At 50.9% G+C, this 68,256-nt stretch overlaps 3 protein-coding genes, 1 long non-coding RNA gene and 9 other non-coding genes across 27 annotated transcripts; 1 reads left to right on the top strand and 12 right to left on the bottom strand.

Moving 5' to 3' along the window:
* Positions 1–1,450: 1,450 nt before the first annotated feature.
* On the top strand, positions 1,451–16,971 carry MVP (major vault protein). Of its 11 annotated transcripts, none has more exons than XM_054805028.1 (18): positions 1,529–1,776; positions 2,004–2,042; positions 2,473–2,647; positions 3,197–3,392; positions 4,032–4,155; positions 4,230–4,361; positions 4,870–4,964; positions 5,571–5,807; positions 6,551–6,676; positions 7,154–7,312; positions 8,380–8,630; positions 10,871–11,068; positions 11,415–11,553; positions 11,928–12,139; positions 12,589–12,705; positions 12,865–12,991; positions 13,117–13,305; positions 13,540–13,772. In XM_054805028.1, the coding sequence occupies exons 3-18, from the start codon at positions 2,529–2,531 to the stop codon at positions 13,681–13,683; spliced, it is 2,565 nt and encodes an 854-aa protein (XP_054661003.1). In that variant the 5' UTR covers positions 1,529–1,776; positions 2,004–2,042; positions 2,473–2,528; the 3' UTR covers positions 13,684–13,772. The 11 variants fall into 11 exon arrangements, with proteins under 11 accessions (XP_054660996.1, XP_054660993.1, XP_054661003.1 ...); XM_054805027.1 differs by lacking the exon at positions 13,540–13,772 and adding an exon at positions 16,838–16,971 and having other exon boundaries at positions 1,760–1,776; XM_054805026.1 differs by lacking the exon at positions 11,415–11,553 and adding an exon at positions 11,763–11,802 and having other exon boundaries at positions 1,761–1,776.
* LOC129197050 (uncharacterized) lies at positions 16,782–27,504 on the bottom strand. Of its 2 annotated transcripts, none has more exons than XR_008574248.1 (7): positions 26,838–27,504; positions 25,596–25,762; positions 23,920–24,064; positions 22,678–22,844; positions 20,995–21,139; positions 19,753–19,919; positions 16,782–19,025 (listed from the first exon to the last, which is right to left on the bottom strand). It is a non-coding gene; the product is annotated as an uncharacterized LOC129197050 (long non-coding RNA). The 2 variants fall into 2 exon arrangements; XR_008574249.1 differs by lacking the exon at positions 26,838–27,504 and adding an exon at positions 26,128–26,436.
* Positions 18,625–18,709, bottom strand: LOC129197072 (small nucleolar RNA SNORD45). The gene has a single exon (XR_008574254.1). It is a non-coding gene; the product is annotated as a small nucleolar RNA SNORD45 (small nucleolar RNA).
* On the bottom strand, positions 20,746–20,828 carry LOC129197073 (small nucleolar RNA SNORD45). The gene has a single exon (XR_008574255.1). It is a non-coding gene; the product is annotated as a small nucleolar RNA SNORD45 (small nucleolar RNA).
* On the bottom strand, positions 21,551–21,635 carry LOC129197078 (small nucleolar RNA SNORD45). Its single transcript, XR_008574259.1, has one exon. It is a non-coding gene; the product is annotated as a small nucleolar RNA SNORD45 (small nucleolar RNA).
* Positions 23,671–23,753, bottom strand: LOC129197074 (small nucleolar RNA SNORD45). Its single transcript, XR_008574256.1, has one exon. It is a non-coding gene; the product is annotated as a small nucleolar RNA SNORD45 (small nucleolar RNA).
* On the bottom strand, positions 24,474–24,558 carry LOC129197079 (small nucleolar RNA SNORD45). The gene has a single exon (XR_008574260.1). It is a non-coding gene; the product is annotated as a small nucleolar RNA SNORD45 (small nucleolar RNA).
* Positions 26,589–26,671, bottom strand: LOC129197076 (small nucleolar RNA SNORD45). The gene has a single exon (XR_008574257.1). It is a non-coding gene; the product is annotated as a small nucleolar RNA SNORD45 (small nucleolar RNA).
* LOC129197080 (small nucleolar RNA SNORD45) lies at positions 27,402–27,486 on the bottom strand. The gene has a single exon (XR_008574261.1). It is a non-coding gene; the product is annotated as a small nucleolar RNA SNORD45 (small nucleolar RNA).
* A 303-nt stretch (positions 27,505–27,807) lies between the features above and the next one.
* On the bottom strand, positions 27,808–32,023 carry LOC129196991 (uncharacterized). The gene is made up of 4 exons (XM_054804956.1): positions 31,613–32,023; positions 31,055–31,179; positions 29,771–29,915; positions 27,808–28,695 (listed from the first exon to the last, which is right to left on the bottom strand). Exons 1-4 carry the CDS (start codon positions 32,021–32,023, stop codon positions 28,690–28,692), a joined length of 687 nt encoding a protein of 228 aa, XP_054660931.1. The 3' UTR covers positions 27,808–28,689.
* On the bottom strand, positions 29,522–29,604 carry LOC129197077 (small nucleolar RNA SNORD45). The gene has a single exon (XR_008574258.1). It is a non-coding gene; the product is annotated as a small nucleolar RNA SNORD45 (small nucleolar RNA).
* LOC129197081 (small nucleolar RNA SNORD45) lies at positions 30,327–30,411 on the bottom strand. Its single transcript, XR_008574262.1, has one exon. It is a non-coding gene; the product is annotated as a small nucleolar RNA SNORD45 (small nucleolar RNA).
* Positions 32,024–33,392: 1,369 nt separating the features above from the next.
* Positions 33,393–50,546, bottom strand: LOC129197047 (medium-chain specific acyl-CoA dehydrogenase, mitochondrial-like). Of its 4 annotated transcripts, none has more exons than XM_054805033.1 (12): positions 50,394–50,546; positions 46,418–46,517; positions 45,511–45,608; positions 45,327–45,396; positions 42,861–42,961; positions 42,694–42,774; positions 41,781–41,911; positions 40,477–40,585; positions 39,480–39,620; positions 39,307–39,402; positions 38,364–38,612; positions 33,393–33,824 (listed from the first exon to the last, which is right to left on the bottom strand). In XM_054805033.1, exons 1-12 carry the CDS (start codon positions 50,415–50,417, stop codon positions 33,822–33,824), a joined length of 1,203 nt encoding a protein of 400 aa, XP_054661008.1. In that variant the 5' UTR covers positions 50,418–50,546; the 3' UTR covers positions 33,393–33,821. The 4 variants fall into 4 exon arrangements, with proteins under 4 accessions (XP_054661008.1, XP_054661006.1, XP_054661007.1 ...); XM_054805031.1 differs by having other exon boundaries at positions 33,393–34,682; XM_054805032.1 differs by having other exon boundaries at positions 33,393–34,682; positions 46,418–46,514; positions 50,394–50,500.
* Positions 50,547–68,256: the final 17,710 nt, after the last annotated feature.

A 68,256-nucleotide genomic window follows, 5' to 3' on the forward strand; every position in this document is an offset into this window, starting at 1 on the left:
CTTCTTAAAAATGGGGGTTATGTTCCCCCTCTTCCAGTTGGTGGGAACTTTGCCAGACTGCCAGGACTTCTCAAATATGATGGAGTGCGGCCTGGCCACTTCATCCGCCAGTTCCCTCAAGACCTGTGTATGCAACTCATCAGGTCCCATGGACTTGTGCACCTTCAGGTTCCTTAGATATTCTCGAACCTGATCTTCTTCTGCAGTGGGCGGTTCTGCATTCTCCCAGTCCCTGCCTTCTGCGACCTGGGCAGCGTGGCTCAAGGATTTGCCAGTGAAGACTGAGGCAAAGAAGTCGTTGAGTACCTCAGCCTTCTCCATATCCTGGGTAACCAGCTCGCCCATTTCATTCCGGAGGGGACCCACATTTTCCCTCGTCCTCCTTTTCTCACTGACATACCTATAGAAGCTTTTCTTGTTGTCCTTGACATCCCTGGCCAGACTAATTTCTATCAGGGCTTTGGCTTTCCTAAGCTGCTCCCTGGCTGCTCAGACAGTTTCTCTGTATTCTTCCCAGGCTACCTGCCCTTGCTTCCACCCTCTGCAGGCTTCCTTTTTTTGTTTGACTTTGCCCAGGAGCTCCTTGTTCATCCACAGGGGCCTCTTGGTGGATTTGCTTGACTTCCTCTGTGTTGGGATGCATCGCTCCTGAGCTTGGAGGAGGTGACCCTTGAATATTAGCCAGCTGTCTTGGGCCCCTCTTCCTTCCAGGGCTTTGTCCCATGGTATTCTACCAAGCAAATCCCTGAAGAGGCCAAAGTCTGCTCTCCTGTCCCCACATTTCCCCCTCCCCATGCCCACCAGGAGATGTGGCAGCAGGGGCCACACCAAGGTGAGGAGGGGTGATGCAGGTGGCCCCCAGGTGCTGTTGAGGATCTCCATGCTGTGCCATGACAGTGGAGGGCAGACACAGGGCTGGGCAGCATCTGCAGGTGAGAGGGGTTCAGGGATTATGGATCACCCATGGGTGCCAGGTACGCACTCCCTGGGTGTGCCATACTCACCACCAGGACTCATTCACCCGCTTGGATCCATCTGCCCCTTCCCCCAGGCCTGTCCCCTCAGAGCTCACCTCCCCTCCTTGTTCTGTCCCCTCAGACCTTGCACCCTGGGCCTGTACCCCCCAAACCCTCACCCTATCCCCTCATACCTCGCACCTCCACTCCTCGGCCTATCCCCCCCAGGGCCTGTCCCCTCAGAGCTCACCCCACAGCCTGACCTTGTCCCCTCAGGCCTCACATCTCCTCCCCATGCCTGTCCCCTCAGGCCTCACACCCCCAGGCCTGCCCCCCATCCCTCACCCCGCACCTCAGGCCTCGCTCCCCTGGCCCCGCCCCCTCTCCGCCCCGCCACCCGCCCACCAATGGGAGCGCGCCGAGGGGGCGGGGCGAGCCGTGCGTTCCGCCCCGCTCCCCCTCCCTCCCTCCCTCCTCTCCCCGCCGCGGGAGCGACAGGGAAGTGGCGACGCGTGCGTGTTGCTGCGGCGCGGCGGGCAAGATGGCGGCGTTGGTTGCTGAGCAGTGGGGTCGGGCCTGGGGCCGGGGCGGTGGGTCCCGGCCAGCGCTCAGTGGAGCTGCGGCTCCCCGGGGGAGCCTGGGCCGAGGCCGAGACCGAGACCGGGGTCCGCGCCGACCCCGTCCCCTCTGTCCCCTTCAGCCCTCGCTGCGGCGAGCCCGGCCACGCCCGGGGGCCGCCCCGGCTTCGCTCGCCCCCGCGGCCCGGCCCTGGTGGGAAAATCCCGGCCCTGGGCGGGGGCAAACCGTGCCCTGAGGGGAGGTAAATCCAGCCCAGGGGTGGGGAGATAAATGCAGCCCTGGAGGGGGCAGATTGTGCCCTTGGGGGTAGGTCCTGCCCGGTTGGGGGGGGGGGGGGGGGCAGATCCTGCCTGGGGGGGGCCGTGGGGGGTGTAAATCCGGGCCCGTGGGGCGGGCCCCGATGGGCTGGGCCCTGCCCATCCTCGGGGCTGGGCGTGGGCAAAGGCTTTTCCGGGCTCTGCCCAACAGCGAGGTGTCCCGACCGGCGGCGAGGTGGTCTGCCCCACGGTGAGGTCTGCTGCCCCACACCCCCCTCCCCTCCCAGCCCCGGGGCAAACCTGCCTGCCCCACAGCAAGCTTTCCTACCCCACGGCAGGGTCCCCTGGCATCCCACCCTGTGGTGAGCTCCTCTGCCCTATGGCGAGGTCTTCTGCCCACCCCCCCCCAGTCACCTCATCTGCCCCCATGGCAAACTTTTCCCACCCCATGCCAAAGCCTCCTACCCCACCATGAGCCCTATGGCGAGCCCTTGAGCCCCATTCCAGCAAGCTCATCCACCCCACAGTGACGTCATCTGCAGCTTTTGGACCATGTGACAAGGTCTCCCACCCCACCATGAGCCCTGTGGTGAGGTGATCTGCCCCACAGAAAGCTTTTCCACTGTGTGGCAGGGTCTCCCACCCCACAGCGAGCCACAACAAGCTGTTCTGTCCCACAGCAAGGTCATCTACACCCTGGGAAGGTCCCCTGCCCCACAGTGAAGTCTCTTGCCCCATGGAGGACCCTGTGATCCGCATACCGCCCTACCACTATGTCCATGTGCTGGACCTCAACAGCAACGTCACCCGCGTGGAGGTTGGGCCCCACACCTACATCCGGCAGGACCACGAGAGGTGGGTGCTATGAGGCAGGTGGGCCCCTGTAGGTTGAGGGGGTCCGGTTCCTACATCTGGCAGGACCAAAAAAAGGTGGGTGCTATGGGACAGGAGGGGATCTATAGGATGATGGGTCCCACCGCTGTGTCTGGCAGGACTACAAAATGTGGCTGCTATGGGGCAGGGGGTAGATTTATATGGCTATAGGGTGACCTAGATTTATAGGTGCATGGGGTCTCTGTGGGGGTGTTTGGGGGGCTCTGTAGGGCCACGAGAGGCTTGAGAAGATCTGGGGGACCGTTGGCACTCTTTAGGGCTGTGGGGAATGCTTGGGGGCTCTTTAGGACTATGGGGACTCTATGGGCCTGGGCAGCATTGGGGTTGTTTAGGGCCATGGGGGTTTTGGGGGGCTCTGCAGAGGCTCTCTCTAGGGTCACATGGATTCCATAAAGCTGTAGAAGGCCATAGGAGGGCTGTGGGGCTCTATAGGACTGGGGGACTTGATGGGTTCTGTAGGGCCCTGGGGGCTCTATAGGGCCGAGGGGAGCAATGCGGGGCCGCCCGCAGGGTGGTGTTTGCCCCTAGGCGCATGGTGATGGTGCCCCCCCGGCACTACTGCGTGGTGCTCAACCCTGTGGCCCGGGGCCCTACGGGGGCCGTGCTGGTCGATGGAGCAGGGCAGGCTCGTCTGCGGCACGCCGACCTCGATATCCGCCTGGCCCAGGAGCCCTTCCCCCTATACCCTGGCGAGGAGATCCAGCAGGTACCTGTAGCCCCCTATAGCAGCTTTGGTGCTCCCTATAGCTCCTCTAGCCCCACCATGTTCCCCTACAGGCTCCATAACCTCTCTGTAACCCACCACTGTAGTGTTCCATGGCCACCCATAGCTCCTCTAATCCGTCCGTCATCTCTCACAGTTCCTATAGCCCATATAGCTCCCTTTGCACCCCCTGTTGCTCCTGTAGCCTCCCCCACGGCCTCCTATAGCCCCCAGCGTGTCATCCCTGTTCCTGCTCTGATCTTGTGTACCTGTTCCCAAAGTGTCCCCGCATCCTCAGGCTGTCCCCCATATCCCCCACCACAAAAACCTGTGTCCCAGTTCCCACAGTTTCACTCCCCATGTCCCCTGCCATCGCTCCTGTATCGCCCTATACCCCCACAGCCCTGTCATGATGCCCATGTCCCCACATCCCCCATGGTGACCCTCCAGATGCATTCCTATGTCCTGCACAATGACCCCCATGACCCCCACATCTCCTGCCATGCCACCTGCATCCCCAGTGTCCCCAAGGTATCTCCCAAAGTGCCCCGGCACCCCTCGTCGCCACGTCGTCCGGATCTCCACTGTGACACCCATGTCCCCAGGGGATTCTCCCTCAACCCCATGTCCACATGTCCCTAGGACATCACCCCACTGCAGGTGGTGCTGGCTGACACTGCCCTGCGCCTGCGGGCCCTGCTTGATTTCAAGGATGAGGATGGAAACAAGTTCGTGGCAGGAGATGAGTGGCTCTTCGAGGGTCCCGGTGAGCAGGGGGGAGCACCTCCTTTAGGGGGCATCCTGGGGGACCCATGGGCTGACAATGCCACCTGCCCACAGGCACCTACATCCCCCGCAAAGAGGTGGAGGTAGCTGAGACGCTGCAGGCCACTGTCATTGGGCACAACCAGGCCATCCGCCTGCGAGCACGCAAGGAGTGCCTCGACCGCTATGGCACCCGTCGTGTCACAGGTAGCACCCAGTGACACCCCGGTGGCCTCCCAGGTTCAGCCCTTGCTCAGTGGCTTTGGTGTCAGCTGGCAGTATTGCCCTGTACCATTGGTGCTACCCCTCAGCACCCATGGGACACACCCCTTTGTTGCCTGAAAGCACCCTTGGGACACCCTGTGCCACCCCACCCCCTACCTCTGGGACCCTTTTCTCACCCTCCAGCACCTCTGAGACCCCTGTGTCACCCTCTAGCACCCATGGGAGCTCCATGTCATCTGACAGCACCCCTGGGGCCTACAGCACCCCCATCCCATCCTCTGGGACTCGTGGGACCCCCAGTACTCCCTTCCTACCCCACAACATTCCCAGGACCCCTGTCCCATCCCTCAGTGCCCCAGGATCCCCAACTCTCCCATCCCACCCTCCATAACTACCCTCCCACCTCAGCACCCCTGGGACTCCCAGTCCCTTCCTCACGGCAAGCACCCCAGCATCCTCAGCTCCCTCAGCACCCATCACCCTGCTCCAGGTGAGGAGTGGCTAGTGAAGCAGGTGGGCGCTTACTTGCCTGGTGTCTACGAGGAGGTGGTGGACGTTGTGGATGCCTACATCCTCACTGACAAGGTACTGGGAATCCTAACTGTTGCCTCCTTGGTGCCCACGGGTGATGAGGTCCTTCTGGGCCGGGTGTGTGGGTCCTGTGTCCATATTCCCTTGCACCCATGGGTGACTGGAACCCTCCAGGATGGGTGAAGGGCCCCATCACCCCCTGATCCACCACGACCCTGCCCCTTGTGCCTGTGGGTGACAAGGACCCTTGGGGGGGGCTGGGGATCCCTCCAAGCCACTGTGCTCCAGTGACCCCTGCACCCATGGGTGACGGGGACCCTCCAGCATGGATGTGGGGTATCATCACCCCCCAACCCATCACATCCCTGTCCTGGCTGCACCCACAGGTGGTGAGTGCCCTTCATAGACTCCCATCTTCCCTGCCCCCCACCATGTCACCATCCTTGCTGCACCCATGTGTGACAAGGACCTTCCAGGGGGTTGTACCCCCTCCACCCACCCCATCCCTGTCCCCCTGCACCCACAGGTATGAGGTCCCTCAGTGGTAGGTTTGGGGGTCCCATCACCCTACCTCCCTGCACCTGTGGGTGACAAGGCCCGTTGGGGCCAGCTTTGCTTGTTCCATCACCCACCACATCCCCGCATGTCTCCCACTTGCAGAAAGCCCTGCACCTGAGGGCAACACGGACCTTTGAGGACGAGCAGGGCCGGGTGCGGCGCACAGGCGAGGAGTGGCTGGTGACCCAGGCGCAGAGCGAGGCCTACATCCCGGAGGTGTTTGAGGAGGTGGTGGCCGAGGTGGCGGTGACAACGCTGGGCCCCCGGCAGTACTGCGTGGTGCTTGACCCTGTGGGGCCCAGTGGGCAGCCCCAGCTGGGCCAGCAGCGTGTTGTCAAGGTGGGCACCCAAGGGTGGCCCCTGGGGACCTAATGTAGCCTTAGCTTGCCCATAGGTATCAAAGGTAGTCCTGGGGGACCCTAAGATGTGTGATGTACCACTATTGTGTCACTGCCCCCTAAGGTGCCCTGAGAGACCCAAATGTGGCTGCCAGGACCTCAGGTGTCTCTGAGGGAACCTCATGTATGCACAGGTGTCCCCGAAAGTCTCAAGGGTGGCCCCAAGGGACCTCAATTACCCCTGAGGTGTCCCTAAAAGTCCCTAAGGCATCCCTGAGGGATCCTAACATACCTTTGAGGTGACCCCAAGGGTCCCTAAGGTGACCTGAGGGCCCCAGGGGCCACAGGTGGCCCTGACATACTTAAACACATCCCCAAAGATCATAAAGGTGGTCTCAAGGGACCCGAAGACACGTACATTAGCCCTGATGTCTTGCTGAGGGACCCTAAGCTTCCATAGGAACCCATGGGTGGCTACCAGGAACCAGAAGTTGGCCCTAACATACCTGTAGACACCCCTGAAGGTCTTGAAGGTGGCCCATGGGGACCCAAAGACATCCCTGAGGGACCCTAATGCACCCATGTCCCTGCTCCGAGTCCCACCACGTCCTGCTGTCCTTCCCTCCTGTCCCCCATGTGTCTGTGCCCCTACTTCATGTCCCACCATGTCCCCATGCTCTGCCCTGTGTCCCCACCACTTTGCCAAACCCCTGTCCTGCTGGTGACTTGTCCTTGTGTCCCCAGGGGGAGAAGTCCTTCTTTCTGCAGCCGGGTGAGCAGCTCCAGGCTGGCATCCAAGATGTCTATGTGCTCTCTGAGGACGAGGGGCTGCTGCTCCAGGCGCTCCAGACCATCAAGGACACCAATGAGGTGGCCCAGGGGACACCTGGGGTTTCAGGATCCCCCGGGGGTACCTGGGAGAAGCTGGAGGGGGTCCAGGGAGCCTGGGATGACTGGGGCAACCAGGAGTGGTTGGGGGACAAAGGGGAAAGCTGGGGGTGACCCAGGAGTGGTTGGCAGTCATGGAGGATAGCTGGGGCCCCGGGGAGAGTTGGGGTATGTAAGGGACTCCTGGGGAATTATGGAGGCCCCAGGGGACACATAGGGGGACTCCTGTCCTCATCTCTGTGTCCCCAAGCCAGGTGGGTAGGAGAGCACCATGGGAGGAGTCCCACACTGTCCCCGAGCTGAGGGACTATAGGGAGGGTGTCCCTGACTCCATGTCTTCAGGTCGGTGGGTGGCAGAGGGGCATGGGGGAATGTCTCTGTCCCCATGTCCCTATCCAGGGGGTGGTAGGGGTCCCTGCATCCCCAGGCCAGTCGCTGATGCCATCCCCGCATTCCCAGGAGGGGACGGAGGTGATGCGGCGGGCAGGTGACCGCTGGCTGGCCCGGGGCCCCCTCGAGTACGTGCCACCGGCCGAGGTGACCGTGCTGGAGCGACGCCAGGCCGTGGCCCTTGCTGACAATGAGGGTATCTACGTGCGAGACATCCGCACTGGCAAGGTGCCCGCCGCGGCTCCCCATAGCTCCCCTGGAGCCCCTTGTATCCCCCTATAGCTCTCTGCTGGCCCTTAAAGCTCCCCTGGAGCTCCTTGTGTCCCCCCATAGCCCTCTGCTGGCCCTTGTAGCTCCCCATAGCTCCTTTATAGCCTCCTCAGTGGCTCCCCATAGCTCCGCTGCTGCTCCCTGTAGCTCCCCCAGTTCCCTATAGTTTTCCATAGACTTCTAGAGCTCCCCTGCAGCCCTCTATAGCTCTCTATAGACTACCTATAGCTCCTCATAGCCCCCTGTAATGCTCCATAGCCCCGCCCCAAACCCCTACAGCTCACCCACAGGCCTCTATAGCATCCCACAGGCCCCGTAGATCCCTGCAGCTCACCCATAACCCCTATAGCGCCCCAACCCCACTACAGCCCCCCGTAGCTTCCCATAAGCCATATAGCCCCCCAGGGTTCCCTGTAATGCTTATAACTCCCCATAACTCCTGTAGCCCACCATAATTATGCAATCCCCTGTAGTCTCCCATACCCCCCTTCCCAGTGTTCCCCCTTCCCATGCCAGTATTCCACATTCCCCTACTGCCCCATAACCCCTCCAGTACCCCCAGCTCCCTCCCAGTCCTCCCAGTATCCATATAGCCCATCCCAGTATCCCCCCACTGCCTCCCAGTGCTCCCACTATTCCATGTATCTCATCCTAGTGCCCCCCCCAAACGCAGTCGCAGTCTCCCAGCCCCCCTCTCACTGTCTCCAGATACCCCTCCACCTCATCCCAGTTCTCCCAGTACCCAATATACCTGCTTCAAACCCCATCCCAGTGCTCCTAGTATCCCTTATACCTTTCCGAGTGCCTCCACACACCCTCCATAGCCCCTCACAGTGCTCCCAGTAATCCCCACCCCCTCTCCCAGTATCCCACACACCTCTTCCCAGCATTCCTGAACCACATTCAAGTGATTCTATTGCCCCCCAAGCCCCCTCCCGCTTACCCCCAGACACCCCCTTCCAGCACTCCCAAGCTCCCAGTGGCCATCCCACCCTGGCAGCACCCTGAGGTGGCTCTGGGTGCAGGTGCGGGTGGTGACAGGCCAGACCTACATGCTGACGGAGGCCGAGGAGCTGTGGGAGAAGGACCTGTCCCCTGGGGTGGAGGCGCTGCTGGCTGAAGCCCGTGGAGACACCCGCAGCGTGGATGCCGGGGTCCGTTCCTCCTCCAGCCTGGACGTTGGGGTCCCCCAACGTGACCGCACCCGTGCAGTCACCTACCAGGTGCCGCACAATGCCGCCGTGCAGGTCTACGACTACCGTGAGCGGCGGGCACGGTAAGCACCCACGGTTCAGGGCACAGGGGAGAAGAGACATGGGGGGGAATGGAGGATGTGGTGGATGGAGGTGGGGGTGTAGGGGGAAGGTATGGGGATGGAGGGGGCACAGAGGAGGGTGCTGGGCATCAGGGTGCAGGTGATGTTGCTGTGACCCCTGTGCTGTGGTGTGTTCCTTGGCATGTGACCAGTCTTGTTGGCATGTCTGTGGCCAGCTGATGCTGGGCCCAGAGCTGGTGGTGCTGGGCCCTGGGGAGCAGGTGATGGTGTGGGGACTGGTGTGTCCTTGGCATGTGACCCACGTCCTTCATGTGTTTTTGGCATGTCACAGAGTGATGCTGGGTATAGAGTTGGTCGTGTAGGGCCCTGGGGAGCAAGTGGAGAGACTCTTGTGTCCCACCATATCGTCTGTACAAGTCACACTCAGCAATCCTGGGCTCCAGAGAGCAGAATGAAAGTCTGGAGCAAGGAAGACGTGCCCTTGTTTGAAGATGTTGAGGTTAAAGAACACTCTAGCAAGTGTATAGGTCCATGAGCCCTGATAGGATGCAACTATGAGTGCTGAAGGAGCTGGCTGACGTCATTGCGAGGCCACTCTTGATAATCTTTGATCAATCATGGTGAGTGGGAGAAGTGTCCAAAGGCTAGAAAGGTCACCCTCATCTTCCAGAAGGACAAGAAGGAGGACCCAGGGAGCTACAGGCTGATAAGCCTCACCTTAGTCTCTGGGAAACTGATGGAGCAGCTCATCCTGGAAACTATTTCCAGGCATAGGAAGGACAAGAAGATCATCAAGAGCAGTCAGCATGAATTCACAAAGGGGAAATCACATTGATCAACCTGCTAAATGCCTCTGATGAAATGACTGGGTTTGTAGATGAGGGGAGAGCAGCGGCTATTGTCTACCTTCGACACTGTCTCCCACGAGGTCTCATAGAGAAGCTGGATGATCAGTGAGGTGGACTGAAAACTGGCTGAATGGCCAGGCCCAGAGCGTGGTGATCAGTGGCATGAGGTCTAGTTGGAGGACAGTGGCAGCGTACCCCAGGGGTGTATATTGGGTCCAGTGCTGTTTAACATCTTCATTAATGATCTGGATCATGGGGCAGAGTGTGCCCTCAGCAAGTTTGAAGGTGACACCAAACTGGGAGGAGTTGCTGAGATGCCAGAATGTCGTGCTGCCATCCTGAGGGATCTCAACAAGGCTGGAGAAATGGGCTGACAGGAACCTCATCAAGATCAACAAGGGGAGGTGCAAAGTCCTGCAGCTGGGGAGGAGCAACCCCAGGCACCAAGACATGCTAGGGAACAATGTGCTGGAAAGCAGCTCAGCAGAAAAGGACTCGGGGGTCCGGATGGACACCAAGTTGACCATGAGCCAGCAGTGTGCCCTTGCCAAAAAGGGTCAATGGTATCCTGGGCTGCGTTAGGAGTGTTACCACCAGGTGGGAGAATTGATCCTGCCCCTCAGCACTGGTGAGGCCCCACCTGGAGGGCTGTGTCCCCAGTACAAGACAGACGAGGACACACTGGCCTGAGTCCAATGAAGGCCTGCAAACATGATGAAGGGATTGGAGCATCTCTCCTGTGAGGAAAGGCTGAGAGAGCTGGGACTGTTCGACCTGGAGAAGAGAAGGCTCAGGGGGATCCTATCAATGTAGATAAATAACTAAAGAGAGAGTGCAGAGAGGACGGAGCCCGGCTCTTCTCAGTGGTGCCCAGTGACAGGACCAGAGGCCATGGGCACACACTGGAACACAGGAGGGTGCCTCTGAACATCAGGAAACACTTTTTGACTGTGAGGGTGACTGAGCACTGGCTCAGGTTGCCCAGGGAGGCGGTGGAGTCTCCATCCTTCAACAGACTTGAAATCTGACTAGACATGGCCCTGGGCAACCAGCTCTAGGTGGACCTGCTTGAGCAGGAGGTTGGACCATATGATTGTCAGGTGTCCCTCCACACCTCAGCCATGCTGTGACCCTATCATCCTGTAGTTCTGTGATATCTCCTTGGTGCATCCTTGTGACCTTGGTCCTTGGCACGTCACAAGATGGTGTTGGGCACCTACATGTCACAGCACGTCCTTGGTCCGGCAGGATGGCTGTAGGCCCCGTGGGGCAGGTGATGATGTTGGGACCAGCACGTGGTGGCTTGTCCTTGGCGTGTTCTGTGCCCTTCCTGTGCAGAGGAGCGCTCCCGCTGCGTTACCTGGCCATCGACACGCTCTTGCCCTGTTGCAGGGTGGTGCTGGGCCCCGAGCTGGTGGTGCTGGGCCCCGGGGAGCAGCTGACGGTCCTGTCCCTCTCGGCGGGGCGCCCCAAGCGTCCCCACGCCCGCCGCAGCCTCTGCCTCCGCCTTGGCCCTGACTTCTGTGCTGACATCGTCACCATCGAGACAGCCGACCATGCCCGGCTCCAGCTCCAGCTGGCCTACAACTGGTGGGTGGGGCCTTGGGGGGGCGGGGTACCAGCCATGGGGGCAGGGCTGGGGGTGGGGTCTGGTGTTATGGGCAGGGCTGGGCAAGGGGGTGTGGCAGCATGGGTGGGGCTGGGTGAGTGGGTGTGGCCTCAGGCTTGGGGTGGGGTCAGGCTGCATGGGCAGGGCTAGGCAAGGGGGTGTGGCCTGGGTCTTGAAAGCAGGGCACTGTGGGGGCAGGGCATGGTCTACAGCCAGGAGGTGGGGCCAACTTTGGGACAAGGTGGGGCTATGGCAGTGGGCGGGACCAAGGTAGGCATGGCCTGGGGTGGGCGAGGCCTGAGGGTGGCTCACCCCCATCCCCCATAGGCACTTCGAGGTGCCTGAGGACCCCAAGGCCCTGGGGCGCCTCTTCAGTGTCCCCGACTTCGTGGGCGACGCCTGCAAGGCCCTGGCCTCCCGCGTGCGTGGCGCTGTGGCGGCCGTCACCTTCGATGACTTCCACAAGGTCTCCTCGGTTGCCCCCATGTCCCCCCACCACACCCCCTCGGTCATGCACGAGTGCCCCCACTCTCACCCACATCTCCCACTGGTGCCCTGGGTCACCCCGTGTCTCCCTCCATGTCACCCCATGTCTCCCCGGGTCCCCGATGTCCCCTTGCGTCCCTGATGTTCTGTTGAGTCCTTGATGTCCTCTTGCATCCCCGATGTCCCCAGGTGTCTTGCCATATCCCTGATGTCCCAAGAACTCAAAGAGGTTGACCTGCTCAGGCTTGTCTGGCTTTGATGAAGCTCTGTGTGTTCCCCAGTATCCTCCCATGTCCCCAGTGCCCCAACATCCTCAATGTTCTCAAGTGTCTCACATGTCTCTGCTGTCGCCAGAACTCCAATCGTCTCATCTGCTCGGCCGTGTTTGGCTTTGATGAGGGTGGGCGGCTGCGGGAGCAGCTCCGCTTTGCCCCCAACGGGCTGGTGGTGACGAGCGTTGACATCCAGAGCGTGGAGCCCGTGGACCAGCGCACCCGCGATGCCCTGCAGCGCAGTGTCCAGCTAGCCATCGAGATCGCCACCAACTCCCAGGAGGCTGCCGCCAGGTGCCCATGTCCCCCCATATCACCTCACATCCCACCGGGTCCCTCCTGTGTCCCCCTGTGTCCCTCCAGCACACCTTCCAGATGGAGATCAACATAGCGCTAACTCCAGGAGGCCACTGCCAGGTCTCTGTGCCCTTTGCATCCCCAAATGTCCCTCCAAGTGCCCCATGCCCTACGATGTCCCTTATGTCCCCCCATATCCTCCAGTGGTTCCTCACATATCCCCCTATGTCCCATGTTGCCATATTCCCTTCTGTCCCTCTGTGACCCCCCCCCGCCATATCCCTCGTGTCCCTAAATGTCCCCTACATCTCCCCTATCCTCAACGTGCCCAGGATCTCCCCCGTGTCCCCGCCATGCCCCACAACCCTGGTGTCTCCCAGCTCCCCTAGCATCCCCCCTGCACCCTGTGTCCCCCGTGCCTCTCACCCCTCTGTCCCTGTCCCCAGGCACGAGGCAGAGCGGCTGGCGCAGGAGGCCCGGGGACGTCTGGAGCGGCAGCGACTCCTGGACCAGGCGGAGGCCGAGCGGGCGCGCAGAGCGCTGCTGGAGCTCGAGGCCCTCAGGTCGGCCATCTTCCCAGCATGCACTGCTGGGGGGCGTCCGCTGGGGGCTTCTGCCAGCCTGGGGGCAGCGGGGAGCCCTGCCCTTCCCGGGGGGGGGATCGTGGGGCAGGCTGGGTGGAGCCCGAGGTGGGCGTGGCCGTGACTCTGCTTCCCCCGCAGCGCGGCAGTGGAGAGCGCGGGGGCGGCCCGGGCGGAAGCACAGGCCCGGGCGGAGGCCGCCCGCATCGAGGGCGAAGCCGCCATCCTCCAGGCCAAGCTGAAGGCTGAGGCCATCGCCATAGAAACGGTGCGGGGGGAGGGGCTGGCAGGGGCAAGGCCCGCCCTGGGGGAGGTGTCCCCGTGCCAGCCCTGCCCTCTGGGAGGCCGAGCCGTGGGGTGGGGGGCGTGTCCCAACGGTGTCCCCGCTCCCAGGAGGCGGAGCTGTCGCGGCTGGAGCGGGCGCAGGCCCAGGAGGTGCGGGCCCAGCGGGCCAGGGGGGAGGCGGAGGCGGCGCGGGCCCAGGCGCTAGCGGACGTGGAGGCCTCGCGGGTGCGGGAGGTGGCCGCAGCCCTGGGGCCTGACACCATCCGCGACATCGCCCGGGCCGGGCCTGAGCTCCAGGTGAGCGGGCCGGGGGTAACCGGGGGTGGGGGTGGGTCCTGGAGGCGTGGCCACCCGGAGGGGGCGGAGCCTGCAGAGGGGTGCAGATAGGGCCTAAGGTGGTGGGTGGGGTCTCTGGAGTGGGTGGGGCTTTGCTGGGCGTGGCACCGCTGGGCTGCAGCAGGGGTGGGGCCTCTCGCTGGGGGCGTATCCAGCGGCCAGCACCGTGTGTGTGTGTGTGCGTGTCCCCCCCAGGTGAAGCTGCTGCAGGGCCTGGGGCTGCAGTCCACCCTCATCACCGACGGCACTGCCCCCCTCAACCTCTTTGCCACCGCCCGGGGGCTGCTGGGGCTGGGCCCACCCCCGGAGAGCTCTGCCCCCCAAGGCCCCACGCTCTGAGGACCTGGGCTGCTAGGCAGCCCCCCTCTTCAGGGCCCCTGCATCCAGAGCAGCTGGAACCAGCACAATAAAGGGAGCAGGTGGCAGTGGTGTTGTCTGCATGATGGTGTGATGTCACAGTGATGCATATCCCATACTGGGGGCTGTGATGTCAGCAATGAGGGCAGCAGGGGCAATACCATCATAGCCCTGAGGAGGGGGCAGGAGACCATAAGCAGTTGGGTGAGGTGGGGGGGAGGAAGGGAAACTGACACTGGACAGGGCATGGTTTCACAGCAGCACAGCAACCCCTGTGTTGTGTCATCAGGTAGAAGTGATCTCATAATACTCAACCTTGCTCGTTTGTCTCTGGCCTATCCAGTACTCAGGTGGGGGATGCCAGGGAAGCATCAGGCCCTCTGGCCCCTCTCCCATGTGGTTTACCTCACACCAGTCTCACCAGTCACCGCCTCAGGGACACCCCCCCCCCCCCCCAAACCATGAGCTGGCTCTGAGCGCTGCACTCATCAGGAAGGGTTCAATAAGCAGGCAGGTCTGACTGCGCTAGTCACACCGCGGGCATGGCATGACCAACACACAAGCTATTTTCACATGATGGACCTTTTCTATCCGTCTGTTTTCCCCTACTTGTTCCTCCCTGAATCCTCTGGATCCTTCCATTTGGTTCCTCCCCAAAACATCCTGTGTGATGCCAAGATGTTCATCCCCATGGCACTTACTGATGGTGACAGGTTTTGTACCTGGACTGCAGGGTGAGGCTTTTCCCAGGACAGCCCTGGCAGCAGGTCTATGCCTTCAAGTCTGTAATTTGGGTTCCTGCCTGCAGCTGTGCCCCCACCCTCCGCTGGGCTGGTGAACAGGGGTGGGCTGATGAATCCTGTGGTAGGACAGGGAGAAGCTGCTGCAGGGCATTTTTTGGGGAGGAGTCCTCCCACTGCCATGCTCCATTGCAGGTATGTGGACAAACTTTTATCACACAAGTTGATTGCCCCCCCCCGCCCCCCCACAAGTTCCAGGTCCAACTTCCAGCCTCTCTCCTCGCACAGCCCTTCCCCTCCGTCCCTGCCACCCCAGCAGACATGCTTCCGGAGCACGAGGCTTGGTGCTGCTGCTGGCTGCTGCTTAAGGGGCTGGTAGGGCCCCAGTGCACAGCCAGCCTGAGCTGTACCGTAAATGTGAACGGCAAAATGGGCCGCTGCTCCTGGATTTGGTGAATTACCACGTCTGCATTACAATGAGGTGCATTTACACAGTAGTGCCTGTCCCTAGATCAGGAAGGCTTCCATCCCTACAAACCCCGTGTCCCCAGATTAGCCACTCTGCAGCATGACACTGCACAATGCTGCGGTGCTCACAGGGCTGTCCTTCCTTATGGCTCCCTGCTCTACCCCGTATTTGTTGATGACGGCAAAGGCATCCTGCCCTCCAAATTGAAATCTCATACCCCCCAGGTACTTAAATGGGTCACACAAATGTGCAAACCCAGTCACTAAATTTTAATGGGCACAGCTCTGGTGGCTGCAAGGGCTGTCATTCCCCTCAGCTCCCTGCTCTGATCCATATTTCCTGATAGCGGTAAAGTTTTGCACTTCAAATTCAACCCCGCACCTCCCAATGCACTACCCAGTCCTGTGTGTAACCTCCTCAGACCTCTTGACCCATAGTACACAGATGCAGCTACAGAAAAAAACCACAGATATGGATATACATCTATGTATAGCTATACCTCACAAACTATTTTCATTGAAAAGAGCAGATGCTAATTTTACCATTTCTTTCCCCGAAGTTGCCTGCAGCACATTAGTCACTTTCACTGCGGATCACGAGCCGCTCAGAGTCTTGTGGCTGCTCAGGGACAGTGAGCATGGGCAGAGCTAGGTGCCTGTTTTGTAACGTAGCTCCTCCACCGACAAACTGCACTGTCTGTGTGCTGCAGGGCACAGGCAACAGGGCATCTGCCAGCTTGCCCCCGATCTCTTGGGGCAGTTGGCTACAACCACAGTCAGGTCACACCTCGGCTGCCCAGGCAGTTTTTGCACAATTAAATCAGGAGCATGAGGTGAGTGAACTACAGCGCTGGTCTGAAGGGGACACAGCCCGGGTCTAGGGGGTTCAGGTGACATGAGGAGGTCCCTGCACCTGCAGGGGTGGGATGTACCAGCCCTGTTGGCCAAGCTGGCCCCATGCCCCTGCACCGGGAACTGGCCTTGTGAATTGACTGCAGGTGTTGCAAAGGGCATGGAGGAGGCAGTTCAGGGGAGAATACACATTTGAGGCATCCCTGACATGACCTCTCCTCCCTGCACAAGAAGGGGAACAGTATGAGCTGCAGATGGGCAACAATGCCTGCAGGAGGCACCTAAGCAACAGCAGTTGTTGGAAGACCAGGAGACGGGCAAAACCTAACTGAAGGTCAGGTGTCAGGGGAGAGGAGCCTGCCAGCCCTTTTTTGAAGGCAAGGGGACAACAGTGTCAAATTATCAAAGATGGAGAAGAAAAACTTATCAGCCCACTTCAGTGTGGCCTTCTCTTGCAAAAGAGCTCTCTAACCCCATTACCTTCACTGCTGCAGCCTCAGCCATTGGTGTGAGCCATGGGCCACCAGCTCCACAGGAGCGTGTGCTTGCAGCAAAACTTGAAGTGTTAATGGCTCGCATGTTGGTACAGCCCTTGGCAAGACATGACAGAGCAGCCTGCACCTCCTGGGGGAATGGCCCTTGCAGGCTGGGAGTTCACTCAGCCCTAAGAAGCTGCTGAATGAGGCAGCAGAATGAGTGCTGGGATCTGGTGGAGAAGGTGCTGGAGGTGGAGAATCATAGAGTAAGTTGGGCCAGAAGGGACCTTCAGAGATCATCTAGTCCAACCCACCCCACCCCCCCCAACCGTCATGGGTAGGGACACCCTCCACTAGCCCAGGTTGCCCAAAGCCCCATCTGACCTGGCCTTCAACACTTCCGGGGATGGGGCATCCACAACTCCTGTGAGGAGAGAATCCCTTCTCCTTCCTTTCTTATGGTGGCAAAACACAAGTCTGGCTTTGCCCATCAGGTTGTCTCAACCTAACTGCAAAGAAGCATCTTTGGAATAAAACACATACCTCTGGCTTGAGCATGTTCTTAGAAGATAACAGAATGGCTGATCTTTTTCCCCCCAGATTTTCTTTTAGCAAGTGTATCTACAGCTACACAAAGCCTGTGGTAAAGCTACTGCTTTACTACAGTAATGTAAACATACTTCAAAGAAGAATACACTAATGGTTTCGGAGATGACTTTCTAGCAGTAAAACCAGAGCAACAGAGCATATCAACCTCTTCTGAGAGCTCAGGCTGTACATTTATCCTTGAAGGACATCTTCTGGCATACAAGACAGGATTGACGGCCTTCATTTGTTCTTCTCCTAATAAAGATAGTCCAACAATTCGAAATGAGGTATGAAATGGAACCACCTGGGAGAAGAACGTGTTTGTTAACCTCCAAAAGCTATCCAGCTTTTGTTTGTACAGGATGGAGCTTTTGTTTCTTAGCAAGAGAACTGCAAACTCCATGGCTGAAGACGATGCTGCAACTGAATAAACTTTTGTCTTGCCTGCAAGCACGCATCAGAGCAATTTCTGTGGCATGCATTTACGGCACTATGATTTACTCAGAGGTGTTTGTAGATTGTTTCCTGCTAAGACCTAAGGCAATTTTCAACTCTGCATTCAGCAGGAACCACTCATGTATTCCCAATAACACATAATGGCATCAAACAGAAGGAGCAAAGATGAGAAAGACTGAAAAGGTAAATTTGATAACCTCCAAATGCCTCTTCCATAAATGCCCCGTTTGCTGTTCAGGAACAGTATAATCCTCTTCAGCAGTCTCCGAATATAGAGCTTTGCTGTAAAATCTTAAGAGGGGAGTAGCAACCTACTGTGCTATAAAACTGAAAGAAGAAAATACAAGGAAGGAAAAAAACCCAAAAAGAGACAGCAGCAGTTACCAGGTATCCAAGCACTCCTTCACTGCATTAACTTTCCCCTGAAGCTTCTATCATCATACAACTGCAAGAGGCTATTTAAAGTGTCATGACACGAGCACCCTGGCAGTGGAGTTAATGAGTCACTCTACAAAATCCTATCCACAATTACTGATTTGGTCTGGTGCAGAGTACATCCTGTTTATCTGATAAGATCCACAATTTCCACTTACAAGGGTCCTATAATGCAGACAACCAAGCAGAATTATCGTATTATAACCACACGTAGGAGCCTCAACGACTTATCGCAGCCTAGAAGGTCAAAACTACACCAGCATAACAACAAATCCTACTCCTCGGTGGTTTGGCAAACACATTACAGGTATGGTGAAAGCACACAGATATAAAAGAAGCAAGTAAGCATATAAGAGCCCATATTGTATTGTTTTTCACCATGGTTTGCATGAGAATCAAGTTCTGGTAACCCATATGAAACCCATGTAAAATCCAATAAAACCCATGCTGCTAGTGGCAGTGGTGATCGACCCGGGAGAACCTTGGAGCTCTTACTCCTACAACGCAGGGAGGAGGGAATGAAATAAATACTCTTCAATGACAAGGAAAAATACATTCAAGTCATCCTCGACAACAGGCGACAAAACACTCAAGCCCAGGTTTCACGCTGAACAACAAGAGCGATTAACCACAGAGTTCCTCGGCACTGCTGCCTTTTCCAGCCCGCGGATAGTTTCCTCGCTCACTGACAAAGCGCGCGTTACAACTCCAGCCATCCGTGTGTTGACTGCGCATCAAAGCGAACAACTCCTTTTCAGCTGCTGTGCAGTCAGATATACATCCAAAAAACCTCAACCAGCGTAACCTGCAGACAGCCGTGTAGTTGGGAACTGCCCTGGAGAGCCGCAGAGCCTCAGAAATACTGGGGGAAATGCTCAGAAATACAGTGGAAAGAAACTGGAGTTGCCTGGGTCTCAGAATAATTCTAGAGCTAAAGTGGTGACAGACATCAGCTTTACATCAGGTAATACATGCCAACACTCATCACTGACCCAAGAAGGCAACCTCCGCCTGCCCTACCCAAGGCTTTCAAACGCAGCACAGTTTCTGCCCAAAGCAGGATGCTACTTCATTTGTAACACCGCTGACAGATTTCTTCCTCGAGATGGGACGAGAGATACATCACGCGAACAACCAAGCCGCTGTTGGCAAGCACTGGAGCCTTTTTCTCCGTATTGTTTTTCACCGCCGTTTGCGTGAGAAGGAAAATCAAAGACAGAACAGGTGGAGATAGCCTTGGTGAAAAAATAAGATTCAGGCAACGTTCTCTTCTTGGTTTGGCGTCCCTTTTTTCTTTTCTTTTCCCCCTCTTCAGGATAAGAGTACAGGCCAAATAAATAAAGAAAACTTAGACCCGTCTTCCGAGCATTTCAAGCTATTACAGGAAAAAAGCAATTTGAGGAAGACAACACAAGAACTGGCTACTACAACCCTTCTTTTCTACAAGACACTAAAGCGTAGACACGCTACACGCGTATAATTCATACGTTCTGCATAACTATATCCTTTCTATAGACACCACACAAGTATGTGACTATATAGCATAATATTGACTGTCATACACATCTCTGTGTATAAGTATCTACGAAATCCAAACCTTTCCTCCTCCCCTGGCCAGGCACATCTTTCTCCTCAACATACCCCCCGGCTTGAGGAGAATTCATGAAATCCACAAGCAGTTATCGACAAGATCCCGCTACGACCTGTACCTAAGCAATGTTTCGGGGAGACTGCTACAAAATTCACAAAAAACGCAGACAAAAAGCCACCAGTAAAGGAACATTGAAAGCACAATGTTCCCAAATCTGACAATTCTCTTTAGGAGATGAATCCTAAAGTTGGGCCCATCAGATTATTGTTGAATAAGGTACCAAAACCGTTCTTGCCATCCATATCCAACTGCACCCAGTTCCTAAGTCTGCAGTCCTCAAGATCATGAATTGCAAGCGGTTGTTCCCACAGCGACCCTGTCACATTTACCCGGACGTCCTGGGGGTCGACACAAGATGAGGATCACGACCTGTGCCGGCACTTACCGCACCACGTGCGCTGGCGTGATCTGATGAACGCCAGAATTCCGTCTGCCGTCAGTCGGTGCAGCCGTCGTCCCACGGGATCCCTCGCTGTCTGCCCCCAGGAAACGCCGCTCGTCCTCAAGTACTCCCGACAGACTGCGCCCCGAAGCAGGGCATGATTTTTACTTCTGAATCGGGTAAGCACAGCATCGAAACAGAGCAAGGAAAATGCCTCAGTTAAATGTTTTCCATCCCTTTAACCACTCAACACGTACTAACCGCTCATATGTATCACACGCACCATGCGTGCCTGTACGTATGCCTGCGTACGTACGGGCGCCTGTGCCGGTAGGTACCTTACAGCACTACGTTTCCTTCCCCCCCATTTTCTAGTCCAGGAGCATCAAGCTCAATGTCAAGTTGCACGCATGCTACTAGTAAAGCGCCAGTTCACTTCAGATCATCGGGCATTATCTTAGCAGCCAAACTAACACTCACATCGCCACCGCGACCAGTCTCAAAAGTAACGGGACTAACGTTCCCTGAAACTTACTGTCGAGTGCCAAAGCTGCCACGACCTGAGGTGGCACTACAAAGGGAATTCTCATATGCATCTCTCCTCTTGTCTGCCTACGTCACCCGCGAGCATCACCTTCTTGATGCAGTACTTACAACCTGCATGTTTTCAGCACAGCAACAAGCAGCACAGGCAACAGTGCCTCCCCCTCTTTCGGGGACACGAAAAGTAACTGCAGCTTTCCCCACCCCCCCCTCCAGACACAAGCAGTTATTGACATTTTCCACCTCCTGGAACTGGAATCCAGTTGCTGTTGGGGGCGATGTCTGGTAACCCACGCCGATAAAACCCGTGCTGCTAGCTGCCGTGGGGATCGACCCGAGCAACCAAGCAGCAGTGCTGCGCCCAGATTCGGCACGTTCTCCCGTCACGGGAGCCACGTGCAAATACAGCTGCACCCTCCTTGCCGATAAAGGGGCAACAAGAAGTTCGCTTCCCAGGTCTCAGAGTAATTCTAGAGCTAAGCTGATAGTCTTCAGGTTTATGCTCAGCTAATACATGCCAACACCCATCACCGACCCAGGGGAACGAACAGAGCGGCTCCCCTTTGCACGTCACGGGGGACTGCTGGGCAAGAGAGGAGCAGCTGGGGAGCACGCACCAAACCAACCCCACCTCTCCACAAGGCACTGAGGGTTGTCGCTCTTAATAAAAGCACGGCGGTGCTTTCGTAAGGCCTTACTCACTCGGTCACCTTTCCTTGTCCCAGGCGAAACTCCGGGAGAAACACGCGGCCCGTACGGCAACGTGCTCGGGGCATCAGGGTTTCTTATCGCATCCTTTCGCAGCGTCGCGTTGCACCGCACCGGGAGAACCTTGGGGCTCTTACTCCTACAACGCAGGGAGGAGGGAATGAAATAAATACTCTTCAATGACAAGGAAAAATACATTCAAGTCATCCTCGACAACAGGCGACAAAACACTCAAGCCCAGGTTTCACGCTGAACAACAAGAGCGATTAACCACAGAGTTCCTCGGCACTGCTGCCTTTTCCAGCCCGCGGATAGTTTCCTCGCTCACTGACAAAGCGCGCGTTACAACTCCAGCCATCCGTGTGTTGACTGCGCATCAAAGCGAACAACTCCTTTTCAGCTGCTGTGCAGTCAGATATACATCCAAAAAACCTCAACCAGCGTAACCTGCAGACAGCCGTGTAGTTGGGAACTGCCCTGGAGAGCTGCAGAGCCTCAGAAATACTGGGGGAAATGCTCAGAAATACAGTGGAAAGAAACTGGAGTTGCCTGGGTCTCAGAATAATTCTAGAGCTAAAGTGGTGACAGACATCAGCTTTACATCAGGTAATACATGCCAACACTCATCACTGACCCAAGAAGGCAACCTCCGCCTGCCCTACCCAGGCTTTCAAACGCAGCACAGTTTCTGCCCAAAGCAGGATGCTACTTCATTTGTAACACCGCTAACAGATTTCTTCCTCGAGATGGGACGAGAGATACATCACGCGAACAACCAAGCCGCTGTTGGCAAGCACTGGAGCCTTTTTCTCCGTATTGTTTTTCACCGCCGTTTGCGTGAGAAGGAAAATCAAAGACAGAACAGGTGGAGATAGCCTTGGTGAAAAAATAAGATTCAGGCAACGTTCTCTTCTTGGTTTGGCGTCCCTTTTTTCTTTTCTTTTCCCCCTCTTCAGGATAAGAGTACAGGCCAAATAAATAAAGAAAACTTAGACCCGTCTTCCGAGCATTTCAAGCTATTACAGGAAAAAAGCAATTTGAGGAAGACAACACAAGAACTGGCTACTACAACCCTTCTTTTCTACAAGACACTAAAGCGTAGACACGCTACACGCGTATAATTCATACGTTCTGCATAACTATATCCTTTCTATAGACACCACACAAGTATGTGACTATATAGCATAATATCGACTGTCATACACATCTCTGTGTATAAGTATCTATGAAATCCAAACCTTTCCTCCTCCCCTGGCCAGGCACATCTTTCTCCTCAACATACCCCCCGGCTTGAGGAGAATTCATGAAATCCACAAGCAGTTATCGACAAGATCCCGCTACGACCTGTACCTAAGCAATGTTTCGGGGAGACTGCTACAAAATTCACAAAAAACGCAGACAAAAAGCCACCAGTAAAGGAACATTGAAAGCACAATGTTCCCAAATCTGACAATTCTCTTTAGGAGATGAATCCTAAAGTTGGGCCCATCAGATTATTGTTGAATAAGGTACCAAAACCGTTCTTGCCATCCATATCCAACTGCACCCAGTTCCTAAGTCTGCAGTCCTCAAGATCATGAATTGCAAGCGGTTGTTCCCACAGCGACCCTGTCACATTTACCCGGACGTGCTGGGGGTCGACACAAGATGAGGATCACGACCTGTGCCGGCACTTACCGCACCACGTGCGCTGGCGTGATCTGATGAACGCCAGAATTCCGTCTGCCGTCAGTCGGTGCAGCCGTCGTCCCGCGGGATCCCTCGCTGTCTGCCCCCAGGAAACGCCGCTCGTCCTCAAGTACTCCCGACAGACTGCGCCCCGAAGCAGGGCATGATTTTTACTTCTGAATCGGGTAAGCACAGCATCGAAACAGAGCAAGGAAAATGCCTCAGTTAAATGTTTTCCATCCCTTTAACCACTCAACACGTACTAACCGCTCATATGTATCACACGCACCATGCGTGCCTGTACGTATGCCTGCGTACGTACGGGCGCCTGTGCCGGTAGGTACCTTACAGCACTACGTTTCCTTCCCCCCCATTTTCTAGTCCAGGAGCATCAAGCTCAATGTCAAGTTGCACGCATGCTACTAGTAAAGCGCCAGTTCACTTCAGATCATCGGGCATTATCTTAGCAGCCAAACTAACACTCACATCGCCACCGCGACCAGTCTCAAAAGTAACGGGACTAACGTTCCCTGAAACTTACTGTCGAGTGCCAAAGCTGCCACGACCTGAGGTGGCACTACAAAGGGAATTCTCATATGCATCTCTCCTCTTGTCTGCCTACGTCACCCGCGAGCATCACCTTCTTGATGCAGTACTTACAACCTGCATGTTTTCAGCACAGCAACAAGCAGCACAGGCAACAGTGCCTCCCCCTCTTTCGGGGACACGAAAAGTAACTGCAGCTTTCCCCACCCCCCCCTCCAGACACAAGCAGTTATTGACATTTTCCACCTCCTGGAACTGGAATCCAGTTGCTGTTGGGGGCGATGTCTGGTAACCCACGCCGATAAAACCCGTGCTGCTAGCTGCCGTGGGGATCGACCCGAGCAACCAAGCAGCAGTGCTGCGCCCAGATTCGGCACGTTCTCCCGTCACGGGAGCCACGTGCAAATACAGCTGCACCCTCCTTGCCGATAAAGGGGCAACAAGAAGTTCGCTTCCCAGGTCTCAGAGTAATTCTAGAGCTAAGCTGATAGTCTTCAGGTTTATGCTCAGCTAATACATGCCAACACCCATCACCGACCCAGGGGAACGAACAGAGCGGCTCCCCTTTGCACGTCACGGGGGACTGCTGGGCAAGAGAGGAGCAGCTGGGGAGCACGCACCAAACCAACCCCACCTCTCCACAAGGCACTGAGGGTTGTCGCTCTTAATAAAAGCACGGCGGTGCTTTCGTAAGGCCTTACTCACTCGGTCACCTTTCCGTGTCCCGGGCGAAACTCCGGGAGAAACACGCGGCCCGTACGGCAACGTGCTCGGGGCATCAGGGTTTCTTATCGCATCCTTTCGCAGCGTCGCGTTGCACCGCACCGGGAGAACCTTGGAGCTCTTACTCCTACAACGCAGGGAGGAGGGAATGAAATAAATACTCTTCAATGACAAGGAAAAATACATTCAAGTCATCCTCGACAACAGGCGACAAAACACTCAAGCCCAGGTTTCACGCTGAACAACAAGAGCGATTAACCAGAGTTCCTCGGCACTGCTGCCTTTTCCAGCCCGCGGATAGTTTCCTCGCTCACTGACAAAGCGCGCGTTACAACTCCAGCCATCCGTGTGTTGACTGCGCATCAAAGCGAACAACTCCTTTTCAGCTGCTGTGCAGTCAGATATACATCCAAAAAACCTCAACCAGCGTAACCTGCAGACAGCCGTGTAGTTGGGAACTGCCCTGGAGAGCCGCAGAGCCTCAGAAATACTGGGGGAAATGCTCAGAAATACAGTGGAAAGAAACTGGAGTTGCCTGGGTCTCAGAATAATTCTAGAGCTAAAGTGGTGACAGACATCAGCTTTACATCAGGTAATACATGCCAACACTCATCACTGACCCAAGAAGGCAACCTCCGCCTGCCCTACCCAGGCTTTCAAACGCAGCACAGTTTCTGCCCAAAGCAGGATGCTACTTCATTTGTAACACCGCTAACAGATTTCTTCCTCGAGATGGGACGAGAGATACATCACGCGAACAACCAAGCCGCTGTTGGCAAGCACTGGAGCCTTTTTCTCCGTATTGTTTTTCACCGCCGTTTGCGTGAGAAGGAAAATCAAAGACAGAACAGGTGGAGATAGCCTTGGTGAAAAAATAAGATTCAGGCAACGTTCTCTTCTTGGTTTGGCGTCCCTTTTTTCTTTTCTTTTCCCCCTCTTCAGGATAAGAGTACAGGCCAAATAAATAAAGAAAACTTAGACCCGTCTTCCAAGCATTTCAAGCTATTACAGGAAAAAAGCAATTTGAGGAAGACAACACAAGAACTGGCTACTACAACCCTTCTTTTCTACAAGACACTAAAGCGTAGACACGCTACACGCGTATAATTCATACGTTCTGCATAACTATATCCTTTCTATAGACACAAGTATGTGACTATATAGCATAATATCGACTGTCATACACATCTCTGTGTATAAGTATCTATGAAATCCAAACCTTTCCTCCTCCCCTGGCCAGGCACATCTTTCTCCTCAACATACCCCCCGGCTTGAGGAGAATTCATGAAATCCACAAGCAGTTATCGACAAGATCCCGCTACGACCTGTACCTAAGCAATGTTTCGGGGAGACTGCTACAAAATTCACAAAAAACGCAGACAAAAAGCCACCAGTAAAGGAACATTGAAAGCACAATGTTCCCAAATCTGACAATTCTCTTTAGGAGATGAATCCTAAAGTTGGGCCCATCAGATTATTGTTGAATAAGGTACCAAAACCGTTCTTGCCATCCATATCCAACTGCACCCAGTTCCTAAGTCTGCAGCCCTCAAGATCATGAATTGCAAGCGGTTGTTCCCACAGCGACCCTGTCACATTTACCCGGACGTGCTGGGGGTCGACACAAGATGAGGATCACGACCTGTGCCGGCACTTACCGCACCACGTGCGCTGGCGTGATCTGATGAACGCCAGAATTCCGTCTGCCGTCAGTCGGTGCAGCCGTCGTCCCACGGGATCCCTCGCTGTCTGCCCCCAGGAAACGCCGCTCGTCCTCAAGTACTCCCGACAGACTGCGCCCCGAAGCAGGGCATGATTTTTACTTCTGAATCGGGTAAGCACAGCATCGAAACAGAGCAAGGAAAATGCCTCAGTTAAATGTTTTCCATCCCTTTAACCACTCAACACGTACTAACCGCTCATATGTATCACACGCACCATGCGTGCCTGTACGTATGCCTGCGTACGTACGGGCGCCTGTGCCGGTAGGTACCTTACAGCACTACGTTTCCTTCCCCCCCATTTTCTAGTCCAGGAGCATCAAGCTCAATGTCAAGTTGCACGCATGCTACTAGTAAAGCGCCAGTTCACTTCAGATCATCGGGCATTATCTTAGCAGCCAAACTAACACTCACATCGCCACCGCGACCAGTCTCAAAAGTAACGGGACTAACGTTCCCTGAAACTTACTGTCGAGTGCCAAAGCTGCCACGACCTGAGGTGGCACTACAAAGGGAATTCTCATATGCATCTCTCCTCTTGTCTGCCTACGTCACCCGCGAGCATCACCTTCTTGATGCAGTACTTACAACCTGCATGTTTTCAGCACAGCAACAAGCAGCACAGGCAACAGTGCCTCCCCCTCTTTCGGGGACACGAAAAGTAACTGCAGCTTTCCCCACCCCCCCCTCCAGACACAAGCAGTTATTGACATTTTCCACCTCCTGGAACTGGAATCCAGTTGCTGTTGGGGGCGATGTCTGGTAACCCACGCCGATAAAACCCGTGCTGCTAGCTGCCGTGGGGATCGACCCGAGCAACCAAGCAGCAGTGCTGCGCCCAGATTCGGCACGTTCTCCCGTCACGGGAGCCACGTGCAAATACAGCTGCACCCTCCTTGCCGATAAAGGGGCAACAAGAAGTTCGCTTCCCAGGTCTCAGAGTAATTCTAGAGCTAAGCTGATAGTCTTCAGGTTTATGCTCAGCTAATACATGCCAACACCCATCACCGACCCAGGGGAACGAACAGAGCGGCTCCCCTTTGCACGTCACGGGGGACTGCTGGGCAAGAGAGGAGCAGCTGGGGAGCACGCACCAAACCAACCCCACCTCTCCACAAGGCACTGAGGGTTGTCGCTCTTAATAAAAGCACGGCGGTGCTTTCGTAAGGCCTTACTCACTCGGTCACCTTTCCTTGTCCCAGGCGAAACTCCGGGAGAAACACGCGGCCCGTACGGCAACGTGCTCGGGGCATCAGGGTTTCTTATCGCATCCTTTCGCAGCGTCGCGTTGCACCGCACCGGGAGAACCTTGGGGCTCTTACTCCTACAACGCAGGGAGGAGGGAATGAAATAAATACTCTTCAATGACAAGGAAAAATACATTCAAGTCATCCTCGACAACAGGCGACAAAACACTCAAGCCCAGGTTTCACGCTGAACAACAAGAGCGATTAACCACAGAGTTCCTCGGCACTGCTGCCTTTTCCAGCCCGCGGATAGTTTCCTCGCTCACTGACAAAGCGCGCGTTACAACTCCAGCCATCCGTGTGTTGACTGCGCATCAAAGCGAACAACTCCTTTTCAGCTGCTGTGCAGTCAGATATACATCCAAAAAACCTCAACCAGCGTAACCTGCAGACAGCCGTGTAGTTGGGAACTGCCCTGGAGAGCTGCAGAGCCGCGGACCCTCAGAAATACTGGGGGAAATGCTCAGAAATACAGTGGAAAGAAACTGGAGTTGCCTGGGTCTCAGAATAATTCTAGAGCTAAAGTGGTGACAGACATCAGCTTTACATCAGGTAATACATGCCAACACTCATCACTGACCCAAGAAGGCAACCTCCGCCTGCCCTACCCAGGCTTTCAAACGCAGCACAGTTTCTGCCCAAAGCAGGATGCTACTTCATTTGTAACACCGCTAACAGATTTCTTCCTCGAGATGGGACGAGAGATACATCACGCGAACAACCAAGCCGCTGTTGGCAAGCACTGGAGCCTTTTTCTCCGTATTGTTTTTCACCGCCGTTTGCGTGAGAAGGAAAATCAAAGACAGAACAGGTGGAGATAGCCTTGGTGAAAAAATAAGATTCAGGCAACGTTCTCTTCTTGGTTTGGCGTCCCTTTTTTCTTTTCTTTTCCCCCTCTTCAGGATAAGAGTACAGGCCAAATAAATAAAGAAAACTTAGACCCGTCTTCCGAGCATTTCAAGCTATTACAGGAAAAAAGCAATTTGAGGAAGACAACACAAGAACTGGCTACTACAACCCTTCTTTTCTACAAGACACTAAAGCGTAGACACGCTACACGCGTATAATTCATACGTTCTGCATAACTATATCCTTTCTATAGACACCACACAAGTATGTGACTATATAGCATAATATCGACTGTCATACACATCTCTGTGTATAAGTATCTATGAAATCCAAACCTTTCCTCCTCCCCTGGCCAGGCACATCTTTCTCCTCAACATACCCCCCCGCTTGAGGAGAATTCATGAAATCCACAAGCAGTTATCGACAAGATCCCGCTACGACCTGTACCTAAGCAATGTTTCGGGGAGACTGCTACAAAATTCACAAAAAACGCAGACAAAAAGCCACCAGTAAAGGAACATTGAAAGCACAATGTTCCCAAATCTGACAATTCTCTTCAGGAGATGAATCCTAAAGTTGGGCCCATCAGATTATTGTTGAATAAGGTACCAAAACCGTTCTTGCCATCCATATCCAACTGCACCCAGTTCCTAAGTCTGCAGTCCTCAAGATCATGAATTGCAAGCGGTTGTTCCCACAGCGACCCTGTCACATTTACCCGGACGTGCTGGGGGTCGACACAAGATGAGGATCACGACCTGTGCCGGCACTTACCGCACCACGTGCGCTGGCGTGATCTGATGAACGCCAGAATTCCGTCTGCCGTCAGTCGGTGCAGCCGTCGTCCCACGGGATCCCTCGCTGTCTGCCCCCAGGAAACGCCGCTCGTCCTCAAGTACTCCCGACAGACTGCGCCCCGAAGCAGGGCATGATTTTTACTTCTGAATCGGGTAAGCACAGCATCGAAACAGAGCAAGGAAAATGCCTCAGTTAAATGTTTTCCATCCCTTTAACCACTCAACACGTACTAACCGCTCATATGTATCACACGCACCATGCGTGCCTGTACGTATGCCTGCGTACGTACGGGCGCCTGTGCCGGTAGGTACCTTACAGCACTACGTTTCCTTCCCCCCCATTTTCTAGTCCAGGAGCATCAAGCTCAATGTCAAGTTGCACGCATGCTACTAGTAAAGCGCCAGTTCACTTCAGATCATCGGGCATTATCTTAGCAGCCAAACTAACACTCACATCGCCACCGCGACCAGTCTCAAAAGTAACGGGACTAACGTTCCCTGAAACTTACTGTCGAGTGCCAAAGCTGCCACGACCTGAGGTGGCACTACAAAGGGAATTCTCATATGCATCTCTCCTCTTGTCTGCCTACGTCACCCGCGAGCATCACCTTCTTGATGCAGTACTTACAACCTGCATGTTTTCAGCACAGCAACAAGCAGCACAGGCAACAGTGCCTCCCCCTCTTTCGGGGACACGAAAAGTAACTGCAGCTTTCCCCACCCCCCCCTCCAGACACAAGCAGTTATTGACATTTTCCACCTCCTGGAACTGGAATCCAGTTGCTGTTGGGGGCGATGTCTGGTAACCCACGCCGATAAAACCCGTGCTGCTAGCTGCCGTGGGGATCGACCCGAGCAACCAAGCAGCAGTGCTGCGCCCAGATTCGGCACGTTCTCCCGTCACGGGAGCCACGTGCAAATACAGCTGCACCCTCCTTGCCGATAAAGGGGCAACAAGAAGTTCGCTTCCCAGGTCTCAGAGTAATTCTAGAGCTAAGCTGATAGTCTTCAGGTTTATGCTCAGCTAATACATGCCAACACCCATCACCGACCCAGGGGAACGAACAGAGCGGCTCCCCTTTGCACGTCACGGGGGACTGCTGGGCAAGAGAGGAGCAGCTGGGGAGCACGCACCAAACCAACCCCACCTCTCCACAAGGCACTGAGGGTTGTCGCTCTTAATAAAAGCACGGCGGTGCTTTCGTAAGGCCTTACTCACTCGGTCACCTTTCCGTGTCCCGGGCGAAACTCCGGGAGAAACACGCGGCCCGTACGGCAACGTGCTCGGGGCATCAGGGTTTCTTATCGCATCCTTTCGCAGCGTCGCGTTGCACCGCACCGGGAGAACCTTGGAGCTCTTACTCCTACAACGCAGGGAGGAGGGAATGAAATAAATACTCTTCAATGACAAGGAAAAATACATTCAAGTCATCCTCGACAACAGGCGACAAAACACTCAAGCCCAGGTTTCACGCTGAACAACAAGAGCGATTAACCACACAGTTCCTCGGCACTGCTGCCTTTTCCAGCCCGCGGATAGTTTCCTCGCTCACTGACAAAGCACGCGTTACAACTCCAGCCATCCGTGTGTTGACTGCGCATCAAAGCGAACAACTCCTTTTCAGCTGCTGTGCAGTCAGATATACATCCAAAAAACCTCAACCAGCGTAACCTGCAGACAGCCGTGTAGTTGGGAACTGCCCTGGAGAGCCGCGGACCCTCAGAAATACTGGGGGAAATGCTCAGAAATACAGTGGAAAGAAACTGGAGTTGCCTGGGTCTCAGAATAATTCTAGAGCTAAAGTGGTGACAGACATCAGCTTTACATCAGGTAATACATGCCAACACTCATCACTGACCCAAGAAGGCAACCTCCGCCTGCCCTACCCAAGGCTTTCAAATGCAGCACAGTTTCTGCCCAAAGCAGGATGCTACTTCATTTGTAACACCGCTAACAGATTTCTTCCTCGAGATGGGACGAGAGATACATCACGCGAACAACCAAGCCGCTGTTGGCAAGCACTGGAGCCTTTTTCTCCGTATTGTTTTTCACCGCCGTTTGCGTGAGAAGGAAAATCAAAGACAGAACAGGTGGAGATAGCCTTGGTGAAAAAATAAGATTCAGGCAACGTTCTCTTCTTGGTTTGGCGTCCCTTTTTTCTTTTCTTTTCCCCCTCTTCAGGATAAGAGTACAGGCCAAATAAATAAAGAAAACTTAGACCCGTCTTCCGAGCATTTCAAGTTATTACAGGAAAAAAGCAATTTGAGGAAGACAACACAAGAACTGGCTACTACAACCCTTCTTTTCTTTTGTACAGGACACTAAAGCATAGACACATTATGCAGGTATAATTGATACATCCTGCATAACTATATCGTTTATATAAACATTATGCAAGTATGTAATTATATATTATAATAATTAAAGCTAAAAACTTATGTTTAATTACTAAGTGATTGCATTTTATAATATACAGTAATAGCTATTGGGCCGTATAAGTACCTGAAAAAGCCACTCACTCGGTCACCCTTCTTTGTCCCAGGCGAAGTTTCTGGAGAAACACGCCGCCAGTATGGCAACGTGCTCGGGGCATCAGGGTTTCTTATCGCCTCCTTCCGCGGTGTCACCTGTGAAAAACACCATCAAAACGTCAGTTTTGGCGTCAGCCGTGGGGGTTGCCGTGCCCGGGGTTCATTAGGGGAGCTCAGCAGCCGTCACTGCCCGTTCGGACTCGGAGCTTTCTCCGCCCGTCCTGACCCTGGGGCACATTTCCTTCCCGGCCCGGCTGACCGCCCCCCCCTCCGCCCAGGGAAGTGCGCGAAGGGATGCGCCCAGCGAGGCTGAGGTGAGCCACCATCTCCCCGCGGCCGCCCCGACCGTCGGGAGACCGTAACCCGCCCAGGGACCCGCGATCCCCCCACCGCCGCCAGCCTCGACCTAGGCCAGCTCAGCCGCACTGTCGCGTCCGTCACACCGCTATATCTGGAGCGACCGGGCCCGCAGCCCCCGCGCCGCCCCCAGCTGCCGAGGCACCGGCCCCGAGCTGGGCCCTTCCCCCACCATGCGGCAGCAGCACCCGCCCCCGCCGCCGCCCGCGCCGGAAAGAGCGTCCCGCCGCGGGGCGGAGCTAGATGGGTCTCCCGGCAGGACCCCGCTGTAGCTGCCTCGCCGTTCGCCTGACCCGCGCTGGCGGACTGAGGCGGCGGCGCCTGGGGCGGGCAGGACGCGGCGGTCAGGCGTTCGCCCCGCGGTGGGAAGGTCCCGCCCGGAAGCGGGGTGTCCATGGCGACCGGCGCGGCTCTGAGGAGAGGTCGTTCCCGGTGCTCTGCCCCGGGGCGGGGGAGGGCAGCTGCTCTTCCCTGCGGAAATAAACTCCTTTCCTCCCTCTTTAAAACCGATTCCTCTGAGCGCGCTGTGAATTGCCAACGCTGGACTCTGGCAGCCGCTAGCCGTGTCGGGCGGGAACACCATTTGAAGACTATACAATAAAAAAAATATGTATAATGCTGGCTGGCATAGAGCAATTGACAGTAAGTCTTCCCCCCCCCCCCCGATATTTTGGAGGGTATGGGGGAGGGGTTTAGGGGTTATGGGGGTGTTGGGTTTTTTGAGGAGTTTTGATGGGGGGTGTTGGAGGGTTTGGGTTTGTTTTTTTTAATACAGCAAATACTTGTCTAGCATGTCATGTTATTGATCTTCCCACAGGTAAATATGATGGTGGTTCACAGCTGTTAAGCACTTTATTAAGCAATGGAAACTTCATACCTGGTGACAGGATTCGCACCATCCAGCACTATGTTCAGAGGGATTGTGGTGAAGCAAGGGTGTTTTGGTGAGTACCTGAAGTGAATTCACAGAAGGGTTCAGGTGGGAAGGAACCACTGGAGATCATCTAGTCAACTCCCCCTGCTCCAGCAGGGCCACGTCTAGTTGGGTTTTGACTGTCTACAAGGATGGAGACTCCACAACCTATCTGGGCAACCTGTGCGAGTTTTTTTACACACCCTCACAATAAAAAAAAAAAAGTTTGTTTTCTTGTATTCAGGTGGGATTTTATGTGTTTTCATTTGTGCCCATTGCCCTGCCAGTGGGCACTACTGAGGAGTGCCTGGCTCCCTCCCCTTCCTTCCATCCCACCAGGTGTTCATGCACATTGATAAGATCCCCCTGAGCCTTCAACAGGCTGGACAGTCCCACCTCTCTCAGCCTCATGCTCCAGACCATTCATCATCATCGTGGCCTGCCCCTGGACTCTCTCCAGGATGTCCATGCCTTGGATATGGGGATCCCAGCACTGGACACAGCACTCCAGGTGCAGCCTCACCAGTGCCGAGCGATTGGGAAACGTACTGGGAAAGGTATGTTCTGCCAGCACTGAAGGGCCTATCCCAATTAAAAAAAAAAAATCTCACAGAAATTCTTCCTTCTCAGCTGTTCTTGCTGCAAATGTAGTCAAGTGTATGTACTGATGGAAAGGTTTAGACTAGATTTGAAATAAACGTGATGCTGTAAGACATTCTTAGTGGAAAAACCACACACTTTCACTTGAATCACCCTAATTGAAGGTTTACTTGCTTAGGGAGTAAGCGGTGAAAGGGCGCCATGCTCTCTGAAGCTGATGATAGTGTGTTACTGCTGGATAGCATCTCAAGACACTCTTGCAGACAACAGCAACACAGGCCTCAGTGCTGCTGAGCTGCAAGGGCTGTTCAGCTGCGGTGGGCTGTAGTGTAGTGAGAACTGCAGTATGGCTGTAACATACTTCAGACACTGGACAACTTCCCTGAGCTACAATTTAAATGATGTGACAAGCAAAGTGAACAAAAGAACCACACCTCTCTGCTTATAAACTTGTATTTTTTTATTAGAATGCAGCAATGCCTGTCAGAAATAGTATTTTGATCCTCTAATTTTACAGTGAAAAAACATAGTGTTGCGAGGTTCTCATTTGTTGCCCCTTATTGTATTTGTTATAATTCAAAATAAGGCAGTTTCCTACAGGTTCTTTCACATGGGATCAGTTAAAATGGAAATGTTTAAAATTGAATTATCGTATTTATTTTTTCCCCACTGTGATGGAAACACATATTTCAGCTGTATTACTCAAGTGCTGTACTTAACATTCACCCATAAAGAAGAAGTCTTACTTAAGGTACAAGAAAACAAGTATTTTCTTCATAAACATTACAGGTTTCTTTGAGGCACAGAGATGAATACATTGAATGACAATTTCTGTCTTTGTTGAATTCAGGTGAATAAGATGGTGAAGTCACTGAAAAGAAGGCCAATGAAAACAAAAACTAGTTTTTGTTCATACTGACTCATGGATGCATATAAAATAGAGATAATGTGCAATCAGTAATGCAGCCACCGTTTGAAAAATAACACCTGTGTAGTAATTTAAGAGAATGTATGTTTTTGACAGGTCCAGAAGTCAGCACGTATTCACTTTCCATTTTTTTAAAAGTTGCAAGTTTTCTAAAGGCCAGTGTTATCATATTTATTTTAGCAAGTGGTGACCTAAAAACCATGTGCTGCAAAATGGTATTGCTGAGGAAGCGGAACAGCTTATTTAAATTTCCCTGAGATTTATTAATTTGATATCCACCCAACTCCAGTGCTAAAACAGTGGGTGCAAATGTGTCACTATAACCAATACAGAAACACCTAAAATCCAATTTGTTGTTACATGCTGAATGCCTTCACAGACACACACACAAATATCTGAGTTTTATTCACTTTTTTGATCATATAAATTTTAAATTTTTCTCCCACCAAAAGTCAAAGGTTTCAGTGAAAGAGATTGAGTGGGGAAAGATGCCAAACTATCACTTTGGAATTCAGAAATGTTTAGAAAACACCAAGTTTGTTAGTCAGAAAGAATGAAGTGAGAGAATGGATGGGGAGTACAGAATAGTGCTTAATCATGTACACAGTAAAAAGATTTGAAGGAAAAGAGTTTTTTCCACGTCTTTCTAATTGAGAAACACACTGAAAATCCTCTTCTATGAGAGCACAGAACACTACAGCAGCAGCCAGATATGCTTGATACATATCCTTAAGCCTTATATTTGCCAACATGTTCACGAGCTATGATCATCCTTTGAATCTGAGCAGTTCCCTCATAAATCTGAAAAGAAGAATTGCAATAATGTTAACTGATAATTTTTTAAAACATTTTAGCAGGTCTTTCTACGCTTGTAAACCTTCACAGCACTTATCTAGTGTGGATTAGGATGTGTAGAAAGAAAAAACTGAAAAAAATTCTAGTGCAACTCGAGTAACTACAGTGGGCTAAATGCAATAAATCCTTATACGAGATACTGAGAGACAGGCTTGTTCTCTCAGATGCTTTTATCAAAACTCAGTAAGGTTCTCATGAAATTAAGAGTGAGGAAGGATGGGGAAAATGGGGGAGAAAATACATATTTTAGGTTTTACAAAGAAGGTTATAAAACAGTGGGTTGAGGGGAAGAAGTGACCTGTGCTGAAAGTGTCGTATTTTCTTTGACTAGCCTTTCAAGGCTGTAGCAAGTGTACCCTTTCATGCAGTTATCCAGTTATTCCCACTGCTCCTTAACTCTTTCTCTCTTGAACACAGTATTTTATTTTTTTTTTAAACTATGTATTCTTGCATTTTCCTCTAGAAACAGTCTGCATCTTCCCTCTGGTTTTTTTTGGCTTGCTGGCAAAGTCAGATTGTATTGGGTCTGGCTGAGATGGAGTTAAGTCTCCCCACAGCAGCCCTCATGGTGCTGTGCTGTGTATTCGTAGCTAGCAAAGTGTTGATAACACACCAGTGTTTTGGCTACGACTGAGCAGTGCCAGCACACATCAAGGCCGTCTCTCCAACATTTCTTTCCCCCCCTGCCCAGCAGCAGGCTGGGGGTAGGCAAGATCTTGGGAGGGGACACAGCCAGGACAGCTGACCCAAACTGACCAAAGGGATATTCCATTTACAATGTTTGTCTTCCGCAGTAAGGGGTACGCTTACTGAAGCCCTACTTCCCAGGAAGTGGCTGGACATCGCCTGCTGATGGGAAGTAGAGAATAATCTTTTGCTTTTTGCTTTGCTTCTGCGCGCGGCTTTTTGCTTTAGCTACATTAAACTGCCTTTATCTTGACCCACGAGTTTGGGGTTGGTTTTCCATCTTAGTTTCTCTCCTCCCTGCCTTGCTGAGGAGGGGAGTGATAGAGTGGCTTGGTGGACACTTGGCTTCCAGCCAAGGGTAAACCACCACACAGAGATACACAACAAAACACATATGTAGGTCTAATGCATAAAGAAGGCCACATGGGTACAGTGCAACGTCACTTGAGGGCAGCCTAGCTTAGGGGTTGAAGTGTTTCAGCTCCCAGTTCTGTCAAAACTTACTTTGGCAAATTGCTCAAAGGCATGAAAATTCACTTCTCTGTAGTCATAAAATAGGGATAATCTTCCCAAGAACCTTACAAAGCTTTACAAAAATAAAGATGGTATAACCTGTGGTCACATTCAGTTTTTGGTTCAGAGGAAATGGTTCATCCTCAAAGTGAACTCTCTGACTGATGCTGCTTGCCCCATCTGGATCCAGATCATCAAGCAGATTTTGCTTTGTCAATACTAGGTGCCCTCTGGAGTAAACTGAACTGGAAGCTCTCCCCTCTGCATACACCCAGTACCCTCCAAACCCTAACGAAGACATAATGGTCCAAGCCCACAGCTGGACGTGCAGTGGGGATGTTCAGTCCAGACAGGCCTGCTGTGAACCTAGCCCACCCAAACTGCGTACAGTAGATGCAGGGGCCTCCGCAGCCCCTCCTCCCATCTGCTGCACTGAATTACTTGCTGATGAAGACAGAAACGAAACTCAAGTGTAAAGACATCAAAACCCACAATCTTCTTAAGTAAGCACGAGAATGGTTTTGGTTTCTAAGCCAATGGGGTGGTTTCAAGAATCATTGACAATTGAAGAAAAGAAGTTTTCTGAATTTGAGAAACTAAGCTAGAATTTCTATCCTATTAGCCTAGATTTGTAGCCAGACACAAACCCAGAGCAAAGCATGGACATGTAAGAATGTTACCAGTAAACCCAGTAGCAGAATTGTGTCATAATGAGAAGTATCAAATATGTGGAAGAAAAGAACAGGTGGAAAACAAAGTTTCTGTGCATGAAAGGCGGCCAAAAACATATACCATCTGGAATTGGGCAGTAATATAGTGAAGTATAATCAAGAGACATGGATAAAATAATTGTAAAGAGAAAGGCCTTTCCTGTATTCTTTTGGATATGAAGGGGAGCAGAAAAACACCAAAAGTGTATTACTAAATCTGATTAATTTGAACAATAAAGAAAAAAAAAGTCTACCTAGGCATTCATTCGTGATAGATCAGTGTAATGGAAAATCTAAATAACTGGGATCCTGTAAAATCAGTCTCAACTTTCAAATAAACTTCTAACCCTCCCACCCTTCTTCTCTAGAAACATATGGAACCTGACAGGAAAAAAGCCCAATCATAAGAAAGTTCAATTACTCATTTGTTTCCTCACTTGCAGGAGTGCAATTAGTACTAAGAACCTTTAGATTCCAAAACCACAGTTTTCTATCCTTAAGAAAAAAATTCTTGGCTAGTGAGAATACACCTGACTTTAAAATTAAAGGTAAGAGAAATTTCAACTATCTAGAATCTTAAGAATGGTATCTGTTAGTATAACTAACATTACAGATCATTGTCCACATGCACTTCTTGATATCATTGATTTTGATGTGTTTTGTCTAGTCATTATTAATGTCAGAAAGAGGTGAAAAGATAAAAAATTACTGGTTTTCCTGAATGTAATGAAATCATTCTTACTGAAGAAAGAACTAGCATAGTATAGCTAAGAGAAGAGTTATGACATGGAATAATTTCTTGGTAATAATAATACTGCAGAAAAAGATCTGGGGATTATGGGTGACTATGGGCTAAACATGAGTAAATATGAGCATGTTTTGTTGTGGTGGGGTTTTTTTAAAGGCTAATCATTTCAGGCTGTGCCATGCTTCTGTTAATGCAACATATGCAAGATAACTAATCCATAATACTCAGTGGTGGTGACCTCAACTGAAGTAATCTGCCGAGCTTATGATACCAAAGTTTCAAACAGAAGGTTTAGAGCACAGCGAGAAGTGATGAAGAGACTGGAAAACAAAAAGGAAAACCAACCTAAAAAAACTGCCACCATGGCTTATGAGGAGAGAGGAAGCAGCTGCTTTAGTGTTCTCTTCTAGACTAAACTAAGAGGAAGGTGGGAAGCACATAAAATGTAGTCATTACCAATTGTTTGTTCTGTATACCCACTTTGGATATGACAAGTAAAAGGATGTAATTAGCAACAACTGTTCTTTACACTGCATACCAGGCTGAGGGGAACATGAAGATGGAGGCAGGCACCAGTCCAGGGTACAAACAGAGGGTCAGAGGATTTCCATCACCAAAGCAAGCATTAGTATTTTGATCAGTGTTTTCTACAGTGGGTTTTTCTGAGTTCAAAAGCTTCAAAATGAAGGGTCCAAGAATTCAAAGAGTTACCACTTCAGAAAAACAAAATCACACCACTAAATTTATTTCTCTTGTGTAGGTTAAGTTGTTGATTTAATACAAAGAAAGAGTTTTGTATGCAAGAATTTGCCTGATTTGAATGCCCTTTCTTTAAATAGAAGAAATACTGCTCTCATCCTCAAAACTTTTTTTATGTGCGTATATCATGATTTCAAATAAGTAGCCATTAGGTTCTTTTATATAAAAGGTATGCATTAATATAAAGATCACATTCTCTCTTTTACTTACCTGGTAGATTTTAGCATCTCTCATTAATTTTTCTACAGGATATTCAGTATTAAATCCATTTCCACCAAAAATCTGCACTGCATCCGTAGCTACTTGGTTTGCAACATCACCAGCGAATGCCTTCGCAATGGAAGCATAGTAGGTATTCCTGCGACCAGCATCGACTTCCCACGCAGCTCTCTGGTAAGCCATCCTAGCAAGTTCCACTTTCATTGCCATTTCAGCAAGCATGAAAGACACCGCTTGGTGCTGTAAGTGATGAAATAAACTAGGTTAACACTGCCTGCTTAAAATTCTGTAACATCCAAGAAGAGTGTAGTTGCCTTAATTTCTTAATTTCTGAATTCAACACACTCAGGAAATTGTACTTTAGGCGTTCTACAGAATTTGAATCAGGCTTTCATAACTGTATGTTGAATTAGACTTTTGAGTTTTTAATTCTAAAATCCACTTAGTCACAGGGATTAAGTATTGAATTATGAAGTTTTGCTTTACTTTTTATGAGATCTGTATTTAGTGTGATGTTTATTGATATTTCTTTAAGCACGGTAACCAGTGTGATTGGCAGCGTATTCTACTAGTATTAATACCGTGAGTCTTGTTTCACGTACCTCAGGGAGATTTTTTCCTTCCCTGAAAATCCCTGTTTATTGGAATTGAAGAACTTAAGTATGTCCTGGCAGTACATGAGTTTCAGGGCTTTGGGCGGAGTTTTCTTTGTGATTTTACCGTTTTCATCAATAAGTTATTGAAGAATCCAGGAGTTACTGCATAGCTAGATTTACTTAGTACTGACCTATATACTTGAAAACCCAGGCAGTGGCAGAGATATAATAAAACACACATCCTAAATATCAAGGAACAACCTTGAAAATTCACTAGTAGTGCATCTGGTATGAAAACATAGCTTTTTGATACGTTTATTTTTATATATTTAACTTACTTCAACGATTGGTTTCCCAAAGGTTTTTCTCTCCAAAGCATATTTAGTAGCTTCATCGAGTGCTCTTTTTGCTAACCCAACAGCACCAGCTGCTACCTGAATTAAATATAGCACAGAATGAAAAAAAATAAAATAGGAATTTCTGATTTAAGTAACTTATTTCTGATACTTACAGGTGGTCTGGTCTTATCAAAAGCTCCCATTGCTATTTTAAAGCCAGCTCCCTCAGCTATTAGTACATTTTCTTTTGGAACTCTCACATCTTCAAAGACAATACCTCTTGTATCAGAGCAGCGCTGACCCATATTCATTTCCTGAAAAGGGAAGTTTACAGAGGTGCAACTAAATTGGATTCTTCCAAGGTACAACACATTTTCATTCTTTACTCCAAGCATCAAAGCATAAAGAAAGCCCCCCCGGCTCAAACACTTCAGTTTTATCTAAAAATCACCATATACGCAACAAATACTAGTTTTGCATTTACAGACTAGCACGCCCTTAATTTGTCAAAGCTGGGCAGTTTACTTTCTCCATATGTGGAATTAATTCTGTAGCTGTAATCACTCATTTGTCTTTGAGATGGTAGAGGAAAAAGTAAAGAACCTAAAATGCAGGCAGAAGTACAGCTGTACTACAAACAAACAAAAAAATAAATGAGATTTTCAAGTTTTCCGATTCCTTTCCTAATGTTCAATGTCCAATTTCGCCTGCTACTAAAAATAGTACTTTGTTTTGTTTTCTTTCTTTCAATTTTTTTTTACCCCAAAAGAGAACTAGCACCAGTGTCTCCAAGGCCTATTCCCTGAGCAGGGGTAGCTAAAATTAATGCATGCTGTGTGTTTATGGTTAAAGTTGTCCACCTTGCTTCTTACACTTGCAAGGCATGCTACTTCACATTAATTGGCACTTCTCAAAGATTCTTTTGCAGCTGTACAACGTGATATTAATTTATACCATTCTGAATAATTCCTGATCTGAATTACTAAAATTATTAAGTACATGTCATTAATAGTTTCTGTATGCTGTGAAAATTAAAAGATCATTGTACACGAGGCCATGAAAACGTTCTGTTGCTGAACAGTCTTTTTTCTTTAATGGCAATTTGTTGCATTATTGGTTTGGAAGCGAATAATAATTCCTGGCTTGTCAGATGAGGGATACACTGTTCACCTTTCTTCCAATTTGGATTCCAGGGCTATTTGCTTCCACAATGAATCCAGTAAAGGCTTTGCTTGCAGGAGCTTTTGGATCTGGATCGGTACGAGCTAGCAAAAAATACCTAGTGTAAAACAAAGAGGGGAGTCCGTTTATCCTCACAATTAACAATCACATGCTTTTCTAGCTAAAGTGTTAAATATTTGTGTGTTTGTACCATATAATAAAACTATCAATAAGTTAACAATCCTTTTTTCTTGGGCCTTCCAAAAATACACTGAGAGGGAGTGAGGGAGAGGAAGTGTCAGTGCAGTCAAGACTTAATAAAATTACTTCAGATCAACATGCAAAGGTTCTCCACCTTTTCCATGTATTATGGGTCTTAATATTACAATCAGCTTCACGAATGGGACAAAAGAAACGTGTTCCCAGCACACACATAAAAATGATTGCTTAGGAAATACAGTATTGCATGCAAAATGTTATGTTACCCTCTTGATATCAGATATCTTAATTTTATTCTTCTAAATATAAGCTGTAAACAAGTTTTTTCTGTTAGAAAATAAACAATTGTAAATCACATTTATGGTGTTCAGTAACATCAAAAGGTAGCTGGCGGATTATATTTGATGGTTCTGCCTTGAACAAGGAAATAAATAATGAGAAAATTCAACTTTATACATAAATGTATAAAGTTTTTCCTTTGAATTAAAAAGAATTTATGTGTTGGGGATGAGCATGATATGTGAGACATGATGAAAGAGGTCTATATTGTAAAGCACGTTCCACAGACACCACAGCAAAATCTGGATTTTTTTTGACACTTGGAAAATGTCTTCCCTTAAGAAAATAAAATGTAATACCACAATCCTGAAATTTTTCTGTCTTCACTAAAAGTGAGAGATGTTTCTAGCAGAATCAGAAGCAACTCATCTTGGTCACCAAACCCACAAAGCAAGGTCCCTTGAAACATGAGCCTCTTGAGGACTTTGCAAGTTAACTCTTACTGTTGCTGACCTTCCCTGAAGAGAAAGCAGAATTAAATTTTGTTTGATAGCAGCAAAATTTGAGAGGCATTCTTGAATGGAGTCATCATGCCATCGCTCAGTTACTGAGACTGCTTTCTGCCTTGTCCTGATAAAGTGGTCACCAATTACAGTGTAGTGCAGTGTGGTGAAACATCATGAACATTCAGATGTGTAACAGATCTTCAAAGAAACAAGTATCTAACGTGGGGACGGACGGACGCGCGCACACACACACGTGTCAGTATAAAACAGAATAACAGAAAGTGTAGTGTGAGTCAAAAGTCAACACACCAGTTTGCTTTCCCACCATTTGTGATCCACATCTTCTGACCATTAATAACATATTCATCTCCTTTCTTTTCAGCCTTTGTTTTTATACCAGCCACATCAGAGCCTGCTCCAGGCTCTGTTACACAGTAAGCCTAAAATGTAACAGAAATGCAAAATCTTGAGGAATAAAAGTTCTATTTTTAAGCAACCACAAATTATTGCAGAATTATGTGCATCAAACTGATCTTTAAAAGTTTTAAGTGAACTGCATGGAAACCCCCAAAATATTACATAAAAACCCCCCAACAACTGTCTGAGCAAATATCTAAACACGTAGGGTTAATTTTCCTCCTAAATCCATAATAATACTTAAAACTGTCTTTTAATGATAAACAGCACCATTCTGTAACTTTTAGCAAGTCATCACCTCCTTATGCTTCACAAACTGATATGAAAGCTGAGGATCTTTAAAATCTGAAAATAAGAGCAGTGTAACATTTTATGGTAACCGTGCTCTTCATTTTATGACACTTAGTTGTTCAAATTGTAATGCACTGCACATGAATCTTTACTTCTTTCTATGTAAGAGGTACTGCTTAGATAATATTTAAGGTTCGTCAATGCAGTTTAACACTCATCTGAGTTGTGTCTGTGTTCATATAAACCTTGCATTTTTCTTAAGCTCCTACACCTCTTGAAAGTGAATTAAAAGGTATTAATTTTTCAGTGACACAGGATGGGTTTCCAGGCGCTATCTTCTGTTTGCTTATTGAATACATCTAATTCAATATTCCTTGACTTTCAGTAAATGCCACTGTTTATCTAAAAACCAAAACAGGCTAAGTTGTGAGTATATATCAGTATTTTAAACAAAAAACCAGAACTGATTAATATGATTTAGGAACATTCTACAATGTTCCTAAGTTATACTTACACACATCATTGGTTCCTCTGTCATTCTTCCCAAGTATTTTTTCTGCTGCTGTTCATTTCCTGCAATGATAACTGGCATTTGCTGAAAGAAAATATTTAGACCATTAACCTGTCTTTTTAAAGGGCACAGATTCTAGTTTAAAGTAGGTAAAAAATGACAGAACTTACCCCTAGGGAGTTTGCCTCAATGGCAGTTTGAACCCCCGTACATCCGTAAGCTAACTCTTCCGTAATAAGGCATGCTTCAAAACTGCCAAGGCCGAGACCACCTACAGTTGAAATATTTCAATGACTAAAATGAGGTTAAAGCGGAACATGTAGTGATTTACAAAAAATTAAGTATCAAAAACATATTCGCCCACATACATTTGATTGTGCACTGTGTTTGATTAGACGTTGCCATGCAAGCTTCTAAAATAAAGTTTTGTCAGATTAGTAACCGATGACTTAGAAATGACATTTCTCAGGTCCAGGGTGATTGTGCGCTTTATGTGGAACAAGCTGCACAAAATAGCGAGAACGTACCACTAGAATCTTTCGACTACTTTCTATCTGAGAATTTCCTTAAAAGTTCTTAGGAAGCAGAGAAAGGGCCACAAGGGCTCCTAACCTATCATAGCACTTATGAATAAAAAAGAAGTGTTCATATCAGTCAGAAAACCAACCCAGTAACGTGTTTCTGACAGAAGCCAACACTTTGAGAAGCACATAAAAATACACTAACAATGCAGCAATACTTCCTCAAAATATTTTCCCCACCTTTCAAGTGACTTCCTCAGCCAAAAGTATCTTTGGTATCTTTGTTAGCTAACCCTTGACAGACATTTCTTCTGTGAATTTTCCCAGTTTCTTTTTTAACCTACGTACAATTTTAGCATCGATATCATCCGGGGCAATGAGTTTCACAAATGAACTACGCACTGAGTGTAGAACCATGTCATTTCATTTATTCTGAACCTGCTGTCTGCTGACTTCATGTGATGCCTTCCAGTTGTAGTGAAGGGGACAGTGAGCTATGAATCCCTTTTCACGCACTCCAGGACACTGGAGTTTTAGGTGCTTCTCATGCAGAAGCTGTTCTTTATCTTTTATCATCTTTGTCATCTTTTTAGGAATCTCCTTGATTTCCACAACACCCTTTTGAGATGGAAGGATCATTCACTGCATAATGAATTAAAGAGGCAAGTGCAGTCTGGATTCAAGCAGCAGCTTAATAATGGCTCTGCTTTTTTGGTCATTCCCTTCTTAATTTCTGACCTTAAAGTTATGGTTTTGACCACTTCTAGGCATCATGTTGACTTCTTCACAAAACTATATATTAGAACCCCCAAAATCTCTTTTTTCCCCCAGAGGTAGTAACTTGCTCAGAAGACACCATTTTATCTGGGAAGTTTGGATTGCTTCTTTCCTTTCATGTGTGCATCATTTTTCCTATTTTGAATTTCATCTGCCATATTAACATATTAACAGTCACCCAGTTTCACGACCTTCTCCTACAGCTCTTCACACCAGCCTCATCTTTTCTATACTGAATAACTTAGTGTATCAGTAAACTCTATGACCTCACTATTGACAACCTTTGCCAGATTATTTATAGATATCCCAAATAGCACAAGCACCAGCAAGACTGTGCTGCTGATTTTTCCACTATGAAACCTGATGGTTTTTCAAATCCATTTTGAAAGTTCAAGCATTTTATACCAACCAACCACTGTTCACACACTTATTAGCTACTTCAGAGAACTCCAATTATTTTTTGTGCCATGACTTCATTTTATGAAAACCCTTCTCTAGCACATCGTGTTTATGTGTGTCCACTCTATCTGTACTTCATCTTACTTGCTCTTAATTTACATAGTATATCAGGCTTACTGTTATGTATTGTCACAGCTCTCCCTTAGAGACCTTGTAAAGGAATGGTGTTAAATTTGTCACTTGTAAGTTTTAATTTAATAACCAAGTGACTGCACATCGCAATAGTCCAGCTATTTCAGCCTTGAGTTCCCTAGATTCTGTGGCTGAATAAATGTGATCCTCACAATTGCTCCTTTTGTCTCTCTGTTCCCTAACCTTGTTAATTAAATTTTTGATACAAGATATACACTCTGATGAGTCTTTAAAAAAAATAGAGTCTTCTATGCACATTTGCCCAAGTTCTTTTTCAGGTAATATAAATGCAAAAAAGAAAATGTAAAATTTAACATTTTTTTTTCCATGGTTAGTCATATACCTAAGCATTGTCAAAGCACTGCTATACTACACATCATCTAAACTGGAAAACTGTCCTGTAATAAACTCTTAAATTGCTCCAGCCTGTGTCAGAGACTAGATCAAAATATGACCTTTTAATTTCTCTGCCTCATCAACTGACACAGTGTACCAGGGGAACATTAGGCAGTTGTAATCATGGTAGAAAATCTGGTCATAAATTGCTAAATCATGATCCCTCTAATTTGTTGCCTGATTACATCCACCCCTAGTAACACTTCTATGTGTCAACCTGCCTACTGATTAAATTTAGAGTTTTCAAGTACGAACTGTTCATTTTATATAGAATTGATAGGTACACATATAAATCTCATCTAAGGCCTTTTCTTTGTTATATTTTACAGATTTAAAAGAATGTTTACTTACCACAGCTTTCTGGTATGTGTGAATTTATAAGACCAAGTTCCCAAGCTCGTTTTATGAGCGGAAGAGGATACTGAAATACACAGGGAGAAAAGAATCATGTTCTGACTCATCACAGTTAACATTTTTAATTTTACGCAGGTTCAGATAAAAATCTATTTTTTCCCTTACTGAATGGTAGATTTACCTCTCCAGTTTTGTCATATTGCGCAGCAACGGGAATAATCTCCTCCACAGCAAATTTACGAGCAGTAGCTTGAAACTCTTTCTGTTCATCAGTAAGTTCTAAAAAAAAAAAAAAAAAAAAAAAAGGTCACAAATTCTGTACTCTTTTTGATTTTGCCAGTTGTCAGACTATGAGAAAAAAACCAAGTCTCAGTTCCTTCCAGGACAATTCAAACTGACAGGACTCACCTTCCTGGGCCTCTCCAGAAACTAAAGCAGCTCATCAACTTCCTCTTTCTCTCTAGAGAAAACCTCCACTGATCTCTAATGATTGCCTACAATGCACTTACTTCTGACAAAATTATCCACAAAATAATGAAAAAGGAGTAGGAAGTACCAGGTAAGATAAAATGTATTACCAAAAGAAATGAGAAGCATGCTGTGCTAATAAAATGATGGAGGAGATGGAGGCAGATAAATGTTCATTATTTGATGATTTTGACTACTTAGTTTCAAACATCTAGCTGCTGACCCCTAAATTTGCCTTTACATATATAATATGCCAAGACAAGTATGAATTTCTTAATAACAAAGTTCAACTAAGACTACATACAGTTATTTTAACATTTTAAAAGCCAATGTGAGATAATTATTCAAAGCTAAGGCATCTTTGGCAATAAAAAAGTTCAGACACTAGTTAAAAAAAGAAGAAAATCTCATAAATATCAGACACGTATCTGGCTCTCCTGACCTGGAGAAGAAAGTAAATTTGGTTTTTGAATAATTTTTAAAATAAGAAAAGAAATCTTCAGAATAAACACCTTCATTGTAAATTCATACTGAACTGCAATACAGTTGGTTTGGGGTTTTTTTCCTAACTCTGCAATCTGTCATTAACTTAAATTTCTTTCAAGAACTGCAATACTTACCAAAGCTAAAGCCAGCTCCAGGTTTGCTTATATGTACGTTTTGAGCAGGTTTACTAGCATGTGATCGCCATCCATGCCCTGCAATGGTTCGGAGCAGCTGCTGAAGGAAAAAAGAACACGAGGTGTAAGACCTTTGCAACTCAAGTCTCATAAAGCTATGGGCGGCACAACTGCACAACGAAGCATAAAGAACACAGGCAATAGTAGGTATCAACACAGTGAAAAAAAGTATTTTCAGAGATTACTGAAAACATCTATAAAGTTAAAAGGTGAAGAAATGCAAGACGACCACTGCTAGGCATAGAAGCACTAAATACTGAATTCTTGAGTGAGTGTATTAATAGTTCATGACAGTATGCAATACATTATTCGTTTGGAGTAAGCCACAAGCCATTGCAAAATGGTATGTTGCTTTCTTACCTAAATTTTACCTTCTTGCCTAAGCTTTCTTACCTAAGTGCTACCACCATCATACAGAAAAACAAAACGATTAAACAATACCAACAAACATCTAGTAAGAACTCAATCCTCCCCAAATGTTTTATACCTTATTTTATCTGGAAACATACAAGAAGATGATGACGTTGAGAAAAATCCAGGTAATTGTAATAACTTTTTTTTTAAGGATGATCCAGTCATACATAGCTTTGCCACCCAAAAGTTTTGTCTAAACTAGAAAAAGTCCTGAATTCAAAGTAACACTAAAGGTGATACCCCATATGAAAGAAGCTGTCAAATTTATGCTACAGAACTTAAGGCCATCATGGCTTCTGTACCAGAACGGCGTGCAAGGTCAACACCAAAGGTTACTCTGAAAAAACCCAAAACTCCCCCCAACGAATGGAAATATGAATTGGTCAGGGGGGTTCATACCTGGAGGTGGCACAAAGGGGTGACAAAGGACTGCAGTTCACAACATGTAAGAATTTGGGAGACTACCTGCCTGCTCTGTCAGGCCCCTGTTGTTTGACTTGGTAGGACATCAGATTCAGTGACAAGCCACCGGTAGCCGTGCTCAAACCCAACTCCTTGCACACCTCCCTTGGAAGGTTACACCAGCTCTGCCACCATCAGAAACATCACCACAGCAGTGGCACGTTTCTTGGTGGGGCTGAACTCCAACACCTGGTGCTTGAAGCATCGCCTTTGATCTGCGAGAGACCTGCTGCCGTCGGGGGGAGATGTCTTCTCTGACCGCTGGCTGTCACAGCGACACTTTGAGCAGGTGGCTGTGTCATAGAATCATAGAATGGTTTGGGTTGGAAGGGACCTTAAAGATCATCTAGTTCCAACCCCCCTGCTGCAGGCAGAGACACTGTCGCGGTTTAGGCCCAGCCGGTAGCTGGGTGCCACACGGCCGCTCACTCACCCCTCCCCCAGCGGGATGGGAGAGGAGAAGTCTAACAAAAGGCTTGGGTCGAGATAAGGACAGGGAGCGATCACTCACTAATTACCATCACGAGCAAAACAGACTGAACGTAGAGAGGAAATTCATCTAATTTATTACTAGGCAAACCAGAGTAGAGCAATGAGAAAATACAATCAAGTCTTAAAACACCTCCACCCACCCCTCCCATCTTCCCGGGCTCAACTTCACTCCTGGCTTCAACCTCCTCCCCCCTCAGCGGCACAAGGGGGACAGGGAATGGGGGTTACGGTCAGTTCAGCACACATTGTCTCTGCCGCTTTTTCCTCCTCAGGGGGAGGACTCCTCTCATCGTTCCCCTGCTCCAACATGGAGTCTCTCCCACGGGCTACAGTCCTTCACGAACTGCTCCAGCGTGGTCTCTCCCACAGGGTGCAGACCTTCAGGAGCAGACTGCTCCAGCGTGGGGTCCCCCACGGGGTCACAAGTCCTGCCAGCAAACCTGCCCTGGCGTGGGCTCCTCTCTCCACGGGTCTACCGGTCCGGCCAGGAGCTTGCTCCAGCGTGGGCTTCCCACGGTCCACAGCCTCCTTCAGGTGCCTCCACCTGCTCTGGTGTGGGGTCCTCCACGGGCTGCAGGTGGACTCTCTACACCCCCTCATCCTTCCTCCATGGGCTGCAGGGGGACAGCCTGCTTCACCATGGTCTTCAACATGGGCTGCAGGGGGATCTCTGCTCCGGTGCCTGGAGCACCTCCTGCCCCTCCTTCCTCACTGACCTTGGTGTCTGCAGAGTTTCTTACATCTTCTCACTCCTGTCTCCAGTTGCAAAAGCTTTTTTCAACTGTTTTGTTTTCCTTCTTAAATATGTTATCACAGAGGCGCTGATTGGCTTGGCCTAGGCCAGGGGCAGGTCCATCTTGGAGCCGGCTGGCATTGGCTCTATCAGACACAGAGGAAGCTTCTGGCAGCTTCTCACAGAAGCCACCCCTGTAGACCCCCACCGCTACCAAAACCTTGCCACACAAAACCCAACACAGACACCCTCCACTAGACCACATTGCCCAAAATCTCATCCAACCTGGCCTTGAACACTTCCAGGGATGGGGCCTCCACAACCTCTCTGGGCAACCTGTTCCAGGGCCTCACCACTCTAACAGTAAAGAGTTTCTTTCTAACATCTAATCTAAATCAACACTCCTTCAGCTTAAACCCATTACCCCTTGTCCTGTCACTACACTCCCTGATAAACAGTCCCTCACCATCTTTCCTGTAGGCCCCTTCAGGTACTGGTAAGCCACAATTAGATCTCCCCAGAGCCACCTTTTCTCCAGACTGAACAGCCCCAACTCTCTCAGCCTGTCCTCACAGGAGAGGTGCTCCAGCCCTCTGATCAGCTTCGTGGCCCTCCTCTGGACTTGCTCCAACAGCTCAATGTCTCTCCTGTACTGGGGCCCCCAGAGCTGGAGGCAGTACTGCAGGTGGGGTCTCACAAGAGTGGAGTAGAGGGGCAGGATCACCTCCCTCGACCTGCTGGTCACGCCTCTTTTGATGCAGCCCAGGACACGGTTGGCTTTCTGGGCTGCAAGCGCACACTGCTGGCTCATGTTGAACTTCCCATCAATCAATACCCCCAAGTCCTTCTCCTCGGGGCTGCTTTCAATCCATTCCTTGCCCAGCCTATAGCTGTGCTTGGGATTGCGCCGACCCACGTGCAGGACCTTGCACTTGGCCTTGTTGAACTTCATGCAGTTCGCACGGGCCCACCTCTCCAGCCTGTCAAGGTCCCTCTGGATGGCATCCCTTCCCTCCAACATGTCAACCACACCACACAGCTTGGTGTCGTCGGCAAACTTGCTGAGGGTGCACTCAATCCCATTGTCCATGTCGCCGACAAAGGTGTTGAACAGTACCGGTCCCAGTACCGACGCCTGAGGAACGCCACTCGTCACCGTTCTCCACTTGGACATTGAGCTGTCGACCACAACTCTTTGAGTGCAACCATCCAGCCAATGTCCTGCCGGGGGACACTGCTGCTGCCCAAGGGAAGGACGGACACGGCTGCCCGAGGGGAGGGCACGGCTGCTGCCCAAGGGGAGGACGGACATGGCCGCCCGGCAGCCCTGACCCAGTGCCCTTCACCTTTCCCCTAATTCAGGGGCGCCTCTGGAAACAGGGAGAGCCAGAAAAGGGCCAGTGTAAACACGGTACTGCCTGAGCTGTGAGCCCTTCGTAGCAGGAACCTGGGAGGTTATCGGTGGTTCGGTAACTTATTCCTCCAAAAGGAGCATTGTTAATTCCTGACAGAACGATTAGTACTTCAGTCAACAACTTTTATAGACCACACATTAGAAAACGCCACCTACGGTGCAGCCAGGTAGGCGTCAGGAAAGGCGACAACGGGGCCGTGAAGAGGAGCAGGGCGCCCGGAGGGGCCCCCTCCTGGCCTGGCGGCCGGCCCGAGAGCCCCCGGGTCGGCCCTGACGCGACGGCTGCGGCACGGCCCGCCATCTCCCTGCGGCAGCCACGGCGGGCGGCAGCCGGGCTCGCCCCGAGTCCTGTGGCCCTTCGCCCTCCAGCGCTCCCCGTCCCGTCCCCCCCGGCCGCTCACCCGGCTGGCTCTGAACGCCGACATCTTGGGGAGGGTGCCCGGCGGCCGCGGAGGCTCCCGGCAGTGCCCGGCCAGGCGGGTCAGGTCGGGGCGGGCAGCGGAGGGGGGGGGAAGGCGGTTCCGGGGGCGGCCTGGGGGGCCTGGGCCTGCCCGCCGTGCTTGGCCTGGCTCGGCCCGGCTCGGCCCGGGTGGTCTCTCCCCCGTAAAGGTGGCTGCCGGCCCCCCGCGGCTGAAGAGGAGTTTATACCTTTCGTTTACTGCGGGCTCCGCAGCTTTTCACCTGCCAGCTCTCCGGGGCTGCGCCCAGCCGCCCGTGGCTTCTCCCTGCCAGCAGGAAGGCCCCTCCGCCCGCTCTCCTGCATCCCCCGCCCCGGGATCAGCAACCCAATTCTGGGGTTCCCACCGGGACGGGGACCGGGTCTCGGGCCCAGCTCTGCCCGGTTTTACCCGTCAGGGTATTTCCCTTCTCTGCACGAAACAGTTTTCATTCCCCTGCACGGCATGTGCCCGGAGCTGGTCTCATTCTGGTAATGTCTGGGCTCGTCGCCACAAAAGAATAAAATCGACTGGCTTGGCTAGGCTTTTAAAATTCATTTTTTAGTACAAATGTGAGCTTTAACGCCATTCTGCATTTGAGACGCAATAGCGATGTGGACAGGGTGGACAGCGGTGTGAGATGCCCTTGTGAATGCTCCCGGTTCTGGCTGTGCGTTAAAGCAAAAGCATCGATCTTGCGAATTATCCGCGGTGCGGCGAAATACACTTCTTTGAATATTATTCCATCGGTGGATTAAAGCAGCGTTATTTCAGGCTTTATTAAGACTTTCAAGAAAAATAGCTACTTTGATTTCTCTATGAACAACTTCTTTGGTATGAAATTTTTAACAGAATTACTGACGTATAAAGCCGTTTTCTGAAAGCTGGATTTTGGATGGTGTTTTATTTTGCGTAACAAAGTAAGGTGTGCCAATTATTTTTAGCACTGTTGTTGCCTTGGTGTGTTTGATTCTTGATTGCTTGGTTTGTTGCTGACAGCTATTGATTTTGTACTTAATGCAGCAGAAACATTTCGGTATGCTGCTAGCTGTGTAAGAGTTATTTTTGGCACACGTATCGGCAGATTTAAAAGAAGCTGATTGTAATCTTGCACAGGTTTTGTATTGGCATTACCCCAGGTGTTTACTGACTAGCAACTGCTGATTTTTCACTCCAATATCAGTGGATTTTTTTTTTCTCCCTGTACTTTAAGGGTAGTTGACTAAAAGATAATTTGTAACAATATGTTTACTCAAATATTTCATGAAGATTTTCACATGCTCTTCCAGTTTTAAATCTAGTCTCAAGTAGACAGGATTGTACAGCTTTGGGGCTTTTGAATATCAGCTCTCAAGCCTGCGTTCTGTGCGTCACTTTATATAGGGTTCTGCTCCATAGGTCATGTTTCTCACTGCAGTCAGTCCTGAGCCATGTAGTCAGTCTGTCACCGAAATTCGGGATTAATAGAAAACTCCTTAACACCGATTTAGCATTAAGAAGCAGGCATTTCCTTTTATTGCAGCGCTGGGTGTCAGGAGGATAGTTCCTCTAATCAGGCACCCCTAACGCTGGTTCTCTTGTCATATTTATACACAAATGTTACAAAGATTACAAAGTGGTATGCTCCCCGTTACAATAATTGGTTCATATTTCTTCGCCTAGTATGCAAACTAGAACGCATGCTCAGTTCCTTTCTCCGCCTCTATCTTTTAAGTAGGTGGGATAATTTGGGTAGGGGGCTTATGGGTCAGTGGTCGTGGGGACCCTGGCCCAAATTACCTTTCCCCTAGTTTCTCAATACTTCCATGTTGGTAATTGTTTGCTATATGCCTCAGGAAGGTAAGGATGCTGCTGGAGGCAATTAATGTCCTCCCTTTCTGAAAAGTACATACCTAAGGACCTTGAAGTGTCTTGTAGCTCCTCCTTTTTCTCATGATGTGTAGCAGGTGCTCATTCTAAGAATCATTAGCCTTCTACCTAAAGTAGCAATGAATAGTTTCTTATCACATATAAGTAGGCCTTCGTTACAGGCCTCTTTTTTGCTCCAAGTCCATTCATGTATTATTTATCTCTTATTTGTATGGTTTCTGCATACCTTGTATCTCAGTATTCCTCAGTTGATTTATCATCACAACAGCCCTGTGATATAGAAAAATATATTAATCCCATTATACTGGTAAAGGTTTTAACAGTTTTGGGTTTTTTTGATTAGCAGCATGGCTTTTACTGTCAGTAAACTAACTAGGATTACACCCACAACACAATTCTAGAGGCAGATAGGTGGGTTCAGTGTCCGTATGGAAAGGTAATGGCACAGGTAATATACGCTCTCCTGGGTGATCAACAACTGCAGCTGACTGAGTCAGGTGCCTGAACAAACACCTCTAAGGATACCATACACTAAGGATCTTCACCAGTTGCTGGAAGGGGTTTAGATATGACAGGGATCTCAACTGAGACATAACTTCAATGTGCCTTCAAGCTTAGGATCCCTAACCCTTCGGTAAGTAAACAAGTTCCTGTCATTTGAGACCAAGGCGTGTCCTGGCACGGCTGGCAAGAAGGTCCAGCTGTGGAAGGGGTTAAACCGGCTGGAAGAGGGAACACCAGGGTGAAGTGTGCCTTGGAGGTGAGATAAGAAGCAGCCAGGTCTTGCAGCCCTCCTGGGACGCAGTGGAGCTCAGGGGCTCCCGCTGGGCAGCAGAGCAGGGCTGGGGATGGACCCCTGGGTCCCAATGCGGGTGAGGAATTGGGTCCTGCCCTGTCTGTGCAGACTCCTTGCAGAATCGCTTGCGGTGGTAGGACTCTGCCCCGTGCATTGCTCATTATTTTATATATATCCTTAAGCACAGATGTGTTCAATTCACCTCAAGGGCTACAGTAAAAAATCCCCAATGCTGCTAAGTATTTGGAAAAAGAGGGATATGAACAATAGCAAGGTTGTCTGTCAAAGCCTGAACCACTTGAACCTGGAGTTTCAAAGTTGTTTACCTAAGAAATGACAATAGCAGTGTCTGTTAGGTGCATCTAGCATTTTTAACCTTTCTTACAGAAGGAAATACAGCATCTCCCTTTTTTATCTTCTCAAACTCTTTTCTAATAACTCTAATATTCCTTACTTATTATTCCTCTGTTTACTTTTACTACGGTATAAAATATAAACTGTGCAGTCCCTTGCATTGTTAGACTAGAATCCTCTCTCTTATGCTAATCATGAGAATACCTGATGTTTATTGCTGAATTGTATAAATTAGCAAGTGTGGTGGGTTGAACCTGGCTGGAGGCAGGTGCCCACCAGAGCCGCTCCATGACTCCCACTCCTTAACTAGACAGGGAAGAGAAAATATAACCAAAGGCTGGTGGGTCGAGATAAGGACAGGGAGAGATTATTCACCAATTACTGTCACGGGAAAAACAGACTCAGAGAAAAAAATCATCTAATTTATTACCAAGCAAAACAGTAGAGCAATGAGAAACCCAAATCTTAAAACATCTCCCCCCACCCCTCCCATCTTCCCAGGCTTAACTTTACTCCCAAAGTCTCCATCTCCTCCCCCTCAGTGGCACAGGGGGACAGGGAATGGGGGTTGCGGTCAGTTCATCACACGGCGTCTCTGCTGCTCCTTCCTCCTCAGGGGGAGGACTCCTAACACTCTTCCGCTGCTCCAGCATGGAGTCCCTCCCATGGGGGACAGTCCTCCACCAACTTCTCCAATGTGAGTCCTTCCCAGTTCTTCACCAACTGCTCCAGTGTGGGTCCCTTCCATGGGGTGCAGACCTTCAGGAGCAGACTGCTCCAGCGTGGGGTCCCCCACGGGGTCACAAGTCCTGCCAGCAAACCTGCTCCAGTGTGGGGTCCTCTCTCCATGGGGCTACAGGTCCTGCCAGGAGCTTGCTCCAGCGTGGGCTTCCCACGGGCCACAGCCTCCTTCAGGTGCCTCCACCTGCTCCGGCATGGGGTCCTCCATGGGCTGCAGGTGGAATCTCTACATCCCCTCATCCTTCCTCCATGGGCTGCAGGGGGACAGCCTGCTTCACCATGGTCTTCACCACGGGCTGCAGGGGGATCTCTGCTCCGGTGCCTGGAGCACCTCCTGCCCCTCCTTCTGCACTGACCTTGGTGTCTGCAGAGTTTCTTACATCTTCTCACTCCTCTCTCTGGCTGCAAAAACTCCCACTAGGTTGGTTTCTTTCCTTCTTAACTCTGTTATCCCAGAGGCGCTACCACTGTCGCTGCTGGGCTTGGCCTTGGCCAGTGGTAGGTCCGTCCTGGAGCTGGCTGGCACTGGCTCTGTTGGACCTAGGGGAAGTTCCTAGCAGCTTCTCGCAGAAGCGACCACTGTAGCCTCCCCTGCTACCAAAACCTTGCCACGCAAACCCAATACAGCAAGTAAACACAATAAGAATATTACATCACAAAATACATTTAATTCCTTAAAGTTAGCAATTCTAATCTAGGCTAAAGTGTTATTTTTTTTAGTAGTATTTACGAATTTTTTAAAGTTCGGGGGTTTTTTAATCCTTAGGAACAAACTCTATTCTAGCATTTGCTAGTGAACCGTTATTTTAGAAATGGAAAACAATGTTATGCGGGGATTGATGTAGTGCAAGTTACTGAGGCTACTGCTGTGAAAGAACATTTTAAAATTCAATTAAAATATTTTCAGGTATATTTGTAGCTTGTCTGATTACTGGGTATCACAAACATTATTTCATTTCAAATTTTCAATCTTTTCTTAATTATAAGGCCATATCTGCTCAAAGTCTTGGGGGCTTTTAATTTGATTACAATATGTAAACACATCAAATAATTTTTTTAATGTCATAAGAAGGTACTGAGTTACATGTCTATGACTATCTAATGTGAACTGTAAAGAAAAAGAAGGAGCAGGCATACAGGGCTTGAGAACAAATAAAACCCACTCTGTTGCATCCAGTAATCATTTTGGCTTGTAGGGCTTTCTGAACAATAAGGAAGTCACTGCAAAGCTCAGAAGATAGCTTCTGCGTCATGTCTTAGAAGAAAGGTCCTCGTCCTGACTTTTTTTCAAAGTATGATGAATTTTGGTTTAGGGTTTTTCAGGACTATCTGCTTTAAGGAACAAGTACTTACTTAGACAACTGTGCTTTAACTTGTGTGAAATAGAAATGAGTTAATCATTAAAAGAAATACAGTGCAGTAAGGGCCATCTATGTGTAAAGGAAACATCCAGGACATTTTAGCACTAAATCAATTTTAGTCATCATAGTGAAATATGCTTATCAGGATGCAAACCGGAGGATGGTTGGTGTAGGAGGGGGTGGGTGGGACTGTGCAAACTGGTGAAGGAGTGGTGGGGGGAGGGAGCTGGGGAAGAGGGGGGGGCAAAGGAGGAGCAGACGGGAAGCAGAGCAGAAGGGACCAGCCATGGGTGAAATGCGGCAGCCAGTCCCCTCCTCCGACGAGCCCTGCCCCTGATCACCACAGTCTGTCCTATCTTCTATCCGCTTATTACATCTGGTTTACCTACCTCTTAAAACCTTGTCTTAACTATCTGTCATGGTTTTACCCCAGCCGGCAGCTGAGCACCACGCAGCCGCTTGCTCACTCCCCCACAGCAGGATGGGGGAGAGAATCAGAAGAGTCACAGTGAGAAAACCCATGGGTTGAGATAAAGACAGTTCAATAAGTAAAGCAAAAGCCACACGTGCAAGCAAAGCAAAGCAAGGAATTCATTCCCCACTTCCCATGGGCAGGCAGGTGTTCAGCCATCTCCAGGACAGCAGGGCTCCATCACGCGTAATGGTGACTTGGGAAGACAAACACCATCACTCCAAATGTTGCTGTCCTGCCACCATCCTTCCTCTACCCCAAGCCCCTTATAAGCTGAGCATGATGTCATATGGTATGGAATGTCCCCTTGGTCAGTTGGGGTCAGCTGTCCCTGCTGTGTCCCCTCCCAAATCTTTGTGCAGCCCCAGCCATCCCGCTGGTGGGGTGGTGTGAGGAGCAGAAAAGGCCTTGGCTCTGTGTAAGCCCTGCTCAGCAACAACAGAAACATCTCTGTGTAACAAAAACATCTCTATATTATCAACACTGTTTCAGCACAAATCCTAAACATAGCCCCAGACTGGCTACTCCGAAGAAAATTAACTCCACTTCAGCCAAAACCAGCACACTACCTCTCTGTGTAACCTCACATCCCGATGGTCTGCACCCCCCTAAACTGTCTGTGCGTGGGGTGTGCATGGGTGTTCACCAGCAAACTTCAGGTTGGACCAGCTGGTGAGCCAGCAGGCCTCAGGTCTGGGCTGGGGTATCAGGCGGGCAGGGGTCTGTGCTGGTACCCGGGGGGACCCACGAGTGTGGGGTGCCTGTGGGACGAGTGTGCGAGCGCTGCCTGTTTGCAGCAAGCACCGAGCTGGACCAGCCTGCGGATCCTGGACCCGTGGGATGGGTCAGAGGGCCAGAATCCGGACAGGGGTCCTGGGTGGCAGAGGGGCCATGTTGGTGCTTAGGGGACCCGAGCATTGGTGTGTGCCTGCTTGAGTGACCATCGGTCTGTGCCAGCCCCGGAGGAGGAGGGGGCATGGCTGTGGGTGTTGGTGCGTGATGGGGGTTCCGTGCGTGCGTGCTGCTGGCAGCAGTGACTTGGCAGTGGCAGGCTGTGTGACCAGCTGTGCCTGTGCATCCTCTGTGTGTTCTGTGTCTGTGTGTGCCTCTGGAACACGTGCTCAGCTTGACTGCTGGTTTGACCAGAAAAGGGGAAAGCAGCATCTCTGTCCCTCATCCTGGGCAGAGACCCCAGGTCCCCAGGGGGGTCCTGGGCTGGATTTGCTGAAGGCAGCGGCAGGTCCTGACATCCCTTGACATCCCACTCTGCTGCCCTGTTTGCAGAACTCCTTCACCTCTGCCTGAGTGCACAGCTCCCACAGAGGAGGATCATCTCATCTGCAGCACCAACCTTGCTTAGTCACCTACTTTCCTGAGCAGAGTTTCTTGGCCCCTTTGCTCCCTGCTGCAATGTTGGATGAAATACATACGTGCTCTTCTCTGGGCATCAGCAGGGAGCGGAACAGCATGGATGACATGCAGTGAACAGCCTTCTGCATCAGCTTCTTCTGCAAAGTGGGGAAAGGCCAAGGTGGCATAGAGGTGGCAGCAGTGACTCCCCCGGGTCTAGGAGGGACAGCTACGGGACATGACATTGTGACTTCAGAGCAGCCCCAGCTCAGAGACTGGCAGTCATTTTTCCTCTCCAAATTCACATTCCTTTGCCCTTCCTGAACATTGCACTCAGAGCTTACTTCTGTGTTCTCCGTCCCCTCTGCACCGGGCCAAGCGCTCACAGCACAAGCACCTCAACCATACCCAAACACATAGAATCATAGAATTATAGAATCTTAAGGTTGGAAAAGACCTCCAAGATCATCAAGTCCAACTCTCAACCCAACATCACCATGTCTACTAAACTTTGTCCTGAAGTGTCACGTGCACATGTTTTTTTAAACACCTCCAGGGATGGTGACTCCACCACCTCTCTGGGCAGCCTGTTCCCCACTCTTCTAGTGAAGAAATTTTTCCTAATATCCAGTCTAAACCTCCCCTGAAGCAACTTGAGACCATTTCCTCTCGTCCTTTCGCTAGTTACTTGAGAGAAGAGACCAACACCCACCTCACTACAGCCTCCTTTGAGGTAGTTGTAGAGAGCAATCAGGTCTCCTCTCAGCCTCCTCTCATCCAGGCTAAACAGCCCCAGTTCCCTCAGCTGCTCCTCATAAGACTTGTGCTCCAGTCCCTTGATCAGCTTCATTGCCCTTCTCTGGACACACTCCAGCACCTCGCTGCGCACCAGCCTGCACTGCCCATCCCAGCCGCAGCCCCCTGTGCCACCACAGCAGGCGAACGTCCTGCTCATGCATCCCCTAGCAGCTCCTTGGGTCCTCCTCTGGATCCTCCTGCAGGTGAACATGGCTCTCCTAGCAGGAGCTTGACCAGGACGGTGACCCAGGACACCCCTCTCCCTCCCCAGTGAACCCATCAGGCTAAGACACATGCACAGACTGGCCAGAGTCCCACAGCACATGCACGTGCCAGCCTCCAGCAGACCTGCTGTCCTGTGCCTGACCTCCCAGGGAGGCACCACTGGAGAAGTTTGGCTTTTGCTATCACTGAGTGCAAGTGTGAGGAGGGAGGAGAGGACAGGCATGTCCATCCAAGCATGGTTATTGTCTTGCCAGCTTTGAGAATGGGTTTGAAGATGCTTTTCTGCAGAGACAGTGAGTGCAAGACTGCCACTGCTCCAAAAGACTCCTTCTCAGTTGTTTTTGAAGCAGAAAGAGGAGAGTCACTGGTGAGGATGGCACTGGCACTCACATGCACAGAGCAGAAGAGATGTGCGGTCCATCCCCTCAACCACCGGTGCACTCCAGGAGATCACCGTCAATGTGGTCCAGCTCTGGTTCCCTGCAGCCCCTCTGCCAGGCAGGCACTCAGCTGGGACAGATCCAAACCATCAGCCAGCACAACGCCCCAGCTGCACTGCCTGGAGACCAACCCCATCCTGGGGGCCCGAACCACCAAGCTTTTGGTTATCGGCTGAGTGCACTCACCTGCTGCACTGTAGAGCCCTTGGGTGGAGGCATCCTGGGGCACAGCGTGGGGACAGTCCCTGGTGCTGCGGGTGGGGAGGGTCCCTTGGCCAGCCCACACCCCCAGCCCCCAGGAGAGAGGAAGCCATCCTTCACACCACCCCAGGGGTGCTGGTGGGCAGAGGGGCGCAGGGGGAGGCCCCGTGCCTGGGTGAGGGTTTGCAGGCATTCCAAGCCCAAAAGCCCCTCTTTGCCTCCCATGTCCCTGCCACCGCCCCCCCCTTGCCATCGGAGCCCAAAGCATCTCACCCACGGGAGGGCATTTGCCTGGCCCCTTCCCGGCTCCCGCTGCTGCAGTCGGGGACAGATGTGACACACACAGGGGTGTTGCACTGGGTGGCAGAGGCAGTGCAGTAAGAGGGATATGCTCCTCTCCATTGCCCCACTCATGGTGGCACAGACATGGAAGGGGCAGCGCTCTACGGTGCAGCCCTGTGCCAGGACCAGTCCCCAGCTGAGACACAATCCCAACTTCCCCCATCCCAGCCTGCATCCTCGCAGGAGGCGTCAAATGCTGCTGTCTGAATGGCCTGCCCCCAGCATGTACTGGTGCACGGGGTTACCTCCCTAGGCACTGGACTTTGCACTTTGAGACTTTGCAAATGTAAGAAAAAGCTTTTTTTTCCTGTGAGCATGATCAAGTGTCAGACGTGGCTGCCCAGAGAAGTTGTGGATTCTCAGTCCTTGGAGATATTTGAAACCTGATAAGACATGACCTAGGCAACATGCTCTAGCTGACCTGGCTGGAGCAGGGAGTTTTATCCCTTCCCAGCCCAACTATTCTGTGATTTTGTGTTTCTGTGAATCCTTCTCCAGGCACCTTCAGGCATGCCTGGCTTGTCTACGTGGTTACAGGAACAAACTGCTGCCTATTCGTGCCAAAGTCCCCTTGCGACAGAACTGATCCTTAACCCTGTCACTACACATGCAGAACAGCAAGGCAGGAGGAGGAAGGACCTGGACATGTATTTACAGGGATTTACTGGGAGCCCAAGGGACATAAAAGAAGAGGACATGTCTGCAGCTCAGGGAAGTCTTCCTTTGCCACTCTGATGTTTGTCGTGAACTGAAAACCGGACCCCAGAAAGAGTTCCTGGGTGCCATCCCTAGGGATTGTCTGGCACTAGGAGTGTCCAGAGATTGGCACAGGCTGCAGGAAGGGAGCAAAATGTCACAACCTGAGGAGATCCCTGAGTCAGGCCCTTTATGCAAAACCAGAAAAATTTCTCCTGGATAAAAGCATAGATAAACAAAAGAGACAGAAGCAACCTCCTTTGAAGCTGTCAGATCAGAACTATCAAAATCTTCATCAGTGAGCCCTGGGAACAGGAACAACAGCTGCTCTTATATACAAAGCTCTCAGACACTTCAAGAAGGAGGACCTACACTCATACCCTCAGCACTGTTCTCTGCCTCCTTACCCTAACTCCCTCTGCCCTCTGCTCCCCTCCCACCCTAACAGAGATCCAGACAGGATCCCTTCAAGCTGCTGTCATGCCTGAGCAGAACTCAGTTCCCAGCAGCATCTCCCACCCTCATCACAACAGTCAGCCAAGACTGCAGCGACATCCCAGCCAAACACACTGGTAACCCCTTTTTGGCATTAAAGGGAAGATCTATAAACGCAGCAAACATCCCCTCATTCCCAATTCACTTTTAACTTTTAGCCTATCTCTGTGAGAGCATCATGAGGCCAGAGATTTCACCTGTGGACCTTCCTGCTCAAGAAATTTGTTCCACCTGGGCTTTTCCTCTTTCAAGGAGCTAGCTCCTGCTCTGTTCCTTCATTTAATCCAGATCGGATCAACCTTTGGAGAGAAGCAGAGAAGAAGAACTGTTAAACCTGCCTGATACTGACCACCGCCTGACACTCCAGCACAGTGCACAACCAGGGACCAGTAGCATCTCTGCTTCACACCATCCTGCTCCGAAGTGTCTGCCAGAGCCCCCTCTTGCTGTCATTCCCATTGCCCAACTGCTGTTCTCCCTGCCCAGGAGCTGTCACAGGGAGGGGAGTGGAGACATTAAAGGGCTGAGCTGGTCTGAGGATTTCTGCTCCCCTGAAGACCCTTCACCAAGGCAATACTTCTTTGTTCAAAGCATCAAAACCACAATCTGCACACCCTTCGTGCAAGTAATTGAGACTCAACTGTGCTTCAGCCAGTGGAAACAAGCAGGGTGCCTGTCTTAGTTGATTCTTCAGCCAAAACAGCACAGTGCAAGACCTTGCGGTCTTGGGAACGCTCCATCAGCAGCCCCACAAATGATCCTGGTCTGAACAGACCCTGCCCTTCCTTCAGAGTAAGGACCTTCATAACAGAACCTGCTTTCACTGAGAAGAGACACAACCTACCCATGCCTACAACACAAAGATCTCCCAGCGTTGGAGACATGGAGTCTTTGCTCCATGCTGGCTGGGGACAGGACAACCATCTAAGTCCAACCTCAGATCTTACACCATGAAACAGCAATGTAGTTCAACCTCTCAACAACCTTAAGAAATAGGTAAATATCTGAGTGGCAATTCTAGAAATGGGGTACAACTCTCCAGGTAGGATGCTAACGTGGCCAGGAGTTGACTGGGCATGGCTGGACCAAAGCAATAGCAAAGTTAGATCTACTAGTGAATTTCTTTGGGCATTAAGTGAAAATCCATCCACTCCACCCCACAAGGAACACCTGGAAGACACCCCAAGGTGTCCTATGACCCAGGGCAAAGGTGGAAGGTGCCTGGAGGGGCACTCCTTTCACACACCCCTCTTGCTCCCTGGGCAGGCAGGCAGGGAGCATGGGACGAGCAGGGCCCCAGCGCTGGAGGCTCACCTCAATGGCAGCCTCTCCCCATCCCTGCAGGCAGCAGCTGCCCAGCCCCAGCCCCATTGAGTGCTGCCTGTGGGGCAGCCAGGGAAATGCCCTGAGGAGCCCCAGGTCCCTCACCACATGGTCTCCAGCTTCCAGGTAGAATTCTTTAGCCCCTCGCACAGCAGCCACACCCCAGGATCTCTCAGATCCTTAGTGCCCGATGTTCAGCTGCCACAGGCTCTGGTTGGTGCTGAGCACCTCGGCCAGGTCCCCGCGGCCAGTGCTGGTGATCCGGCAGCACTGCAGCCTGCAGGGACAGTGCCCCAGAGAGGAGCCAGGGGTGTCCTCAGCCCCTATGGGGGGTGCAGCCACCCAGCAGCCCCTCCCCAGCCAATGCCCGTACGAACCCCACCCACACTCAGGACACGCACACTCCTCAGCCAGGGAGAAGACAGCATGGGAGACTCTGCGTCCTCCCAGCCCCACAGCCCATCTCCTCCCAGAAGGGACCAAATGGGTCTTCTCAGAGGTGCAAAGGAGAAGGATGAGAGCAAATGAGCCGGGGGAGGGTGGAAGGAAGGAAGGAAGGAAGGAAGGAAGGAAGGAAGGAAGGAAGGAAGGAAGGAAGGAAGGAAGGAAGATCCTAGCACAATCCAGGACTCCCCATCCACAGGCTCCTCTTGCTCTCTGGGCAGGCAGGCAGGGCCCATGGGATGGACATGGACCCAGCCTCTCCCCGTCCTTGCAGGCAGCAGCTACTCAGCCCCAGCTCCATCGAGTGCTGCCCAGGAGAGATGCCCTGAGCAGCCCTGGGTCCCTCACTGCAGTTTCTCCAGCCAGCAGGCAGGATGCTTCAGCCTCTTACACAGAAGCCACGTCCCAGAGTCTCCCAGGTTGTTTCCACCAAGGTTCTGCTCCTGCAGGCTCTGGTTGGTGTTCAGCGCTGCAGCCAGGTCCCTGCAGCAAGCGCTGCTGATCTGGGACCACCACAACCTGTAGGCATGGCAAGTCAGGAATACAACAGGTCTTGTCACAACTGCAATGACAGATGCACACAGATGCACAGGCAGATACGCACACCTCACCAGACCATTGCCCAAAAGCAGTGGTCACAAATCCCACCTATACCCACAAAATGCACGTCCCTTGGCCAGTGAGGGGCCAGTGCTGGAGACAACGCCTGCTCCCAGCCCAGCCCAAGAATATCCACATATTAGGAAGTGCCTATTGGACACAGTGATAGGGAGAGCTCCCACACCCTTACTGGGAAATCTGCATGCTGGGCACCTCTCTGAAGTGCTCTTATGCAGATCCATGCAGGACAGGTCACAAACAAGAGGGACTGGAGGTCTGCATGCAGTTGCAGGGCTTTAGTAGCTTATTGGGATCACAGAGTTATACTGGGATAGCTCACATGACCCTAGTGATGAAATGAGTGGATACGGGCTTTTTCAAAAGGATGCGCTGGGAAAGTGAGATGGAGGACTTTCCCTTTATGTGAGACAGTAGCAGATCACAGCCCTAGTCTTCAGGAGAGCTGACTCTGGCCTGTTCAGAGACCCACATGGAAGAATCCCATGAGAGACTCCTCCACAGAAGAGGGGTCAAGGAGAGCTGGTTGACAATCAAGGTTCACCTCCTCCAAACTCAACAACCATCCATCAAATGTGAAAAGGAAGCATACAGGAGGTGGAAGCACAGGAAGGTGGCTCAGCAAGAATGCAGAGATGCTGTCCAAGTGTGCAAGGATCAGGTTAGGAAAGACAAAGCCCAACTGGAGTTGACTCTGGAAAGGTATGTGAACGGCAACAGGAAAGGCTTTTACAGGTACATCCGCAGCAGAATGAACAATACAGAAGGTGTGGGCCTGCTTCTGAATGGGAGTAGGGACTTGGTCACAAAGGACATGCAGAAGGTCGGAGTGGTGAATGCCACCTTCACCTCAGTCTTCACTGGTAAGACTGGACTTCAGCAATTCCAGGTCCCTAAGACCAATGGGAGACTCATCATAGAATCATAGAATGGTTTGGGTTGGAAGGGACCTCAAAGATCATCTAGTTCCAACCCCCCCCTGCTGTGGGCAGGGACACCCTCTACTAGACCACGTTGCCCAAAGCCTCATCCAACCTGGCCTTGAACACTTCCAGGGATGGGGCCTCCACAACCTCGCTGGGCAACCTGTTCCAGTGCCTCACCACTCTAACAGTAAAGAATTTCTTTCTAACATCTAATCTAAATCAACACTCCTTCAGCTTAAACCCATTACCCCTTGTCCTGTCACTACACTCCCTGATAAACAGTCCCTCACCATCTTTCCTGTAGGCCCCCTTCAGGTACTGGTAAGCCACAATTAGATCTCCCCAGAGCCGCCTTTTCTCCAGACTGAACAGCCCCAACTCTCTCAGCCTGTCCTCACAGGAGAGGTGCTCCAGCCCTCTGATCAGCTTCATGGCCCTCCTCTGGACTTGCTCCAACAGCTCAATGTCTCTCCTGTACTGGGGACCCCAGAGCTGGAGGCAGTACTGCAGGTGGGGTCTCACAAGAGTGGAGTAGAGGGGCAGGATCACCTCCCTCGACCTGCTGGTCACGCCTCTTTTGATGCAGCCCAGGACACGGTTGGCTTTCTGGGCTGCAAGCGCACACTGCTGGCTCATGTTGAACTTCTCATCAATCAGTACCCCCAAGTCCTTCTCCTCGGGGCTGCTTTCAATCCATTCCTTGCCCAGCCTGTAGTCGTGCTTGGGATTGCCCTGACCCATGTGCAGGACCTTGCACTTGGCCTTGTTGAACTTCATGCGGTTTGCAGAGGCCCACCTCTCCAGCCTGTCAAGGTCCCTCTGGATGGCATCCCTTCCCTCCAACATGTCAACCACACCACACAGCTTGGTGTCGTCGGCAAACTTGCTGAGGGTGCACTCAATCCCATTGTCCATGTCGCTGACAAAGATGTTGAACAGTGCCGGTCCCAGTACCGACCCCTGAGGAACACCACTCGTCACTGTTCTCCACTTGGACATTGAGCCATTGACCACAACTCTTTGAGTGCGACCATCCAGCCAATTCCTTATTATGACGTGAGTAAAGGCAAGTACTGGGAGGGAGATGAGTGGCTCAGCCCAGCATGACTTGGCCCAGGCAGAAGAGGGACTTCCCACAAGGATGTGTACCATGCCCTCCTTTGGTGCCTGCTCACATGGGGTTAAACATCTCAGACTCAGCAGATATCAGGGCTAGGGAAACAGGTACCTGAAGGGGCACCCCTTTCACAAACTCCTTTTGCTGCCTGGGTTGGCAGGCAGGGAGCACAGGACAAGCAGGGATCCAGCACTGCAGGCTCACCTCAATGGCAGCCTCTCCCCATCCCTGCAGGTAGCAGCTGACCAGATAGTCCCAGCCCAGACACCATCAAGGACTACCCATGAGGCAGCCAGAGAAATTCCCTAATGGGCCCCAGCTCCCTCACCCCATGATCTCCAGCCAGCAGGTGGGTTGCTTTAGCCTCTTGTACAGCAGCTGTGGTGTAGGTTCTCCAAAATAATTTTCACCATGTTCTAGCTCCCGCAGGCTCTTGCTGGTGCTAAGCACCGTGGCCAGGTCCCACACATGGCCAGGTCACATGCCATGGCCATATACCCTGCCTACACTAATGGCAGCCAGCTTGGCCAATGAAGACTTGGTGCTAGAGCCAGCACTTGCTCCAAGACCAGCTCTCGTCCTCCTCTGAGCCCATTTCTTCTGAGAAAGGCTCTTCTCAGTGTGCAATGGAAGGATAATGGAAGAGGAGGGGAAGGGGAAGGGGAAAGGGAAGGGGAAGGGGAAGGGGAAGGGGAAGGGGAAGGGAAGAGGAGAGGAGAGGAGAGGAGAGGAGAGGAGAGGAGAGGAGAGGAGAGGAGAGGAGAGGAGAGGAGAGAAGAGAAGAGAAGAGAAGAGAAGAGAAGAGAAGAGAAGAGAAGAGAAGAGAAGAGAAGAGAAGAGAAGAGAAGAGAAGAGAAGAGAAGAGAAGAGTTGAGTTCAGTTGGAAGGGACCTGCAATGATCATTTAGTCTAACCGCCTGACCAAAAGTTAAAACATTTTATTAAGGGCATTGTCCATATGTCTCTTAAATACTGACAGGTGTGGGGCATTGACCACCTCTCTAGGAAGCCTGTTCCAGTATTTGACCACTCGCTTTGTAAAGAAATGCTTCCTAATGTCCAGTCTAAATCTCCTCTGATGCAACTTCGAACCATTCCCACGTGTCTTGTCACAGGACACCAGAGAGAAGAGATCAGCACCTCCCTCTCCACATCTCCTCCTCAGGAAGCTGTAGAGAGCAATGGCGTAACCACTCAGCCTCCTTTTCTCCAAACTAGACAAACCCAGAGTCCTTAGCAACTCTTCATAGGACATGGCATCCAGCCCTTTCATGAGCTTCTTGTCCTCCTCTGGATACATTTGAGTACCCTCACATCCCTTCTAAATGGTGGGGGCCAGTACTCAAGGTGAGATCGCATCAGCGTTAAATACAGCAGGATAATCCCCTCTCTTGACCAGCAGTTCTACTGTGTCCTCTTCTCCTTTGAGCGAGTCAACAGCACATCCGTTTAGCATTGTCAGCAAACTTGCTAATGGTGCTTTCAACTCTTGCATCTAGGTTGTTGATAAAAATAGGAGCAGCCCTGCCAGTGCTTTTTGTGGAGTTACCAAATCCAGCTTGTGCTGAACCTCACTCCTAGACACCAGAGAAAACCCACAGAGGCTCAGAACCAGGGAACGAGCTTCTCCCACTCCCATGGTGATGGAGCTGGGCCCCACATCCCTGGGGAATTTTCTGTCTGGTAGCCCCACCATGACATGCTGACTGTGATGTGGGCTGCCCCAAAGAACGGTGTGGGGCTGGGTTCAGGAAGGCACATGAACCCAGCATGGGGCTCTGAATGTGAACCCAGGAGAGCTGAGTCCATGGGGCAGGGAACCACCACCCTTCCTAGAGTGGGGCAGAGGACCTGGGGGTCTGGGCTGCCTGTCCGCGCTCCTCTCCTGCCCCAACACCCCGTTGTGTGATGCAGAGCACCATGTGCCCCAAGGGCTGTCACCGTCTGCCCCTTGCCTCTCCCAGCCTCCTCGGGGGAAACTCCAGTTTGCCCTAATCTGCCCTGATCTGGGGGCACATGGTCGGTGGGAAGGGGTTCTCCTTTACAGAGACACCCCAGGTGTACAGGCTCCCTCAGCCACTCGGCTCATGGTGGTGGTGCAGGCAGAGAAGACAAGGGGTGCTGGCAAAGGAGAAGGGACATGCACACACATACAAAAGGCCACAGAGCATAGCTTTGCTGAAGGGATTTATTGATCATTAGAGGGAAATGGCCCAGGGCTCCCAGGGGACCTGGTGGAGTCGTCCAGGGATGATCATCTCCTCCTGCTGCTGGAGGGGGACAGGACAGGGGTGTCACCACCAGTTCCAGTCCTGAAAGACAGAGCCCAAGCTGTGACCCCCAGTGTCGGCTGGGACATGAGAAGGGCCTTGCCCCCGCCCTCTCTCTCTGCAGAGACCTGGGGAAGGAGACAGGACTTGGAGGCCGCAATACACCTAGGACAGGACTTGGCTCTCCTGAGATCCACATGGCACCCAGAGCCCCTTGCCCAGTGTGTCATTGCCCCAGGATGCCCCTAAATCTCCCAGAGTCCTGCCCAGCCCTCATGGTGATCCTGGGGGTCCGTATGGCACCAGAGCCCCTGCCTGGCCTGCACGGTGACCCTCTGGGTCCGTAGAGCCCCACTGGGTGCAAGGAAAGAGGGGGAAAAGGAAATGAGGTGCAAGGAAAGGGTGGGCAGTTCTGTCCAGCTCACCCTGGGGCATGGGTCATGGACAGTCCCCTCTGTTTCCCTCTCCCATACCCACATTCTGCCCACCCCAAAGGGCTCAGGGATCCCCCGGGGACCAGGATCCTTTGTGGGGCTGGAGACACCATGGTGCTGCTCACCTAGACATCAACAGACGCAACCAGGCGTTTCTGGCGCACAAGCCTCTCCAATGCGTCAGCCAGACGGGGCTGGGGAGAAAGGGAGGGTTAGGGACACGCTTGGGTACACTGGGGTGTACTGGGAGGCAGGGGAAAGCAATGGGGTCCTTGGGGAAGGTGCCTCTGGGGAAAAATGGGGTACAGGAGTTTGTGTGGTGGTGCACAGAAAGAAGTGGGGGCCCTGGGGAAGGAGCTCTCCCTGGGAAAACACTGGGGTGCACTGGGGTGTACTGGAGTGTTGTGGCCATGGGAGGGGAGGGTCTGGGGCCAGCAGAACTGGTGGTACCCACCTCAGCTCTCTTCACTCGACCAAGTTGAAACCCGTACTGTAGAGAGACCATGAGACCTCACCGGTCACTGGGTTTCCCCCATGCCAGCCAGGGATGGGAGG

This window comes from Grus americana, chromosome 27 (genome assembly GCF_028858705.1).
Source record: "Grus americana isolate bGruAme1 chromosome 27, bGruAme1.mat, whole genome shotgun sequence".
Lineage (NCBI taxonomy): Eukaryota > Metazoa > Chordata > Aves > Gruiformes > Gruidae > Grus > Grus americana.

Bases quoted from the DNA above. Each gene is read 5' to 3' on its own strand.
- MVP (XM_054805021.1), top strand. From the start codon at position 2,529: ATGGAGGACCCTGTGATCCGCATACCGCCCTACCACTATGTCCATGTG. The intron at 7,313-8,379 runs GTGCCCGCCGCG...CTCTGGGTGCAG, and splicing joins GAGACATCCGCACTGGCAAG to GTGCGGGTGGTGACAGGCCA. The intron at 11,554-11,927 runs GTCTCCTCGGTT...TGCTGTCGCCAG, and splicing joins CCTTCGATGACTTCCACAAG to AACTCCAATCGTCTCATCTG.
- LOC129196991 (XM_054804956.1), bottom strand. From the start codon at position 32,023: ATGGTGTTCCCGCCCGACACGGCTAGCGGCTGCCAGAGTCCAGCGTTG. The intron at 31,180-31,612 runs GTGGGGGAAGGG...TGTTTTTCACAG, and splicing joins GCGGGTGCTGCTGCCGCATG to GTGACACCGCGGAAGGAGGC. The intron at 29,916-31,054 runs GTACTTATACGG...CCTGCGTTGTAG, and splicing joins CGAGTGAGTGGCTTTTTCAG to GAGTAAGAGCTCCAAGGTTC.
- LOC129197047 (XM_054805030.1), bottom strand. From the start codon at position 50,417: ATGTCGGCGTTCAGAGCCAGCCGG. The intron at 45,609-46,417 runs GTAAGTATTGCA...TTTTTTTTTTAG, and splicing joins TGGAGCTGGCTTTAGCTTTG to AACTTACTGATGAACAGAAA. The intron at 41,912-42,693 runs GTAAGTATAACT...GTTACATTTTAG, and splicing joins CAGAGGAACCAATGATGTGT to GCTTACTGTGTAACAGAGCC.